This window comes from Poecile atricapillus, chromosome W (genome assembly GCF_030490865.1).
Source record: "Poecile atricapillus isolate bPoeAtr1 chromosome W, bPoeAtr1.hap1, whole genome shotgun sequence".
Classification (NCBI taxonomy): domain Eukaryota; kingdom Metazoa; phylum Chordata; class Aves; order Passeriformes; family Paridae; genus Poecile; species Poecile atricapillus.
In genome coordinates, this window is record NC_081288.1 from 72373727 (window position 1) to 72445233 (window position 71507).

Consider the following 71507-nt stretch of genomic DNA (forward strand, 5'->3'; position numbering starts at 1 on the left):
ACATGTAACTCGCACACACTGAACTGCATCCACCTCCCTGGAGATATAAAATGTGTATATCACTTTCCTCAAACTCTATGTATTACCTTGCACTCTAGCAGATCCCAAACCGCTTCAAAACGTCCAGCAGCTACTCAAAAAGAAAAAGTCCAACAAAAAGCTAGTGCTTGCCTTTAGAGTGCCCTTGCAGTCCGTAAAATAGGCGAAATGCACTAGGGCTTTGAATGCTTCTTCCCAACTATATAAATTCTCTCCAAGTGGCAAAGTCCATCATTACAGCAAAATTTTTCAGCTGGAGTCCTGACTGAGAGATGTGCCAGGACAGAAGGCATTTGCTGACCTACCTTTTTTCCCTGTGTAACTTGGTATTTGCAGTACAATTATTTTCAGTGTCGCTGTGTCCAAGCAGCTAGAGATTACACAGATAGAAGTGTCAAGAGAGATGTTGCTAAAGTACGCCCTTCTTATAGCAGCATTTAAATGGCACACGACGCCTTGCTGCTTTTTCTTTCCCAGAGACACCTGCCCTCAATTTTTTCACTCTGGCTTCTTGATCAAAAATGTCCACCTGAAATGTCTTACAGAAATAGGCTCCAGGTGTAAAAACCAGTACGGGGCTACATTTTCTGCGTGCTCCACATAAGTCACATCAAACTCACTCATCAAACTTCACTCTCTCCTTCCATTCTCCACCACTGCCTCTACCATTGTGTTCTCTGGATCTCAGAGTCTAAAGGCAGGCGCAATAGTTTCCACTGAGGGGTTGGAAGAGGTGTACAAGCAGCACAAATAGCTTCTGCGCTGCGCAGGCCATTTCTCTGCATTTTAGAGTCTAAGGGAAAGCGCTAGTGTTCCTGCGGAGAGCTGCAACAGCTGCAGAATATGTGTTGTCTTGGCACATGTTTGCAATCCACCATGATGGATCCTTAGTGAAACCAAACTGTGGTTCTGCTTCAAACATCTCACCCTGCTTGGCCACAAAGCTTTCGCTGACATGTCCCATTGCCTTTTTATTGCTGCGTTTCATTTTCAGAGTTTGTACGGAATCATTGCACTTTGCTTCTAAGCTGAACGTCGATACTGCTGGAGTCTCATATGTCCATTTTCTTCTCACACAAAAAAACTGCTTCCTTTAAAACATGCTGATGCGACCTGCTTTCTTGCTCAGCTGTAATTTTAGGGGTGTTCTCTGTCCCGCTTACAGTCTGAATCTAAACTAAGAAGTTTATGGGACACAGATGTGCCAAGACAAATAGTTTGCTTGGACCTTGCCACGTGTATTCAAAAGCATCCTTTCACTCCACCATCAAGTCACTGCTTTCTTCTGCTTTACATCCTGCAAACTTCACACACACATACATACATACATACTGGAATGAGGCACTTTCTTTCTTTCTTTCTCAGCTACACTCACCTATCCCCCACGCTAACTTCTTTACCGCTTTTCTCTTGGCCTTGCTATGCATACTTTTCCTCTTAAGACACCCATTGTCTGGCCTACCCCTTCCCTACATTGCCTTGCCTTTCCTTTCCTATCCAACCTTGCATTTCTTTGTCATTCCTGGCCATTGTTTTCCTCTTCCTTCCTGACCCATCCATGTCTTTCCCTTGCCCTTCCTACCAGTCCAGTGCCTTGCACCACCCATCCCCCTTGCCACTTTGTCCAGTTTCCCTTCCCCTTTGTCCAGCTCCAATCTTTCATTTCCTTCTCCTTCTAGGACTCTCATTGCCTTGCTTGCCTCTCCTTTGTCTTGCCTGGCAAAGGCACCACTTTTCTTGGCGTTACCTTTGAACCTCTCCTCTCCCTTGCCTTGCATTCCCTTGCTCACTCGTCCCCCACCTGGAATTCAATACCCCTCTTTTTGCGGCATTTCTTCATCTTGCCTTGCCCTGCCTGCTTCTCCTAGGACTCTCAAGGCTTTCACGTACCTCCAGCGTTTCAGGAGCATGTGAGAGGAAGCCCAAAAGAGGTCACGTGCAAGCACACCCATCTGTCCTGGCAGCTTGCTTCTGGCACCTATCCTTACACGTCTTGAATTTTGGACATAAAATTCACATTTCACCTTTGCGCTTCAGGACCAGAATGACAGTTCTTTTGTATACCAAGGAAAGCAGGTAATCCAAGTGTTTTAGGTGCAGATTAGAGATGGCCCATGTGAGATCAAGGCCAGCCAGAGAAGTCTGTCCTAGCCCCTTTTGTGTACCAGCAGTCTTTGAATGTACCTCTCATTTGTGTTGCCTTGGTGACCCAAAAGTTTCCTTGCCTTGCCCTGCCTTGCCTCCCTAGCCTTGCACTCCCTCCAGTGCCTATGCCCACACTTGACCTGCCTACTGCTTTCCTCCAGGGAAACCTAGCCTTGCCTAGCCCTTCCTGTTTCTGCCTGGCCTTCCTATGCCCATCCTTGCCTAGAAGTTCTGGGCCTTCTCTCACCTACCACTCCATTTGCTTGCCCCTCATGGCTCCAGCCTTGTCAGCTTCTCCCTTGACTTGCCTACAATTTCGCCTACACTTGGTTTGCATTGCAAAGAGCGGTAGGCAAGGCAAAGCAAAGCAAGGAAGGTCTTTCTAGGTCTTGCCAGGCAAGGCACACATAAGCAAGCAAGCAAAACAAGAGTAGACTAGCCACAGCATCAAAGGCAAGGCAAGGCCAAGTGACTCTGAGTGCCTTTCCTTGGCAAGAAAAAGATATAGTGACAATGTAATAGGGCAGGCGTTAAAGGTACCATGAGGAGGTATAGTCCAGCAAGATATTTATGTCGTAGACCCTTCTGTGCAGGAGCCATTGTTGGATATAGTACAGGACATGGCATACAGCTTGGCTTGGTAAGTTCCTGAAGGAGAATGGCAATGCTTTCTCATGGGAAGGAAAGCACGTAGCCCCAGAGTTGGAGGTGCAGATAAGAAGCTGTGTCGCGCAGCTCAAGGACGACAGCAGCTTCTTGTGCCGGCATATTTGGAAGCACTCCCTCAATTTGTACAGTCATTGAGTCAGTATCCATCTTTGGAAGGCTGTCTGCCTCTAGTAAGAGTGTTCTGACACCATTGTATGGGATCAGTCACTGGATGTTTTGGATTTTGGAGGAGGGGATGCCATTTCTCTTGAAATGAGCTTCTTGTTCTTCTCTTTGGCAAAGAAATTAAGTTTGGATGGGCACTTTGGGTGGTCTCAGTGAATTTAAAGTTTTTTTCCAAGAGGTTTCCCTGTGGGTTAGAGATGTTGAACTGACAGTGGGAATCTAGACAGCAAGTTGTTGAGCTTTTTGTCCTTGTAGCTTTAGTGTGTGAGTAGTCCCTGTTGCCATGCTGCTTGGATCTTGACTCTGAGACTGAGAGCTTAGGAGCGTAGAGCTGAAAAGAAAAGTGCCAATAGCAGGGTGTGTGTTCATTGTTTGATGGGTGAAGTTGAAATTGTAGGCAGCAAAGAACTTTCTCTCTCAGCTGGCACATTTGGTGAGCGGATGTCTTTGAGTTTGTTACTGGACACTGCGAGAGTGAAAATGTTTGTTAGGGCAGAGGATTTCGTGTTGCCCTTTGAGTGTGGTGCAAAAGTGTTTGCACACTTGGAGGGGGAAGATCAGCAAAGTCTTTTTTTCCTGGCACAGTTAATTTGAGAGCAGGGACGTTTCCAACTCGGCTCTGTCCTTTGGAGCTGGCCTCGGTGCGTTTCCTTCTTTTGTTAGTCGACAGCGCCATCGTGTGGTTATTTTGATGAGCGCTGGCAGACGGTGCCAGGGAAAAAGCCAAGCTGTTTGCGGCTCCGGCCTCATTGGTGTAGGAGCAGCGCAGGGAAGAGCTCCGCTGGGGGTCCTGGCTCTTAGAGACTGAGAGAATGTGATCCTGTATGTAGCACAGAAGGAAGTGGAATTGTTTCATTGTGGGCTGTGCAGTTTATAAGCTGCAAATGAAAAGGCAATTGCAGCGCAGCCTCTTCTTTTCTGTGTGATCAGCTGCTCAACATGTAACTCGCACACACTGAACTGCATCCACCTCCCTGGAGATATAAAATGTGTATATCACTTTCCTCAAACTCTATGTATTACCTTGCACTCTAGCAGATCCCAAACTGCTTCAAAACGTCCAGCAGCTACTCAAAAAGAAAAAGTCCAACAAAAAGCTAGTGCTTGCCTTTAGAGTGCCCTTGCAGTCCGTAAAATAGACGAAATGCACTAGGGCTTTGAATGCTTCTTCCCAACTATATAAATTCTCTCCAAGTGGCAAAGTCCATCATTACAGCAAAATTTTTCAGCTGGAGTCCTGACTGAGAGATGTGCCAGGACAGAAGGCATTTGCTGACCTACCTTTTTTCCCTGTGTAACTTGGTATTTGCAGTACAATTATTTTCAGTGTCGCTGTGTCCAAGCAGCTAGAGATTACACAGATAGAAGTGTCAAGAGAGATGTTGCTAAAGTACGCCCTTCTTATAGCAGCATTTAAATGGCACACGACGCCTTGCTGCTTTTTCTTTCCCAGAGACACCTGCTGTCAATTTTTTCACTCTGGCTTCTTGATCAAAAATGTCCACCTGAAATGTCTTACAGAAATAGGCTCCAGGTGTAAAAACCAGTACAGGGCTACATTTTCTGCGTGCTCCACATAAGTCACATCAAACTCACTCATCAAACTTCACTCTCTCCTTCCATTCTCCACCACTGCCTCTACCATTGTGTTCTCTGGATCTCAGAGTCTAAAGGCAGGCGCAATAGTTTCCACTGAGGGGTTGGAAGAGGTGTACAAGCAGCACAAATAGCTTCTGCGCTGCGCAGGCCATTTCTCTGCATTTTAGAGCCTAAGGGAAAGCGCTAGTGTTCCTGCGGAGAGCTGCAACAGCTGCAGAATATGTGTTGTCTTGGCACATGTTTGCAATCCACCATGATGGATCCTTAGTGAAACCAAACTGTGGTTCTGCTTCAAACATCTCACCCTGCTTGGCCACAAAGCTTTCGCTGACATGTCCCATTGCCTTTTTATTGCTGCGTTTCATTTTCAGAGTTTGTACGGAATCATTGCACTTTGCTTCTAAGCTGAACGTCGATACTGCTGGAGTCTCATATGTCCATTTTCTTCTCACACAAAAAAACTGCTTCCTTTAAAACATGCTGATGCGACCTGCTTTCTTGCTCAGCTGTAATTTTAGGGGTGTTCTCTGTCCCGCTTACAGTCTGAATCTAAACTAAGAAGTTTATGGGACACAGATGTGCCAAGACAAATAGTTTGCTTGGACCTTGCCACGTGTATTCAAAAGCATCCTTTCACTCCACCATCAAGTCTCTGCTTTATATCCTGCAAACTTCACACACACATACATACATACATACTGGAATGAGGCACTTTCTTTCTTTCTCAGCTACACTCACCTATCCCCCACGCTAACTTCTTTACCGCTTTTCTCTTGGCCTTGCTATGCATACTTTTCCTCTTAAGACACCCATTGTCTGGCCTACCCCTTCCCTACATTGCCTTGCCTTTCCTTTCCTATCCAACCTTGCATTTCTTTGTCATTCCTGGCCATTGTTTTCCTCTTCCTTCCTGACCCATCCATGTCTTTCCCTTGCCCTTCCTACCAGTCCAGTGCCTTGCACCACCCATCCCCCTTGCCACTTTGTCCAGGTTCCCTTCTCCTTTGTCCAGCTCCAATCTTTCATTTCCTTCTCCTTCTAGGACTCTCATTGCCTTGCTTGCCTCTCCTTTGTCTTGCCTGGCAAAGCCACCACTTTTCTTGGCGTTACCTTTGAACCTCTCCTCTCCCTTGCCTTGCATTCCCTTGCTCACTCGTCCCCCACCTGGAATTCAATACCCCTCTTTTTGCGGAATTTCTTCATCTTGCCTTGCCCTGCCTGCTTCTCCTAGGACTCTCAAGGCTTTCACGTACCTCCAGCGTTTCAGGAGCATGTGAGAGGAAGCCCAAAAGAGGTCACGTGCAAGCACACCCATCTGTCCTGGCAGCTTGCTTCTGGCACCTATCCTTACACGTCTTGAATTTTGGACATAAAATTCACATTTCACCTTTGCGCTTCAGGACCAGAATGACAGTTCTTTTGTATACCAAGGAAAGCAGGTAATCCAAGTGTTTTAGGTGCAGATTAGAGATGGCCCATGTGAGATCAAGGCCAGCCAGAGAAGTCTGTCCTAGCCCCTTTTGTGTACCAGCAGTCTTTGAATGTACCTCTCATTTGTCTTGCCTTGGTGACCCAAAAGTTTCCTTGCCTTGCCCTGCCTTGCCTCCCTAGCCTTGCACTCCCTCCAGTGCCTACACCCACACTTGTCCTGCCTACTGCTTTCCTCCAGGGAAACCTAGCCTTGCCTAGGCCTTCCTGTTTCTGCCTGGCCTTCCTGTGCCCATCCTTGCCTAGAAGTTCTGGGCCTTCTCTCACCCACCACTCCATTTGCTTGCCCCTCATGGCTCCAGCCTTGTCAGCTTCTCCCTTGTCTTGCCTACAATTGCACCTACACTTGGTTTGCATTGCAAAGAGCGGTAGGCAAGGCAAAGCAAAGCAAGGAAGGTCTTTCTAGGTCTTGCCAGGCAAGGCACACATAAGCAAGCAAGCAAAACAAGAGTAGACTAGCCACAGCATCAAAGGCAAGGCAAGGCCAAGCGACTCTGAGTGCCTTTCCTTGGCAAGTAAAAGATATAGTGACAATGTAATAGGGCAGGCGTTAAAGGTACCATGAAGAGGTATAGTCTAGCAAGATATTTATGTCGTAGACCCTTCTGTGCAGGAGCCATTGTTGGACATAGTACAGGACATGGCATACAGCTTGGATTGGTAAGTTTTTGAAGGAGAATGGCAATGCTTTCTCATGGGAAGGAAAGCACGTAGCCCCAGAGTTGGAGGTGCAGATAAGAAGCTGTGTCGCGCAGCTCAAGGACGACAGCAGCTTCTTGTGCCGGCATATTTGGAAGCACTCCCTCAATTTGTACAGTCATTGAGTCAGTATCCATCTTTGGAAGGCTGTCTGCCTCTAGTAAGAGTGTTCTGACACCATTGTATGGGATCAGTCACTGGATGTTTTGGATTTTGGAGGAGGGGATGCCCTTTCTCTTGAAATGAGCTTCTTGTTCTTCTTTTTGGCAAAGAAATTAAGTTTGGATGGGCACTTTGGGTGGTCTCAGTGAATTTAAAGTTTTTTCCCAAGAGGTTTCCCTGTGGGTTAGAGCTGTTGAACTGACAGTGGGAATCTAGACAGCAAGTTGTTGAGCTTTTTGTCCTTGTAGCTTTAGTGTGTGAGTAGTCCCTGTTGCCATGCTGCTTGGATCTTGACTCTGAGACTGAAAGCTTAGGAGCGTAGAGCTGAAAAGAAAAGTGCCAATAGCAGGGTGTGTGTTCATTGTTTGATGGGTGAAGTTGAAATTGTAGGCAGCAAAGAACTTTCTCTCTCCGCTGGCACATTTGTTGAGCGGATGTCTTTGAGTTTGTTACCAGACTCTGCGAGAGTGAAAATGTTTGTTAGGGCAGAGGATTTCGTGTTGCCCTTTGAGTGTGGTGCAAAAGTGTTTGCACACTTGGAGGGGGAAGATCAGCAAAGTCTTTTTTTCCTGGCACAGTTAATTTGAGAGCAGGGACGTTTCCAACTCGGCTCTGTCCTTTGGAGCTGGCCTCGGTGCGTTTCCTTCTTTTGTTAGTCGACAGCGCCATCGTGTGGTTATTTTGATGAGCGCTGGCAGCCGGTGCCAGGGAAAAAGCCAAGCTGTTTGCGGCTCCGGCCTCATTGGTGTAGGAGCAGCGCAGGGAAGAGCTCCGCTGGGGGTCCTGGCTCTTAGAGACTGAGAGAATGTGATCCTGTATGTAGCACAGAAGGAAGTGGAATTGTTTCATTGTGGGCTGTGCAGTTTATAAGCTGCAAATGAAAAGGCAATTGCAGCGCAGCCTCTTCTTTTCTGTGTGATCAGCTGCTCAACATGTAACTCGCACACACTGAACTGCATCCACCTCCCTGGAGATATAAAATGTGTATATCACTTTCCTCAAACTCTATGTATTACCTTGCACTCTAGCAGATCCCAAACCGCTTCAAAACGTCCAGCAGCTACTCAAAAAGAAAAAGTCCAACAAAAAGCTAGTGCTGGCCTTTATAGTGCCTTTGCAGTCCGTAAAATAGACGAAATGCACTAGGGCTTTGAATGCTTCTTCCCAACTATATAAATTCTCTCCAAGTGGCAAAGTCCATCATTACAGCAAAATTTTTCAGCTGGAGTTCTGACTGAGAGATGTGCCAGGACAGAAGGCGTTTGCTGACCTACCCTTTTTCCCTGTGTAACTTGGTATTTGCAGTACAATTATTTTCAGTGTCGCTGTGTCCAAGCAGCTAGTGATTACACAGATAGACGTGTCAAGAGAGATGCTGCTAAAGTACGCCCTTCTTATAGCAGCATTTAAATGGCACACGACGCCTTGCTGCTTTTTCTTTCCCAGAGAGACCTGCTGTCAATTTTTTCACTCTGGCTTCTTGATCAAAAATGTCCACCTGAAGTGTCTTACAGAAATAGGCTCCAGGTGTAAAAACCAGTACAGGGCTACATTTTCTGCGTGCTCCACATAAGTCACATCAAACTCACTCATCAAACTTCACTCTCTCCTTCCATTCTCCACTGCCTCTACCATTGTGTTCTCTGGATCTCAGAGTCTAAAGGCAGGCGCAATAGTTTCCACTGAGGGGTTGGAAGAGGTGTACAAGCAGCACAAATAGCTTCTGCGCTGCGCAGGCCATTTCTCTGCATTTTAGAGTCTAAGGGAAAGCGCTAGTGTTCCTGCGGAGAGCTGCAACAGCTGCAGAATATGTGTTGTCTTGGCACATGTTTGCAATCCACCATGATGGATCCTTAGTGAAACCAAACTGTGGTTCTGCTTCAAACATCTCACCCTGCTTGGCCACAAAGCTTTCGCTGACATGTCCCATTGCCTTTTTATTGCTGCGTTTCATTTTCAGAGTTTGTACGGAATCATTGCACTTTGCTTCTAAGCTGAACGTCGATACTGCTGGAGTCTCATATGTCCATTTTCTTCTCACACAAAAAAACTGCTTCCTTTAAAACATGCTGATGCGACCTGCTTTCTTGCTCAGCTGTAATTTTAGGGGTGTTCTCTGTCCCGCTTACAGTCTGAATCTAAACTAAGAAGTTTATGGGACACAGATGTGCCAAGACAAATAGTTTGCTTGGACCTTGCCACGTGTATTCAAAAGCATCCTTTCACTCCACCATCAAGTCTCTGCTTTACATCCTGCAAACTTCACACACACATACATACATGCATACTGGAATGAGGCACTTTCTTTCTTTCTTTCTCAGCTACACTCACCTATCCCCCACGCTAACTTCTTTACCGCTTTTCTCTTGGCCTTGCTATGCATACTTTTCCTCTTAAGACACCCATTGTCTGGCTTACCCCTTCCCTACATTGCCTTGCCTTTCCTTTCCTATCCAACCTTGCATTTCTTTGTCATTCCTGGCCATTGTTTTCCTCTTCCTTCCTGACCCATCCATGTCTTTCCCTTGCCCTTCCTACCAGTCCAGTGCCTTGCACCACCCATCCCCCTTGCCACTTTGTCCAGTTTCCCTTCCCCTTTGTCCAGCTCCAATCTTTCATTTCCTTCTCCTTCTAGGACTCTCATTGCCTTGCTTGCCTCTCCTTTGTCTTGCCTGGCAAAGCCACCACTTTTCTTGGCGTTCCCTTTGAACCTCTCCTCTCCCTTGCCTTGCATTCCCTTGCTCACTCGTCCCCCACCTGGAATTCAATACCCCTCTTTTTGCGGCATTTCTTCATCTTGCCTTGCCCTGCCTGCTTCTCCTAGGACTCTCAAGGCTTTCACGTACCTCCAGCGTTTCAGGAGCATGTGAGAGGAAGCCCAAAAGAGGTCACGTGCAAGCACACCCATCTGTCCTGGCAGCTTGCTTCTGGCACCTATCCTTACATGTCTTGAATTTTGGACATAAAATTCACATTTCACCTTTGCGCTTCAGGACCAGAATGACAGTTCTTTTGTATACCAAGGAAAGCAGGTAATCCAAGTGTTTTAGGTGCAGATTAGAGATGGCCCATGTGAGATCAAGGCCAGCCAGAGAAGTCTGTCCTAGCCCCTTTTGTGTACCAGCAGTCTTTGAATGTACCTCTCATTTGTGTTGCCTTGGTGACCCAAAAGTTTCCTTGCCTTGCCCTGCCTTGCCTCCCTAGCCTTGCACTCCCTCCAGTGCCTACGCCCACACTTGACCTGCCTACTGCTTTCCTCCGGGGAAACCTAGCCTTGCCTAGGCCTTCCTGTTTCTGCCTGGCCTTCCTATTCCCATCCTTGCCGAGAAGTTCTGGGCCTTCTCTCACCTACCACTCCATTTGCTTGCCCCTCATGGCTCCAGCCTTGTCAGCTTCTCCCTTGACTTGCCTACAATTGCGCCTACACTTGGTTTGCATTGCAAAGAGCGGTAGGCAAGGCAAAGCAAAGCAAGGAAGGTCTTTCTAGGTCTTGCCAGGCAAGGCACACATAAGCAAGCAAGCAAAACAAGAGTAGACTAGCCACAGCATCAAAGGCAAGGCAAGGCCAAGTGACTCTGAGTGCCTTTCCTTGGCAAGTAAAAGATATAGTGACAATGTAATAGGGCAGGCGTTAAAGGTACCATGAGGAGGTATAGTCCAGAGAGATATTTATGTCGTAGACCCTTCTGTGCAGGAGCCATTGTTGGACATAGTACAGGACATGGCATACAGCTTGGCTTGGTAAGTTCCTGAAGGAGAATGGCAATGCTTTCTCATGGGAAGGAAAGCACGTAGCCCCAGAGTTGGAGGTGCAGATAAGAAGCTGTGTCGCGCAGCTCAAGGACGACAGCAGCTTCTTGTGCCGGCATATTTGGAAGCACTCCCTCAATTTGTACAGTCATTGAGTCAGTATCCATCTTTGGAAGGCTGTCTGCCTCTAGTAAGAGTGTTCTGACACCATTGTATGGGATCAGTCACTGGATGTTTTGGATTTTGGAGGAGGGGATGCCCTTTCTCTTGAAATGAGCTTCTTGTTCTTCTCTTTGGCAAAGAAATTAAGTTTGGATGGGCACTTTGGGTGGTCTCAGTGAATTTAAAGGTTTTTCCCAAGAGGTTTCCCTGTGGGTTAGAGCTGTTGAACTGACAGTGGGAATCTAGACAGCAAGTTGTTGAGCTTTTTGTCTTTGTAGCTTTAGTGTGTGAGTAGTCCCTGTTGCCATGCTGCTTGGATCTTGACTCTGAGACTGAAAGCTTAGGAGCGTAGAGCTGAAAAGAAAAGTGCCAATAGCAGGGTGTGTGTTCATTGTTTGATGGGTGAAGCTGAAATTGTAGGCAGCAAAGAACTTTCTCTCTCCGCTGGCACATTTGGTGAGCGGATGTCTTTGAGTTTGTTACCGGACTCTGCGAGAGTGAAAATGTTTGTTAGGGCAGAGGATTTTGTGTTGCCCTTTGAGTGTGGTGCAAAAGTGTTTGCACACTTGGAGGGGGAAGATCAGCAAAGTCTTTTTTTCCTGGCACAGTTAATTTGAGGGCAGGGACGTTTCCAACTCGGCTCTGTCCTTTGGAGCTGGCCTCGGTGCGTTTCCTTCTTTTGTTAGTCGACAGCGCCATCGTGTGGTTATTTTGATGAGCGCTGGCAGACGGTGCCAGGGAAAAAGCCAAGCTCTTTGCGGCTCCGGCCTCATTGGTGTAGGAGCAGCGCAGGGAAGAGCTCCGCTGGGGGTCCTGGCTCTTAGAGACTGAGAGAATGTGATCCTGTATGTAGCACAGAAGGAAGTGGAATTGTTTCATTGTGGGCTGTGCAGTTTATAAGCTGCAAATGAAAAGGCAATTGCAGCGCAGGCTCTTCTTTTCTGTGTGATCAGCTGCTCAACATGTAACTCGCACACACTGAACTGCATCCACCTCCCTGGAGATATAAAATGTGTATATCACTTTCCTCAAACTCTATGTATTACCTTGCACTCTAGCAGATCCCAAACCGCTTCAAAACGTCCAGCAGCTACTCAAAAAGAAAAAGTCCAACAAAAAGCTAGTGCTGGCCTTTATAGCGCCCTTGCAGTCCGTAAAATAGACGAAATGCACTAGGGCTTTGAATGCTTCTTCCCAACTATATAAATTCTCTCCAAGTGGCAAAGTCCATCATTACGGCAAAATTTTTCAGCTGCAGTTCTGACTGAGAGATGTGCCAGGACAGAAGGCATTTGCTGACCTACCCTTTTTCTCTGTGTAACTTGGTATTTGCAGTACAATTATTTTCAGTGTCGCTGTGTCCAAGCAGCTAGAGATTACACAGATAGAAGTGTCAAGAGAGATGCTGCTAAAGTACGCCCTTCTTATAGCAGCATTTAAATGGCACACGACGCCTTGCTGCTTTTTCTTTCCCAGAGAGACCTGCTGTCAATTTTTTCACTCTGGCTTCTTGATCAAAAATGTCCACCTGAAGTGTCTTACAGAAATAGGCTCCAGGTGTAAAAACCAGTACGGGGCTACATTTTCTGCGTGCTCCACATAAGTCACATCAAACTCACTCATCAAACTTCACTCTCTCCTTCCATTCTCCACTGCCTCTACCATTGTGTTCTCTGGATCTCAGAGTCTAAAGGCAGGCGCAATAGTTTCCACTGAGGGGTTGGAAGAGGTGTACAAGCAGCACAAATAGCTTCTGCGCTGCGCAGGCCATTTCTCTGCATTTTAGAGTCTAAGGGAAAGCGCTAGTGTTCCTGCGGAGAGCTGCAACAGCTGCAGAATATGTGTTGTCTTGGCACATGTTTGCAATCCACCATGATGGATCCTTAGTGAAACCAAACTGTGGTTCTGCTTCAAACATCTCACCCTGCTTGGCCACAAAGCTTTCGCTGACATGTCCCATTGCCTTTTTATTGCTGCGTTTCATTTTCAGAGTTTGTACGGAATCATTGCACTTTGCTTCTAAGCTGAACGTCGATACTGCTGGAGTCTCATATGTCCATTTTCTTCTCACAGAAAAAACTGCTTCCTTTAAAACATGCTGATGCGACCTGCTTTCTTGCTCAGCTGTAATTTTAGAGGTGTTCTCTGTCCCGCTTACAGTCTGAATCTAAACTAAGAAGTTTATGGGACACAGATGTGCCAAGACAAATAGTTTGCTTGGACCTTGCCACGTGTATTCAAAAGCATCCTTTCACTCCACCATCAAGTCTCTGCTTTATATCCTGCAAACTTCACACACACATACATACATACATACTGGAATGAGGCACTTTCTTTCTTTCTTTCTCAGCTACACTCACCTATCCCCCACGCTAACTTCTTTACCGCTTTTCTCTTGGCCTTGCTATGCATACTTTTCCTCTTAAGACACCCATTGTCTGGCCTACCCCTTCCCTACATTGCCTTGCCTTTCCTTTCCTATCCAACCTTGCATTTCTTTGTCATTCCTGGCCATTGTTTTCCTCTTCCTTCCTGACCCATCCATGTCTTTCCCTTGCCCTTCCTACCAGTCCAGTGCCTTGCACCACCCATCCCCCTTGCCACTTTGTCCAGTTTCCCTTCCCCTTTGTCCAGCTCCAATCTTTCATTTCCTTCTCCTTCTAGGACTCTCATTGCCTTGCTTGCCTCTCCTTTGTCTTGCCTGGCAAAGCCACCACTTTTCTTGGCGTTACCTTTGAACCTCTCCTCTCCCTTGCCTTGCATTCCCTTGCTCACTCGTCCCCCACCTGGAATTCAATACCCCTCTTTTTGCGGCATTTCTTCATCTTGCCTTGCCCTGCCTGCTTCTCCTAGGACTCTCAAGGCTTTCACGTACCTCCAGCGTTTCAGGAGCATGTGAGAGGAAGCCCAAAAGAGGTCACGTGCAAGCACACCCATCTGTCCTGGCAGCTTGCTTCTGGCACCTATCCTTACATGTCTTGAATTTTGGACATAAAATTCACATTTCACCTTTGCGCTTCAGGACCAGAATGACAGTTCTTTTGTATACCAAGGAAAGCAGGTAATCCAAGTGTTTTAGGTGCAGATTAGAGATGGCCCATGTGAGATCAAGGCCAGACAGAGAAGTCTGTCTTAGCCCCTTTTGTGTACCAGCAGTCTTTGAATGTACCTCTCATTTGTCTTGCCTTGGTGACCCAAAAGTTTCCTTGCCTTGCCCTGCCTTGCCTCCCTAGCCTTGCACTCCCTCCAGTGCCTACGCCCACACTTGACCTGCCTACTGCTTTCCTCCGGGGAAACCTAGCCTTGCCTAGGCCTTCCTGTTTCTGCCTGGCCTTCCTATTCCCATCCTTGCCGAGAAGTTCTGGGCCTTCTCTCACCTACCACTCCATTTGCTTGCCCCTCATGGCTCCAGCCTTGTCAGCTTCTCCCTTGACTTGCCTACAATTGCGCCTACACTTGGTTTGCATTGCAAAGAGCGGTAGGCAAGGCAAAGCAAAGCAAGGAAGGTCTTTCTAGGTCTTGCCAGGCAAGGCACACATAAGCAAGCAAGCAAAACAAGAGTAGACTAGCCACAGCATCAAAGGCAAGGCAAGGCCAAGTGACTCTGAGTGCCTTTCCTTGGCAAGTAAAAGATATAGTGACAATGTAATAGGGCAGGCGTTAAAGGTACCATGAGGAGGTATAGTCCAGAGAGATATTTATGTCGTAGACCCTTCTGTGCAGGAGCCATTGTTGGACATAGTACAGGACATGGCATACAGCTTGGCTTGGTAAGTTCCTGAAGGAGAATGGCAATGCTTTCTCATGGGAAGGAAAGCACGTAGCCCCAGAGTTGGAGGTGCAGATAAGAAGCTGTGTCGCGCAGCTCAAGGACGACAGCAGCTTCTTGTGCCGGCATATTTGGAAGCACTCCCTCAATTTGTACAGTCATTGAGTCAGTATCCATCTTTGGAAGGCTGTCTGCCTCTAGTAAGAGTGTTCTGACACCATTGTATGGGATCAGTCACTGGATGTTTTGGATTTTGGAGGAGGGGATGCCCTTTCTCTTGAAATGAGCTTCTTGTTCTTCTCTTTGGCAAAGAAATTAAGTTTGGATGGGCACTTTGGGTGGTCTCAGTGAATTTAAAGGTTTTTCCCAAGAGGTTTCCCTGTGGGTTAGAGCTGTTGAACTGACAGTGGGAACCTAGACAGCAAGTTGTTGAGCTTTTTGTCCTTGTAGCTTTAGTGTGTGAGTAGTCCCTGTTGCCGTGCTGCTTGGATCTTGACTCTGAGACTGAAAGCTTAGGAGCGCAGAGCTGAAAAGAAAAGTGCCAATAGCAGGGTGTGTGTTCATTGTTTGATGGGTGAAGCTGAAATTGTAGGCAGCAAAGAACTTTCTCTCTCAGCTGGCACATTTGTTGAGCGGATGTCTTTAAGTTTGTTACCGGACTCTGCGAGAGTGAAAATGTTTGTTAGGGCAGAGGATTTTGTGTTGCCCTTTGAGTGTGGTGCAAAAGTGTTTGCACACTTGGAGGGGGAAGATCAGCAAAGTCTTTTTTTCCTGGCACAGTTAATTTGAGAGCAGGGACGTTTCCAACTCGGCTCTGTCCTTTGGAGCTGGCCTCGGTGCCTTTCCTTCTTTTGTTAGTCGACATCGCCATCGTGTGGTTATTTTGATGAGCGCTGGCAGACGGTGCCAGGGAAAAAGCCAAGCTGTTTGCGGCTCCGGCCTCATTGGTGTAGGAGCAGCGCAGGGAAGAGCTCCGCTGGGGGTCCTGGCTCTTAGAGACTGAGAGAATGTGATCCTGTATGTAGCACAGAAGGAAGTGGAATTGTTTCATTGTGGGCTGTGCAGTTTATAAGCTGCAAATGAAAAGGCAATTGCAGCGCAGCCTCTTCTTTTCTGTGTGATCAGCTGCTCAACATGTAACTCGCACACACTGAACTGCATCCACCTCCTTGGAGATATAAAATTTGTATATCACTTTCCTCAAACTCTATGTATTACCTTGCACTCTAGCAGATCCCAAACCGCTTCAAAACGTCCAGCAGCTACTCAAAAAGAAAAAGTCCAACAAAAAGCTAGTGCTGGGCTTTAGAGTGCCTTTGCAGTCCGTAAAATAGACGAAATGCACTAGGGCTTTGAATGCTTCTTCCCAACTATATAAATCCTCTCCAAGTGGCAAAGTCCATCATTACAGCAAAATTTTTCAGCTGGAATTCTGACTGAGAGATGTGCCAGGACAGAAGGCATTTGCTGACCTACCCTTTTTCCCTGTGTAACTTGGTATTTGCAGTACAATTATTTTCAGTGTCGCTGTGTCCAAGCAGCTAGAGATTACACAGATAGAAGTGTCAAGAGAGATGCTGCTAAAGTACGCCCTTCTTATAGCAGCATTTAAATGGCACACGACGCCTTGCTGCTTTTTCTTTCCCAGAGAGACCTGCTGTCAATTTTTTCACTCTGGCTTCTTGATCAAAAATGTCCACCTGAAGTGTCTTACAGAAATAGGCTCCAGGTGTAAAAACCAGTACGGGGCTACATTTTCTGCGTGCTCCACATAAGTCACATCAAACTCACTCATCAAACTTCACTCTCTCCTTCCATTCTCCACTGCCTCTACCATTGTGTTCTCTGGATCTCAGAGTCTAAAGGCAGGCGCAATAGTTTCCACTGAGGGGTTGGAAGAGGTGTACAAGCAGCACAAATAGCTTCTGCGCTGTGCAGGCCATTTCTCTGCATTTTAGAGTCTAAGAGAAAGCGCTAGTGTTCCTGCGGAGAGCTGCAACAGCTGCAGAATATGTGTTGTCTTGGCACATGTTTGCAATCCACCATGATGGATCCTTAGTGAAACCAAACTGTGGTTCTGCTTCAAACATCTCACCCTGTTTGGCCACAAAGCTTTCGCTGACATGTCCCATTGCCTTTTTATTGCTGCGTTTCATTTTCAGAGTTTGTACGGAATCATTGCACTTTGCTTCTAAGCTGAACGTCGATACTGCTGGAGTCTCATATGTCCATTTTCTTCTCACACAAATAAACTGCTTCCTTTAAAACATGCTGATGCGATCTGCTTTCTTGCTCAGCTGTAATTTTAGGGGTGTTCTCTGTCCCGCTTACAGTCTGAATCTAAACTAAGAAGTTTATGGGACACAGATGTGCCAAGACAAATAGTTTGCTTGGACCTTGCCACGTGTATTCAAAAGCATCCTTTCACTCCACCATCAAGTCTCTGCTTTACATCCTGCAAACTTCACACACACATACATACATACATACTGGAATGAGGCACTTTCTTTCTTTCTTTCTCAGCTACACTCACCTATCCCCCACGCTAACTTCTTTACCGCTTTTCTCTTGGCCTTGCTATGCATACTTTTCCTCTTAAGACACCCATTGTCTGGCCTACCCCTTCCCTACATTGCCTTGCCTTTCCTTTCCTATCCAACCTTGCATTTCTTTGTCATTCCTGGCCATTGTTTTCCTCTTCCTTCCTGACCCATCCATGTCTTTCCCTTGCCCTTCCTACCAGTCCAGTGCCTTGCACCACCCATCCCCCTTGCCACTTTGTCCAGTTTCCCTTCCCCTTTGTCCAGCTCCAATCTTTCATTTCCTTCTCCTTCTAGGACTCTCATTGCCTTGCTTGCCTCTCCTTTGTCTTGCCTGGCAAAGCCACCACTTTTCTTGGCGTTACCTTTGAACCTCTCCTCTCCCTTGCCTTGCATTCCCTTGCTCACTCGTCCCCCACCTGGAATTCAATACCCCTCTTTTTGCGGCATTTCTTCATCTTGCCTTGCCCTGCCTGCTTCTCCTAGGACTCTCAAGGCTTTCACGTACCTCCAGCGTTTCAGGAGCATGTGAGAGGAAGCCCAAAAGAGGTCACGTGCAAGCACACCCATCTGTCCTGGCAGCTTGCTTCTGGCACCTATCCTTACATGTCTTGAATTTTGGACATAAAATTCACATTTCACCTTTGCGCTTCAGGACCAGAATGACAGTTCTTTTGTATACCAAGGAAAGCAGGTAATCCAAGTGTTTTAGGTGCAGATTAGAGATGGCCCATGTGAGATCAAGGCCAGCCAGAGAAGTCTGTCCTAGCCCCTTTTGTGTACCAGCAGTCTTTGAATGTACCTCTCATTTGTCTTGCCTTGGTGACCCAAAAGTTTCCTTGCCTTGCCCTGCCTTGCCTCCCTAGCCTTGCACTCCCTCCAGTGCCTACGCCCACACTTGACCTGCCTACTGCTTTCCTCCGGGGAAACCTAGCCTTGCCTAGGCCTTCCTCTTTCTGTCTGGCCTTCCTGTGCCCATCCTTGCCTAGAAGTTCTGGGCCTTCTCTCACCTACCACTCCATTTGCTTGCCCCTCATGGCTCCAGCCTTGTCAGCTTCTCCCTTGACTTGCCTACAATTGCGCCTACACTTGGTTTGCATTGCAAAGAGCGGTAGGCAAGGCCTACTTTCTTTCTTTCTTTCTTTCTCAGCTACACTCACCTATCCCCCACGCTAACTTCTTTACCGCTTTTCTCTTGGCCTTGCTATGCATACTTTTCCTCTTAAGACACCCATTGTCTGGCCTACCCCTTCCCTACATTGCCTTGCCTTTCCTTTCCTATCCAACCTTGCATTTCTTTGTCATTCCTGGCCATTGTTTTCCTCTTCCTTCCTGACCCATCCATGTCTTTCCCTTGCCCTTCCTACCAGTCCAGTGCCTTGCACCACCCATCCCCCTTGCCACTTTGTCCGGTTTCCCTTCCCCTTTGTCCAGCTCCAATCTTTCATTTCCTTCTCTGTCGCTGCCTGCTCGGCCCCTTTTGCCTCGGCTAGCTGTGGCCGATGTCAGCGGCAGGAGTGGGGAACCAGGCAAGCACTGCGAGACTCAACCTGGAACCTCCAGAGCTCCTCTGCGCTCTGGCGTTGTGGCTCACAGGGCGACACGGGTTGTGGCGAAGGGAGAAAGAGTGCTCAGGCTCTCCCGATTTCCCAGGAACAAGTTTATTCCAACAGGTGCAGGGCTGGGATCACAGGGAAGAGGTCTGAGCCGAGAACCTGGGCACCCCCATGCGCCAGGTTTTAAGGACCGTGGGTGGCTCATATGGTGACCAATGGGACAACAGCAACGGAGGGGTTATGGGTGGGGATTACAGTATGCAGGACCAATGGTAAGGACCCGGGCGAGGGAAAGCAACTGTACAATCAATGGGGCGTCGAGGAAGGGATGATAGGCAAGGAAAGAACTGGAACAAAAGGTGGGGGTTCACATAGATTGATAGGGCTTAGGGGCAGGATTGGGGTGATGGATGGGGAACAATCTGGAAAAATGGGAAGGGTTTACAATGATGGGCAACTGGGGACAAACCATTCTTTATGACAGGGGAGCAACTGGGGTAAACCACCTCTGAACTTAATAAAACCAAGCAATATGGGCGGCAACATCTCCCCCTTTCTTTTTAAGAAACAGAGGAAGGCGTGGGGTCTAGGGGAGCAGAGGGTACAGCAAACTATTCGGGAGCGGGAGAGGGAAGAGGAGGAGGAGGGGAAAGAGGGTTTACATCAACATAGTTAACTTGCCGTGGGGGGGATAACAAAGAAAGGATGGATTGAATTAAACACTTCCGCAACACCGCAAACGCACCTAAAATAATAAAAAATTACAAAAACAATCCATAATATGGTCCTTATAACAGAAGAGAGCCATCCGGAGACACCCCATCCTGCAGGAGCACGGTGGCCAGTGCGACGTTCGGGGTGGTCATCCTTCTGATGGCTCTCTGAAAATAAAGGAAAACAAATACTTCAGTTAACATAAAGGGAGAGCAAAAAATCAATAGAGAAAAGGGGTTCGAGACATTCCTCCTCCTCGTCGCCCTCGGGGGTTACTGGGGCGGCCTGCACGGACGCAGCGACATCCTCTTGCTCATCTGGTGGCCTGGTAGGATGTTTTGGGACATAAGGTTTCACCCACTTTTGTGGGATCCACCTTAGTCCCTGGGGCGAGGAGACGCAAGCGTAACCTCGCCCCCAGGTCACCAGATCGAATGGACCCAGGATCTTTTGGGTTTCTGGGTCCCGGACCAGCACTGGAGGGCGATGTTGGAGCTCGTAGTTGCTGGTGGAGTTAAAGTGCAGTGCCACTGGAGGATTGGGATTAGTATCAGTACAGTTCAGAAAATTGATAGTAAACAGCACCTTTGATAGCCTATCCTGAGGGGCGCAACCTTTCATTGAATCCCATTGACGTTTTAGGACGCGTTTGAGCGACTGGTGGGCTCGCTCTACAATCGCTTGGCCGGTGGGGGAGTGTGGGATGCCTCTCTTATGTGTCACTCCCCAACTCTGCAGGAATTCTTCCAGTTTCCTGGAAGTGTATGCTGGGCCATTATCTGTCTTTAGCTCTTTGGGGACCCCCAGCACAGAGAAAGCCTGCATGAGGTGTTTGCAGACATGCTCGGCTTTCTCTCCTGCGTGGGCAGAAGCAAAGACTGCCCCTGAGAAAGTGTCTATGGATACATGTACGAACTTTAGCCCGCCAAATTCGGGAATGTGAGTTATATCCATCTGCCACACCTCACAGCTCCCCAGGCCTCGAGGGTTCACCCCCGCCCCTAGAGAGGGCATGACGGTGGTCTGGCAATGGGGGCATGTGGCCACAATGGCTCTGGCCTGATCCCGCCGCAGGTGGAATTGGCGGACCAGGCCAGGCACATTCTGATGGAACATTTGGTGGCTCAGCTTAGCTTGTTGGAACCGATCGGGGAGCTGAGCCATGGAAACCGGGGCAGCGAGGGAATCAGCCATCTGGTTTCCTTCGGCTACTGGGCCGGGGAGATCTGTGTGCGACCTCACATGCATCACGAAAAATGGTTGCTTCCTGTGGGAAACAGTATATATTAATTTAGAAAGCAACTCGAACAATTTTGGGTTAGAGACCTCCTTCAGGGCAGCGTGTTCTGCTCTGGCAACCACCCCTGCAACATAGGCCGAATCTGACTAAATTGAAAGGTTCAGAGAACCTCTCAAAGGCCCTGACGACTGCATCCAACTCAGCAACCTGTGGAGATCCCTCCACATATTGAACATCTGCTTCCCACTGCTGAGTCTCAGGATTTCTCCAAGTCACCACAGACTTGTGAGATGCCCCGGATGCGTCAGTGAACACAGTCAGGGCTTTGAGGGGCTTCCTGCTCCGTACTTCTTTTGGAATTGGTTCGAATTTGGAATTAAAAAATTTGTGGGCAGGGGCATGAACAGAAACTTGGCCCTCAAAACTATCTAAAGCAATCTTGAGTGTCTCATTTTCCCGAAGTAACTGATTAAACATCTCTTTTGTCAGCTTATCTGGGGACTCTTTGTCCCGAGACAAGCTGACTGGTACCCGAATGCATGCAAAGTCGCACCCAGCCATCTCCCGAAGCCTGGCCCGAGCTCTCCCGATGAGCTGAGCCATCAGCTCCTGTGGCCGGGTGACACTTTTGGACCTTTGATGGCTCAAGAAAACCCACTCTATGATTAAGAGGGGATCCTTTGAGCCCTGGTCCCACTGAAAAATCAGCCCACTGAGGTGTGGCATTCTCCCGAGCACAATAAACTCAAAAGGCAGGGTCGGTTCGTACCGATGCGCCTGTCTTTCGACAAGCGCCTCTTCTACTTTCTCCAGGGCTTTCCTCGCTTCTGGGGTCAGGGTCCTGGGAGAACTCAGCTCCTTCTCCCCCTTCAAAAGTGTGAAGAGGGGGGCTAGGTCTTCAGTGGAAAGGCCCAGCCAAGGCCTGACCCAGTTTAAGGTCCCACACAGCGAGTGAAGGTCTGACAAGGTTTTCGGATTGCTGTTTATTGCCAATTTTTGAGGCACAACAGTCCTCTCAGCAATCCGCAGACCCAGATATTTCCAGGGTGGCATCCGTTGAACTTTATCCTCCTGGAGTTGAAAGCCTGCAGCTGTTAAAACTTTAACTACTCGGTCAAGTGATCGGGTGAGTAGATCGTCATGGGGGGCGCACACTAGGACATCATCCATATAGTGATGGATGATGACCTCCCCCATCTCTTTGCGCACGGGAGACAGCAATGAGGAGACATACCACTGGCAGATGGTGGGTGAATTCTTCATGCCTTGTGGCAACACCCGCCAGTGGAATCTCCTCATTGGGGCTTCTCGGTTGAGGGTGGGCACCGAGAAGGCAAACCGTGGGGCGTCATCAGGGTGCAAGGGAATTTGAAAGAAGCAGTCTTTTATATCAATTACGGCCAGATCCCAATTTCGGGGGAGCATAGTTGGAGTAGGCATCCCTGGTTGGAGGGGCCCCATGTCAACAATGATCTTATTGATGGCACGAAGGTCGTGAAGGAGCCGCCACTTGTCTTTCCCCGGCTTCCGGATAACAAATACCGGGGAGTTCCAAGGGCTGGTAGTCTCTACAATATTACCTTTTAATAATTGCTCCTCCACGAGCTCGTTGAGCGCTCTTAATTTGTCTTTTCGAAGCGGCCACTGATCAATCCAGATTGCTTCATCAGTGGCCCAATCAAGTTTCTGGAAGGGGCGCTCCACAGTGGCCGCTATTAAAAATCCCGAGGGGTTTTCAGGATTTCGATCTTTACCCCCCATTGTGACATAAGGTCTCTCCCCCACAAGGGAACCTGAAAATCCGCAACAAATGGGCGCAGGTTTGCCAATTGCCCATCCGGCCCCACAATTTGCACTACGCTCCTTGATACCTGCGCCAATTGAGTACCCCCTATACCCTGAATTTTCCCTGCCACAGGTTGCAGCTCCCAATGTGACGGCCATCTCCTCTGGGGGATGATCGTCACATCTGCCCCCATATCAAGCAGACCCTTCAGATGGACAGATTCCGCACCCTGCTTGATGCTGCAATCGACGATGGGTTTGTCTTCACCCACTACTTTTGCCCAGTAGACGCCTGGTGCGTGGTCGTCCACTGGGACTCCCTCCGGGACAGGAATGTATTGGGCTACGATTTGCCCCTTCGGGAGAAAATATGGTGGGTGAATGCAGTGCGCTAAGAGGATGAGATCTTCCGGACCCTCTGGGAAGGTGATCGGGGAGATCTCAATCTCTGGGGGTGTGTGTTTAGTGTCCCCGATGGCGATGTACTTACAGTCACATCCAGTATTTTTCTTGCCTCCCTCCAGTGGATCCACAGCAACTACTGTCCAGTGCTGGGTTTGAAAGAGGATGTCCTTGGTGGTGGTTAGATGTCGCGTCCGGTTGGGTGTCCAAGCCTGATGTAAAAAGCCCCCCTCCCCCGCGAGACCTGCCCCATTTATCGCTTCGCGCGGGGCAGGCTCGCGCCGCTCCCCTAGTTTTTTTTTATTATTGTATTGCTTGCCCTCGCCCCCGCACTGCTCCCTTGGCTAGGATGCCCTGCTGGGCAGTCCCTAGCTAGATGTCCAGGTTGCCTGCAGCGGAAACACAGTGGTTGACGCGCTGGTGATGGTGGAAACTGCGTCACTGCTGCAGTCGGCGCTCGTCTCAACTGTTGCGGTGGGATGGCTCTGGACATCCCCATCATCGGCACCTTCTTGGAGCAGGCTTCGATGAGGATGTCTAGTGTCGGGGTTGGGTAGAGAGGCAAACTGAAAATTATCTGTTTACAAATGTCATTGGCATTGGCTTTCGCCGCTTCTAATACAAACCGTTCTTGTAGATTTGCCTCTTCTACTTGCCTCTCTGCCTGGGCTTGCAATCTATTGATAAACTTATTAAAAGGTTCATTAGGGAGCTGGAAAATACTCATTAAATTTATCTGGGGTCCCTCCTCAGGTAATGTATTGAAAACCTTTTCTGCGGCCTCCATGACTTTAATCAGGACAGGCCGGGGTAATACCCTGGCCTGCTCCTCTGGCTTGTCCCAATTTCCCTCACCGCACAAGTGATCTAAAGTCAGAGGGACTCCATCTATACATCCATCAATACTGTGCAAGAGGCTTGGAAGGATGGTCTCCAATGATCTCTTCCACCCCTGTTTCCACAACCTGAAGTCAGCTGTGGAAAGGAGGCAGGAAAACAACTCCTTCAGATCACTGGGCACCATTTCGTTCGCAGAAAAGGTAGCTTTTAATAGACCTTTAAAATATTCGCTACCCCTCCCGAACTCCTTCTGTGCCTTGCACAGCTCCCTCTTAGTTTGGAAGGAGAGGGCTTCCCATTCCCGGGACCGCCCACCCCTTCCACGAAAAGTCACCGGTGCGGCAAGGGGGATTTCTACCTGTTCCGGGTTCTGGCTTCCAGGCTTACCACCTCCAGCTCCCAAAGCATGGGAACCGGATGTGGGACCGTGGGAACCGGAAGAAAGGGCGTGGGAACCAGGAGCCGGAAGGGGCGGGACTGGAGGACCGACTGAGGAGGAGGGCAAGGGGGAGGAGCGGCAATCAGAAAAGGCGGGGTTTAGGTGCATGACTTCAGAGGGGCCCGCCCCTGAGGAGGAGGAGGTTTTCGAGGGGAACTGGGTGGAGTTAGGGTAGGGAGAAAGGGTGGAGCTAGGGAGGAAAGGGTTGTTCATGGGGGTCTGAAAGGGATTATGGGGAGAAGGAGCACAAGGGAAGGTCCCAGCCATGTGGGGAGAAGAAGCACAAGGGAAGGTCCCAGCCATGTGGGGAGAAGAAGCACAAGGGAAGGTCCCAGCCATGTGGGGAGAAGAAGCACAAGGGAAGGTCCCAGCCATGTGGGGAGAAGAAGCACAAGGGAGGGTCCCAGCCATGTGGTCCCCGCCATCTTGTGCCCTCCGGGAGCCATTTTGAGGGTTAGGAGAGGGGTAGGGGAACACAGGGGAACATTGGAAACTGGAAGAAACTGAGGCACGGGGATCTGAGGGTGAAAACTGGGGACTTGCAACCTGGGAAACGTTTAGCTGAGGGTTTGCAACTGGGGAGACGGGGGAATGGGAAAGTGCTCTGGTAGCTTGGCCAGGGCTACCAGGGCAGGGGTTCTGGGAGAGACGTGGGGAGCCAGGGATCCTGTTACCCTTGGGGGAACCCTGAATAGGACAACTTGCCCTGCAGGACGCTCCGCAGGTCTCCCTCAACTCGGGATCAGGAGGAGGGGAACACGGGGATGGGAAAACTGGGGAAACTGGGGCAGTTTGTGGCGGTTGCTTTTGCATTTTTTCTTCTTTTATTACGGCAGACTGAATTAAGATAAACAATGTTACAAATTTGTCAGCCGATGTATCTCCTTCATTCACTAACTCTGTTAACTTTGTTCCGACTTCATTCCAAAACTCTACGGTGTTTGCTCTGTCTGGGGTGAAATTGGGGAAATGCAGGAACAGCCATCTCACAAACTGTTTCACCCTCCCACGAGAAAACCGTCTACTCCCTCCCTCAAGGGTACCCACAACTTGGTAGAAAACTCTTTTTTGCTGTGCTGACAGACGTGCGCCCATCTTTCTAACCCCAGCACAGCAGTTCCCACCACCCCCTGCAGCTAAAGGCAAACGTAACAAAGTAAAAGTAAGGGTCCGACCGGGCTACCCCACACTCCCTCCCCGAGGGATTCTCAACACACAGCAGGGGGAGCTGCACACCAACACACAGCAGGGAAAGCTGCACACACTTGCACACCCCCTCGTCCCCCACGTGGGGGCTACTCACCCGAGTCCGGACAGGTGCTGCAGGAGACGTCCACAACCCCGAGGCGATCGTCGGCACGTTGACGGTTGCCGCCTCGACCCCCGGGAGCGCTACTCGACAGAAATGAGTCTGCTCTACCGGGGTAGCTGCCGTTCACAGTCTTTTGTAAAATCCACAAAAGCGCGTAGATTCACCGACGTCTCCGGGGGTCTCCACGCCTCACGAGAGGCCCCGCATCTGGGCGCCAGCTGTCGCTGCCCGCTCGGCCCCTTTTGCCTCGGCTAGCTGTGGCCGATGTCAGCGGCAGGAGTGGGGAACCAGGCAAGCACTGCGAGGCTCAACCTGGAACCTCCAGAGCTCCTCTGCGCTCTGGCGTTGTGGCTCACAGGGCGACACGGGTTGTGGCGAAGGGAGAAAGAGTGCTCAGGCTCTCCCGATTTCCCAGAAACAAGTTTATTCCAACAGGTGCAGGGCTGGGATCACAGAGGAGAGGTCTGAGCCGAGAACCTGGGCACCCCCATGCGCCAGGTTTTAAGGACCGTGGGTGGCTCATATGGTGACCAATGGGACAACAGCAACGGAGGGGTTATGGGTGGGGATTACAATATGCAGGACCAATGGTAAGGACCCGGGGGAGGGAAAGCAACTGTACAATCAAAGGGGCGTCGAGGAAGGGATGATAGGCAAGGAAAGAACTGGAACAAAAGGTGGGGGTTCACATAGATTGATAGGGCTTAGGGGCAGGATTGGGGTGATGGATGGGGAACAATCTGGAAAAATGGGAAGGGTTTACAATGATGGGCAGCTAAGGACAAACCATTCTTTATGACAGGGGAGCAACTGGGGTAAACCACCTCTGAACTTAATAAAACCAAGTAAATGGGCGGCAACGCTTCTCCTTCTAGGACTCACATTGCCTTGCTTGCCTCTCCTTTGTCTTGCCTGGCAAAGCCACCACTTTTCTTGGCGTTACCTTTGAACCTCTCCTCTCCCTTGCCTTGCATTACCTTGCTCACTCGTCCCCCACCTGGAATTCAATACCCCTCTTTTTGCGGCATTTCTTCATCTTGCCTTGCCCTGCCTGCTTCTCCTAGGACTCTCAAAGCTTTCACGTACCTCCAGCGTTTCAGGAGCATGTGAGAGGAAGCCCAAAAGAGGTCACGTGCAAGCACACCCATCTGTCCTGGCAGCTTGCTTCTGGCACCTATCCTTACATGTCTTGAATTTTGGACATAAAATTCACATTTCACCTTTGCGCTTCAGGACCAGAATGACAGTTCTTTTGTATACCAAGGAAAGCAGGTAATCCAAGTGTTTTAGGTGCAGATTAGAGATGGCCCATGTGAGATCAAGGCCAGCCAGAGAAGTCTGTCCTAGCCCCTTTTGTGTACCAGCAGTCTTTGAATGTACCTCTCATTTGTGTTGCCTTGGTGACCCAAAAGTTTCCTTGCCTTGCCCTGCCTTGCCTCCCTAGCCTTGCACTCCCTCCAGTGCCTACGCCCACACTTGACCTGCCTACTGCTTTCCTCCAGGGAAACCTAGCCTTGCCTAGGCCCTCCTGTTTCTGCCTGGCCTTCCTATGCCCATCCTTGCCTAGAAGTTCTGGGCCTTCTCTCACCTACCACTCCATTTGCTTGCCCCTCATGGCTCCAGCCTTGTCAGCTTCTCCCTTGACTTGCCTACAATTGCGCCTACACTTGGTTTGCATTGCAAAGAGCGGTAGGCAAGGCAAAGCAAAGCAAGGAAGGTCTTTCTAGGTCTTGCCAGGCAAGGCACACATAAGCAAGCAAGCAAAACAAGAGTAGACTAGCCACAGCATCAAAGGCAAGGCAAGGCCAAGTGACTCTGAGTGCCTTTCCTTGGCAAGTAAAAGATATAGTGACAATGTAATAGGGCAGGCGTTAAAGGTACCATGAGGAGGTATAGTCCAGCAAGATATTTATGTCGTAGACCCTTCTGTGCAGGAGCCATTGTTGGACATAGTACAGGACATGGCATACAGCTTGGCTTGGTAAGTTCCTGAAGGAGAATGGCAATGCTTTCTCATGGGAAGGAAAGCACGTAGCCCCAGAGTTGGAGGTGCAGATAAGAAGCTGTGTCGCGCAGCTCAAGGACGACAGCAGCTTCTTATGCCAGCATATTTGGAAGCACTCCCTCAATTTGTAGAGTCATTGAGTCAGTATCCATCTTTGGAAGGCTGTCTGCCTCTAGTAAGAGTGTTCTGACACCATTGTATGGGATCAGTCACTGGATGTTTTGGATTTTGGAGGAGGGGATGCCATTTCTCTTGAAATGAGCTTCTTGTTCTTCTCTTTGGCAAAGAAATTAAGTTTGGATGGGCACTTTGGGTGGTCTCAGTGAATTTAAAGGTTTTTCCCAAGAGGTTTCCCTGTGGGTTAGAGCTGTTGAACTGACAGTGGGAATCTAGACACCAAGTTGTTGAGCTTTTTGTCCTTGTAGCTTTAGTGTGTGAGTAGTCCCTGTTGCCATGCTGCTTGGATCTTGACTCTGAGACTGAAAGCTTAGGAGCGTAGAGCTGAAAAGAAAAGTGCCAATAGCAGGGTGTGTGTTCATTGTTTGATGGGTGAAGCTGAAATTGTAGGCAGCAAAGAACTTTCTCTCTCCGCTGGCACATTTGTTGAGCGGATGTCTTTGAGTTTGTTACCGGACTCTGCGAGAGTGAAAATGTTTGTCAGGGCAGAGGATTTCGTGTTGCCCTTTGAGTGTGGTGCAAAAGTGTTTGCACAGTTGGAGGGGGAAGATCAGCAAAGTCTTTTTTTCCTGGCACAGTTAATTTGAGAGCAGGGACGTTTCCAACTCGGCTCTGTCCTTTGGAGCTGGCCTCGGTGCGTTTCCTTCTTTTGTTAGTCGACAGCGCCATCGTGTGGTTATTTTGATGAGCGCTGGCAGACGGTGCCAGGGAAAAAGCCAAGCTGTTTGCGGCTCCGGCCTCATTGGTGTAGGAACAGCGCAGGGAAGAGCTCCGCTGGGGGTCCAGGCTCTTAGAGACGGAGAGAATGTGATCCTGTATGTAGCACAGAAGGAAGTGGAATTGTTTCATTGTGGGCTGTGCAGTTTATAAGCTGCAAATGAAAAGGCAATTGCAGCGCAGGCTCTTCTTTTCTGTGTGATCAGCTGCTCAACATGTAACTCGCACACACTGAACTGCATCCACCTCCCTGGAGATATAAAATGTGTATATCACTTTCCTCAAACTCTATGTATTACCTTGCACTCTAGCAGATCCCAAACCGCTTCAAAACGTCCAGCAGCTACTCAAAAAGAAAAAGTCCAACAAAATGCTAGTGCTGGACTTTATAGTGCCCTTGCAGTCCGTAAAATAGACGAAATGCACTAGGGCTTTGAATGCTTCTTCCCAACTATATAAATTCGCTCCAAGTGGCAAAGTCCATCATTACAGCAAAATTTTTCAGCTGGAGTTCTGACTGAGAGATGTGCCAGGACAGAAGGCATTTGCTGACCTACCCTTTTTCCCTGTGTAACTTGGTATTTGCAGTACAATTATTTTCAGTGTCGCTGTGTCCAAGCAGCTAGAGATTACACAGATAGAAGTGTCAAGAGAGATGCTGCTAAAGTACGCCCTTCTTATAGCAGCATTTAAATGGCACACGACGCCTTGCTGCTTTTTCTTTCCTAGAGAGACCCGCAGTCAATTTTTTCACTCTGGTTTCTTGATCAAAAATGTCCACCTGAAATGTCTTACAGAAATAGGCTCCAGGTGTAAAAACCAGTACGGGGCTACATTTTCTGCGTGCTCCACATAAGTCACATCAAACTCACTCATCAAACTTCACTCTCTCCTTCCATTCTCCACTGCCTCTACCATTGTGTTCTCTCGATCTCAGAGTCTAAAGGCAGGCGCAATAGTTTCCACTGAGGGGTTGGAAGAGGTGTACAAGCAGCACAAATAGCTTCTGCGCTGCGCAGGCCATTTCTCTGCATTTTAGAGTCTAAGGGAAAGCGCTAGTGTTCCTGCGGAGAGCTGCAACAGCTGCAGAATATGTGTTGTCTTGGCACATGTTTGCAATCCACCATGATGGATCCTTAGTGAAACCAAACTGTGGTTCTGCTTCAAACATCTCACCCTGCTTGGCCACAAAGCTTTCGCTGACATGTCCCATTGCCTTTTTATTGCTGCGTTTCATTTTCAGAGTTTGTACGGAATCATTGCACTTTGCTTCTAAGCTGAACGTCGATACTGCTGGAGTCTCATATGTCCATTTTCTTCTCACACAAAAAAACTGCTTCCTTTAAAACATGCTGATGCGACCTGCTTTCTTGCTCAGCTGTGATTTTAGGGGTGTTCTCTGTCCCGCTTACAGTCTGAATCTAAACTAAGAAGTTTATGGGACACAGATGTGCCAAGACAAATAGTTTGCTTGGACCTTGCCACGTGTATTCAAAAGCATCCTTTCACTCCACCATCAAGTCTCTGCTTTACATCCTGCAAACTTCACACACACATACATACATACATACTGGAATGAGGCACTTTCTTTCTTTCTTTCTTTCTTTCTCAGCTACACTCACCTATCCCCCACGCTAACTTCTTTACCGCTTTTCTCTTGGCCTTGCTATGCATACTTTTCCTCTTAAGACACCCATTGTCTGGCCTACCCCTTCCCTACATTGCCTTGCCTTTCCTTTCCTATCCAACCTTGCATTTCTTTGTCATTCCTGGCCATTGCTTTCCTCTTCCTTCCTGACCCATCCATGTCTTTCCCTTGCCCTTCCTACCAGTCCAGTGCCTTGCACCACCCATCCCCCTTGCCACTTTGTCCAGTTTCCCTTCCCCTTTGTCCAGCTCCAATCTTTCATTTCCTTCTCCTTCTAGGACTCTCATTGCCTTGCTTGCCTCTCCTTTGTCTTGCCTGGCAAAGCCACCACTTTTCTTGGCGTTACCTTTGAACCTCTCCTCTCCCTTGCCTTGCATTCCCTTGCTCACTCGTCCCCCACCTGGAATTCAATACCCCTCTTTTTGCGGAATTTCTTCATCTTGCCTTGCCCTGCCTGCTTCTCCTAGGACTCTCAAGGCTTTCACGTACCTCCAGCGTTTCAGGAGCATGTGAGAGGAAGCCCAAAAAAGGTCACGTGCAAGCACACCCATCTGTCCTGGCAGCTTGCTTCTGGCACCTATCCTTACATGTCTTGAATTTTGGACATAAAATTCACATTTCACCTTTGCGCTTCAGGACCAGAATGACAGTTCTTTTGTATACCAAGGAAAGCAGGTAATCCAAGTGTTTTAGGTGCAGATTAGAGATGGCCCATGTGAGATCAAGGCCAGCCAGAGAAGTCTGTCCTAGCCCCTTTTGTGTACCAGCAGTCTTTGAATGTACCTCTCATTTGTGTTGCCTTGGTGACCCAAAAGTTTCCTTGCCTTGCCCTGCCTTGCCTCCCTAGCCTTGCACTCCCTCCAGTGCCTACGCCCACACTTGACCTGCCTACTGCTTTCTTCCAGGCAAACCTAGCCTTGCCTAGCCCCTCCTGTTTCTGCCTGGCCTTCCTATGCCCATCCTTGCCTAGAAGTTCTGGGCCTTCTCTCACCTACCACTCCATTTGCTTGCCCCTCATGGCTCCAGCCTTGTCAGCTTCTCCCTTGACTTGCCTACAATTGCGCCTACACTTGGTTTGCATTGCAAAGAGCGGTAGGCAAGGCAAAGCAAAGCAAGGAAGGTCTTTCTAGGTCTTGCCAGGCAAGGCACACATAAGCAAGCAAGCAAAACAAGAGTAGACTAGCCACAGCATCAAAGGCAAGGCAAGGCCAAGTGACTCTGAGTGCCTTTCCTTGGCAAGTAAAAGATATAGTGACAATGTAATAGGGCAGGCGTTAAAGGTACCATGAGGAGGTATAGTCCAGCAAGATATTTATGTTGTAGACCCTTCTGTGCAGGAGCCATTGTTGGACATAGTACAGGACATGGCATACAGTTTGGCTTGGTAAGTTCCTGAAGGAGAATGGCAATGCTTTCTCATGGGAAGGAAAGCACGTAGCCCCAGAGTTGGAGGTGCAGATAAGAAGCTGTGTCGCGCAGCTCAAGGACGACAGCAGCTTCTTGTGCCAGCATATTTGGAAGCACTCCCTCAATTTGTACAGTCATTGAGTCAGTATCCATCTTTGGAAGGCTGTCTGCCTCTAGTAAGAGTGTTCTGACACCATTGTATGGGATCAGTCACTGGATGTTTTGGATTTTGGAGGAGGGGATGCCATTTCTCTTGAAATGAGCTTCTTGTTCTTCTCTTTGGCAAAGAAATTAAGTTTGGATGGGCACTTTGGGTGGTCTCAGTGAATTTAAAGGTTTTTCCCAAGAGGTTTCCCTGTGGGTTAGAGCTGTTGAACTGACAGTGGGAATCTAGACACCAAGTGGTTGAACTTTTTGTCCTTGTAGCTTTAGTGTGTGAGTAGTCCCTGTTGCCGTGCTGCTTGGATCTTGACTCTGAGACTGAAAGCTTAAGAGCGCAGAGCTGAAAAGAAAAGTGCCAATAGCAGGGTGTGTGTTCATTGTTTGATGGGTGAAGCTGAAATTGTAGGCAGCAAAGAACTTTCTCTCTCTGCTGGCACATTTGTTGAGTGGATGTCTTTGAGTTTGTTACCGGACTCTGCGAGAGTGAAAATGTTTGTTAGGGCAGAGGATTTCGTGTTGCCCTTTGAGTGTGGTGCAAAAGTGTTTGCACAGTTGGAGGGGGAAGATCAGCAAAGTCTTTTTTTCCTGGCACAGTTAATTTGAGAGCAGGGACGTTTCCAACTCGGCTCTGTCCTTTGGAGCTGGCCTCGGTGCGTTTCCTTCTTTTGTTAGTCGACAGCGCCATCGTGTGGTTTTTTTGATGAGCGCTGGCAGACGGTGCCAGGGAAAAAGCCAAGCTGTTTGCGGCTCCGGCCTCATTGGTGTAGGAACAGCGCAGGGAAGAGCTCCGCTGGGGGTCCAGGCTCTTAGAGACGGAGAGAATGTGATCCTGTATGTAGCACAGAAGGAAGTGGAATTGTTTCATTGTGGGCTGTGCAGTTTATAAGCTGCAAATGAAAAGGCAATTGCAGCGCAGGCTCTTCTTTTCTGTGTGATCAGCTGCTCAACATGTAACTCGCACACACTGAACTGCATCCACCTCCCTGGAGATATAAAATGTGTATATCACTTTCCTCAAACTCTATGTATTACCTTGCACTCTAGCAGATCCCAAACCACTTCAAAACTTCCAGCAGCTACTCAAAAAGAAAAAGTCCAACAAAAAGCTAGTGCTGGCCTTTAGTGTGCCTTTGCAGTCCGTAAAATAGACAAAATGCACTAGGGCTTTGAATGCTTCTTCCCAACTATATAAATTCTCTCCAAGTGGCAAAGTCCATCATTACAGCAAAATTTTTCAGCTGGAGTTCTGACTGAGAGATGTGCCAGGACAGAAGGCATTTGCTGACCTAGCCTTTTTCCCTGTGTAACTTGGTATTTGCAGTACAATTATTTTCAGTGTCGCTGTGTCCAAGCAGCTAGAGATTACACAGATAGAAGTGTCAAGAGAGATGCTGCTAAAGTACGCCCTTCTTATAGCAGCATTTAAATGGCACACGACGCCTTGCTGCTTTTTCTTTCCCAGAGAGACCTGCTGTCAATTTTTTCACTCTGGCTTCTTGATCAAAAATGTCCACCTGAAATGTCTTACAGAAATAGGCTCCAGGTGTAAAAACCAGTACGGGGCTACATTTTCTGCGTGCTCCACATAAGTCACATCAAACTCACTCATCAAACTTCACTCTCTCCTTCCATTCTCCACTGCCTCTACCATTGTGTTCTCTGGATCTCAGAGTCTAAAGGCAGGCGCAATAGTTTCCACTGAGGGGTTGGAAGAGGTGTACAAGCAGCACAAATAGCTTCTGCGCTGCGCAGGCCATTTCTCTGCATTTTAGAGTCTAAGGGAAAGCGCTAGTGTTCCTGCGGAGAGCTGCAACAGCTGCAGAATATGTGTTGTCTTGGCACATGTTTGCAATCCACCATGATGGATCCTTAGTGAAACCAAACTGTGGTTCTGCTTCAAACATCTCACCCTGCTTGGCCACAAAGCTTTCGCTGACATGTCCCATTGCCTTTTTATTGCTGCGTTTCATTTTCAGAGTTTGTACGGAATCATTGCACTTTGCTTCTAAGCTGAACGTCGATACTGCTGGAGTCTCATATGTCCATTTTCTTCTCACACAAAAAAACTGCTTCCTTTAAAACATGCTGATGCGACCTGCTTTCTTGCTCAGCTGTGATTTTAGGGGTGTTCTCTGTCCCGCTTACAGTCTGAATCTAAACTAAGAAGTTTATGGGACACAGATGTGCCAAGACAAATAGTTTGCTTGAACCTTGCCACGTGTATTCAAAAGCATCCTTTCACTCCACCATCAAGTCTCTGCTTTCTTCTGCTTTACATCCTGCAAACTTCACACACACATACATACATACATACTGGAATGAGGCACTTTCTTTCTTTCTTTCTTTCTCAGCTACACTCACCTATCCCCCACGCTAACTTCTTTACCGCTTTTCTCTTGGCCTTGCTATGCATACTTTTCCTCTTAAGACACCCATTGTCTGGCCTACCCCTTCCCTACATTGCCTTGCCTTTCCTTTCCTATCCAACCTTGCATTTCTTTGTCATTCCTGGCCATTGTTTTCCTCTTCCTTCCTGACCCATCCATGTCTTTCCCTTGCCCTTCCTACCAGTCCAGTGCCTTGCACCACCCATCCCCCTTGCCACTTTGTCCGGTTTCCCTTCACCTTTGTCCAGCTCCAATCTTTCATTTCCTTCTCCTTCTAGGACTCTCATTGCCTTGCTTGCCTCTCCTTTGTCTTGCCTGGCAAAGCCACCACTTTTCTTGGTGTTACCTTTGAACCTCTCCTCTCCCTTGCCTTGCATTCCCTTGCTCACTCGTCCCCCACCTGGAATTCAATACCCCTCTTTTTGCGGCATTTCTTCATCTTGCCTTGCCCTGCCTGCTTCTCCTAGGACTCTCAAGGCTTTCACGTACCTCCAGCGTTTCAGGAGCATGTGAGAGGAAGCCCAAAAGAGGTCACGTGCAAGCACACCCATCTGTCCTGGCAGCTTGCTTCTGGCACCTATCCTTACATGTCTTGAATTTTGGACATAAAATTCACATTTCACCTTTGCGCTTCAGGACCAGAATGACAGTTCTTTTGTATACCAAGGAAAGCAGGTAATCCAAGTGTTTTAGGTGCAGATTAGAGATGGCCCATGTGAGATCAAGGCCAGCCAGAGAAGTCTGTCCTAGCCCCTTTTGTGTACCAGCAGTCTTTGAATGTACCTCTCATTTGTGTTGCCTTGGTGACCCAAAAGTTTCCTTGCCTTGCCCTGCCTTGCCTCCCTAGCCTTGCACTCCCTCCAGTGCCTACGCCCACACTTGACCTGCCTACTGCTTTCTTCCAGGCAAACCTAGCCTTGCCTAGCCCCTCCTGTTTCTGCCTGGCCTTCCTATGCCCATCCTTGCCTAGAAGTTCTGGGCCTTCTCTCACCTACCACTCCATTTGCTTGCCCCTCATGGCTCCAGCCTTGTCAGCTTCTCCCTTGACTTGCCTACAATTGCGCCTACACTTGGTTTGCATTGCAAAGAGCGGTAGGCAAGGCAAAGCAAAGCAAGGAAGGTCTTTCTAGGTCTTGCCAGGCAAGGCACACATAAGCAAGCAAGCAAAACAAGAGTAGACTAGCCACAGCATCAAAGGCAAGGCAAGGCCAAGTGACTCTGAGTGCCTTTCCTTGGCAAGTAAAAGATATAGTGACAATGTAATAGGGCAGGCGTTAAAGGTACCATGAGGAGGTATAGTCCAGCAAGATATTTATGTTGTAGACCCTTCTGTGCAGGAGCCATTGTTGGACATAGTACAGGACATGGCATACAGTTTGGCTTGGTAAGTTCCTGAAGGAGAATGGCAATGCTTTCTCATGGGAAGGAAAGCACGTAGCCCCAGAGTTGGAGGTGCAGATAAGAAGCTGTGTCGCGCAGCTCAAGGACGACAGCAGCTTCTTGTGCCAGCATATTTGGAAGCACTCCCTCAATTTGTACAGTCATTGAGTCAGTATCCATCTTTGGAAGGCTGTCTGCCTCTAGTAAGAGTGTTCTGACACCATTGTATGGGATCAGTCACTGGATGTTTTGGATTTTGGAGGAGGGGATGCCATTTCTCTTGAAATGAGCTTCTTGTTCTTCTCTTTGGCAAAGAAATTAAGTTTGGATGGGCACTTTGGGTGGTCTCAGTGAATTTAAAGGTTTTTCCCAAGAGGTTTCCCTGTGGGTTAGAGCTGTTGAACTGACAGTGGGAATCTAGACACCAAGTGGTTGAACTTTTTGTCCTTGTAGCTTTAGTGTGTGAGTAGTCCCTGTTGCCGTGCTGCTTGGATCTTGACTCTGAGACTGAAAGCTTAAGAGCGCAGAGCTGAAAAGAAAAGTGCCAATAGCAGGGTGTGTGTTCATTGTTTGATGGGTGAAGCTGAAATTGTAGGCAGCAAAGAACTTTCTCTCTCTGCTGGCACATTTGTTGAGTGGATGTCTTTGAGTTTGTTACCGGACTCTGCGAGAGTGAAAATGTTTGTTAGGGCAGAGGATTTCGTGTTGCCCTTTGAGTGTGGTGCAAAAGTGTTTGCACAGTTGGAGGGGGAAGATCAGCAAAGTCTTTTTTTCCTGGCACAGTTAATTTGAGAGCAGGGACGTTTCCAACTCGGCTCTGTCCTTTGGAGCTGGCCTCGGTGCGTTTCCTTCTTTTGTTAGTCGACAGCGCCATCGTGTGGTTTTTTTGATGAGCGCTGGCAGACGGTGCCAGGGAAAAAGCCAAGCTGTTTGCGGCTCCGGCCTCATTGGTGTAGGAACAGCGCAGGGAAGAGCTCCGCTGGGGGTCCAGGCTCTTAGAGACGGAGAGAATGTGATCCTGTATGTAGCACAGAAGGAAGTGGAATTGTTTCATTGTGGGCTGTGCAGTTTATAAGCTGCAAATGAAAAGGCAATTGCAGCGCAGGCTCTTCTTTTCTGTGTGATCAGCTGCTCAACATGTAACTCGCACACACTGAACTGCATCCACCTCCCTGGAGATATAAAATGTGTATATCACTTTCCTCAAACTCTATGTATTACCTTGCACTCTAGCAGATCCCAAACCACTTCAAAACTTCCAGCAGCTACTCAAAAAGAAAAAGTCCAACAAAAAGCTAGTGCTGGCCTTTAGTGTGCCTTTGCAGTCCGTAAAATAGACAAAATGCACTAGGGCTTTGAATGCTTCTTCCCAACTATATAAATTCTCTCCAAGTGGCAAAGTCCATCATTACAGCAAAATTTTTCAGCTGGAGTTCTGACTGAGAGATGTGCCAGGACAGAAGGCATTTGCTGACCTAGCCTTTTTCCCTGTGTAACTTGGTATTTGCAGTACAATTATTTTCAGTGTCGCTGTGTCCAAGCAGCTAGAGATTACACAGATAGAAGTGTCAAGAGAGATGCTGCTAAAGTACGCCCTTCTTATAGCAGCATTTAAATGGCACACGACGCCTTGCTGCTTTTTCTTTCCCAGAGAGACCTGCTGTCAATTTTTTCACTCTGGCTTCTTGATCAAAAATGTCCACCTGAAATGTCTTACAGAAATAGGCTCCAGGTGTAAAAACCAGTACGGGGCTACATTTTCTGCGTGCTCCACATAAGTCACATCAAACTCACTCATCAAACTTCACTCTCTCCTTCCATTCTCCACTGCCTCTACCATTGTGTTCTCTGGATCTCAGAGTCTAAAGGCAGGCGCAATAGTTTCCACTGAGGGGTTGGAAGAGGTGTACAAGCAGCACAAATAGCTTCTGCGCTGCGCAGGCCATTTCTCTGCATTTTAGAGTCTAAGGGAAAGCGCTAGTGTTCCTGCGGAGAGCTGCAACAGCTGCAGAATATGTGTTGTCTTGGCACATGTTTGCAATCCACCATGATGGATCCTTAGTGAAACCAAACTGTGGTTCTGCTTCAAACATCTCACCCTGCTTGGCCACAAAGCTTTCGCTGACATGTCCCATTGCCTTTTTATTGCTGCGTTTCATTTTCAGAGTTTGTACGGAATCATTGCACTTTGCTTCTAAGCTGAACGTCGATACTGCTGGAGTCTCATATGTCCATTTTCTTCTCACACAAAAAAACTGCTTCCTTTAAAACATGCTGATGCGACCTGCTTTCTTGCTCAGCTGTGATTTTAGGGGTGTTCTCTGTCCCGCTTACAGTCTGAATCTAAACTAAGAAGTTTATGGGACACAGATGTGCCAAGACAAATAGTTTGCTTGAACCTTGCCACGTGTATTCAAAAGCATCCTTTCACTCCACCATCAAGTCTCTGCTTTCTTCTGCTTTACATCCTGCAAACTTCACACACACATACATACATACATACTGGAATGAGGCACTTTCTTTCTTTCTTTCTTTCTCAGCTACACTCACCTATCCCCCACGCTAACTTCTTTACCGCTTTTCTCTTGGCCTTGCTATGCATACTTTTCCTCTTAAGACACCCATTGTCTGGCCTACCCCTTCCCTACATTGCCTTGCCTTTCCTTTCCTATCCAACCTTGCATTTCTTTGTCATTCCTGGCCATTGTTTTCCTCTTCCTTCCTGACCCATCCATGTCTTTCCCTTGCCCTTCCTACCAGTCCAGTGCCTTGCACCACCCATCCCCCTTGCCACTTTGTCCGGTTTCCCTTCACCTTTGTCCAGCTCCAATCTTTCATTTCCTTCTCCTTCTAGGACTCTCATTGCCTTGCTTGCCTCTCCTTTGTCTTGCCTGGCAAAGCCACCACTTTTCTTGGTGTTACCTTTGAACCTCTCCTCTCCCTTGCCTTGCATTCCCTTGCTCACTCGTCCCCCACCTGGAATTCAATACCCCTCTTTTTGCGGCATTTCTTCATCTTGCCTTGCCCTGCCTGCTTCTCCTAGGACTCTCAAGGCTTTCACGTACCTCCAGCGTTTCAGGAGCATGTGAGAGGAAGCCCAAAAGAGGTCACGTGCAAGCACACCCATCTGTCCTGGCAGCTTGCTTCTGGCACCTATCCTTACATGTCTTGAATTTTGGACATAAAATTCACATTTCACCTTTGCGCTTCAGGACCAGAATGACAGTTCTTTTGTATACCAAGGAAAGCAGGTAATCCAAGTGTTTTAGGTGCAGATTAGAGATGGCCCATGTGAGATCAAGGCCAGCCAGAGAAGTCTGTCCTAGCCCCTTTTGTGTACCAGCAGTCTTTGAATGTACCTCTCATTTGTGTTGCCTTGGTGACCCAAAAGTTTCCTTGCCTTGCCCTGCCTTGCCTCCCTAGCCTTGCACTCCCTCCAGTGCCTACGCCCACACTTGACCTGCCTACTGCTTTCCTCCAGGGAAACCTAGCCTTGCCTAGGCCTTCCTCTTTCTGTCTGGCCTTCCTGTGCCCATCCTTGCCTAGAAGTTCTGGGCCTTCTCTCACCTACCACTCCATTTGCTTGCCCCTCATGGCTCCAGCCTTGTCAGCTTCTCCCTTGACTTGCCTACAATTGCGCCTACACTTGGTTTGCATTGCAAAGAGCGGTAGGCAAGGCAAAGCAAAGCAAGGAAGGTCTTTCTAGGTCTTGCCAGGCAAGGCACACATAAGCAAGCAAGCAAAACAAGAGTAGACTAGCCACAGCATCAAAGGCAAGGCAAGGCCAAGTGACTCTGAGTGCCTTTCCTTGGCAAGTAAAAGATATAGTGAAAATGTAATAGGGCAGGCGTTAAAGGTACTATGAGGAGGTATAGTCCAGCAAGATATTTATGTCGTAGACCCTTCTGTGCAGGAGCCATTGTTGGACATAGTACAGGACATGGCATACAGTTTGGCTTGGTAAGTTCCTGAAGGAGAATGGCAATGCTTTCTCATGGGAAGGAAAGCACGTAGCCCCAGAGTTGGAGGTGCAGATAAGAAGCTGTGTCGCGCAGCTCAAGGACGACAGCAGCTTCTTGTGCCGGCATATTTGGAAGCACTCCCTCAATTTGTACAGTCATTGAGTCAGTATCCATCTTTGGAAGGCTGTCTGCCTCTAGTAAGAGTGTTCTGACACCATTGTATGGGATCAGTCACTGGATGTTTTGGATTTTGGAGGAGGGGATGCCATTTCTCTTGAAATGAGCTTCTTGTTCTTCTCTTTGGCAAAGAAATTAAGTTTGGATGGGCACTTTGGGTGGTCTCAGTGAATTTAAAGGTTTTTCCAAAGAGGTTTCCCTGTGGGTTAGAGCTGTTGAACTGACAGTGGGAATCTAGACACCAAGTTGTTGAGCTTTTTGTCCTTGTAGCTTTAGTGTGTGAGTAGTCCCTGTTGCCATGCTGCTTGGATCTTGACTCTGAGACTGAAAGCTTAGGAGCGTAGTGCCGAAAAGAAAAGTGCCAATAGCAGGGTGTGTGTTCATTGTTTGATGGGTGAAGCTGAAATTGTAGGCAGCAAAGAACTTTCTCTCTCCGCTGGCACATTTGTTGAGCGGATGTCTTTGAGTTTGTTACCGGACTCTGCGAGAGTGAAAATGTTTGTCAGGGCAGAGGATTTCGTGTTGCCCTTTGAGTGTGGTGCAAAAGTGTTTGCACAGTTGGAGGGGGAAGATCAGCAAAGTCTTTTTTTCCTGGCACAGTTAATTTGAGAGCAGGGACGTTTCCAACTCGGCTCTGTCCTTTGGAGCTGGCCTCGGTGCGTTTCCTTCTTTTGTTAGTCGACATCGCCATCGTGTGGTTATTTTGATGAGCGCTGGCAGACGGTGCCAGGGAAAAAGCCAAGCTGTTTGCGGCTCCGGCCTCATTGGTGTAGGAGCAGCGCAGGGAAGAGCTCCGCTGGGGGTCCTGGCTCTTAGAGACTGAGAGAATGTGATCCTGTATGTAGCACAGAAGGAAGTGGAATTGTTTCATTGTGGGCTGTGCAGTTTATAAGCTGCAAATGAAAAGGCAATTGCAGCGCAGGCTCTTCTTTTCTGTGTGATCAGCTGCTCAACATGTAACTCGCACACACTGAACTGCATCCACCTCCCTGGAGATATAAAATGTGTATATCACTTTCCTCAAACTCTATGTATTACCTTGCACTCTAGCAGATCCCAAACCGCTTCAAAACGTCCAGCAGCTACTCAAAAAGAAAAAGTCCAACAAAATGCTAGTGCTGGACTTTATAGTGCCCTTGCAGTCTGTAAAATAGACGAAATGCACTAGGGCTTTGAATGCTTCTTCCCAACTATATAAATTCTCTCCAAGTGGCAAAGTCCATCATTACAGCAAAATTTTTCAGCTGGAGTTCTGACTGAGAGATGTGCCAGGACAGAAGGCATTTGCTGACCTACCCTTTTTCCCTGTGTAACTTGGTATTTGCAGTACAATTATTTTCAGTGTCGCTGTGTCCAAGCAGCTAGAGATTACACAGATAGAAGTGTCAAGAGAGATGCTGCTAAAGTACGCCCTTCTTATAGCAGCATTTAAATGGCACACGACGCCTTGCTGCTTTTTCTTTCCTAGAGAGACCTGCTGTCAATTTTTTCACTCTGGCTTCTTGATCAAAAATGTCCACCTGAAATGTCTTACAGAAATAGGCTCCAGGTGTAAAAACCAGTACGGGGCTACATTTTCTGCATGCTCCACATAAGTCACATCAAACTCACTCATCAAACTTCACTCTCTCCTTCCATTCTCCACTGCCTCTACCATTGTGTTCTCTGGATCTCAGAGTCTAAAGGCAGGCGCAATAGTTTCCACTGAGGGGTTGGAAGAGGTGTACAAGCAGCACAAATAGCTTCTGCGCTGCGCAGGCCATTTCTCTCCATTTTAGAGTCTAAGGGAAAGCGCTAGTGTTCCTGCGGAGAGCTGCAACAGCTGCAGAATATGTGTTGTCTTGGCACATGTTTGCAATCCACCATGATGGATCCTTAGTGAAACCAAACTGTGGTTCTGCTTCAAACATCTCACCCTGCTTGGCCACAAAGCTTTCGCTGACATGTCCCATTGCCTTTTTATTGCTGCGTTTCATTTTCAGAGTTTGTACGGAATCATTGCACTTTGCTTCTAAGCTGAACGTCGATACTGCTGGAGTCTCATATGTCCATTTTCTTCTCACACAAAAAAACTGCTTCCTTTAAAACATGCTGATGCGACCTGCTTTCTTGCTCAGCTGTAATTTTAGGGGTGTTCTCTGTCCCGCTTACAGTCTGAATCTAAACTAAGAAGTTTATGGGACACAGATGTGCCAAGACAAATAGTTTGCTTGGACCTTGCCACGTGTATTCAAAAGCATCCTTTCACTCCACCATCAAGTCTCTGCTTTACATCCTGCAAACTTCACACACACATACATACATACATACTGGAATGAGGCACTTTCTTTCTTTCTTTCTTTCTTTCTCAGCTACACTCACCTATCCCCCACGCTAACTTCTTTACCGCTTTTCTCTTGGCCTTGCTATGCATACTTTTCCTCTTAAGACACCCATTGTCTGGCCTACCCCTTCCCTACATTGCCTTGCCTTTCCTTTCCTATCCAACCTTGCATTTCTTTGTCATTCCTGGCCATTGTTTTCCTCTTCCTTCCTGACCCATCCATGTCTTTCCCTTGCCCTTCCTACCAGTCCAGTGCCTTGCACCACCCATCCCCCTTGCCACTTTGTCCAGTTTCCCTTCCCCTTTGTCCAGCTCCAATCTTTCATTTCCTTCTCCTTCTAGGACTCTCATTGCCTTGCTTGCCTCTCCTTTGTCTTGCCTGGCAAAGCCACCACTTTTCTTGGCGTTACCTTTGAACCTCTCCTCTCCCTTGCCTTGCATTCCCTTGCTCACTCGTCCCCCACCTGGAATTCAATACCCCTCTTTTTGCGGAATTTCTTCATCTTGCCTTGCCCTGCCTGCTTCTCCTAGGACTCTCAAGGCTTTCACGTACCTCCAGCGTTTCAGGAGCATGTGAGAGGAAGCCCAAAAGAGGTCACGTGCAAGCACACCCATCTGTCCTGGCAGCTTGCTTCTGGCACCTATCCTTACATGTCTTGAATTTTGGACATAAAATTCACATTTCACCTTTGCGCTTCAGGACCAGAATGACAGTTCTTTTGTATACCAAGGAAAGCAGGTAATCCAAGTGTTTTAGGTGCAGATTAGAGATGGCACATGTGAGATCAAGGCCAGCCAGAGAAGTCTGTCCTAGCCCCTTTTGTGTACCAGCAGTCTTTGAATGTACCTCTCATTTGTCTTGCCTTGGTGACCCAAAAGTTTCCTTGCCTTGCCCTGCCTTGCCTCCCTAGCCTTGCACTCCCTCCAGTGCCTACGCCCACACTTGACCTGCCTACTGCTTTCCTCCAGGGAAACCTAGCCTTGCCTAGCCCTTCCTGTTTCTGCCTGGCCTTCCTATGCCCATCCTTGCCTAGAAGTTCTGGGCCTTCTCTCACCTACCACTCCATTTGCTTGCCCCTCATGGCTCCAGCCTTGTCAGCTTCTCCCTTGACTTGCCTACAATTGCGCCTACACTTGGTTTGCATTGCAAAGAGCGGTAGGCAAGGCAAAGCAAAGCAAGGAAGGTCTTTCTAGGTCTTGCCAGGCAAGGCACACATAAGCAAGCAAGCAAAACAAGAGTAGACTAGCCACAGCATCAAAGGCAAGGCAAGGCCAAGTGACTCTGAGTGCCTTTCCTTGGCAAGTAAAAGATATAGTGACAATGTAATAGGGCAGGCGTTAAAGGTACCATGAGGAGGTATAGTCCAGCAAGATATTTATGTTGTAGACCCTTCTGTGCAGGAGCCATTGTTGGACATAGTACAGGACATGGCATACAGCTTGGCTTGGTAAGTTCCTGAAGGAGAATGGCAATGCTTTCTCATGGGAAGGAAAGCACGTAGCCCCAGAGTTGGAGGTGCAGATAAGAAGCTGTGTCGCGCAGCTCAAGGACGACAGCAGCTTCTTGTGCCGGCATATTTGGAAGCACTCCCTCAATTTGTACAGTCATTGAGTCAGTATCCATCTTTGGAAGGCTGTCTGCCTCTAGTAAGAGTGTTCTGACACCATTGTATGGGATCAGTCACTGGATGTTTTGGATTTTGGAGGAGGGGATGCCATTTCTCTTGAAATGAGCTTCTTGTTCTTCTCTTTGGCAAAGAAATTAAGTTTGGATGGGCACTTTGGGTGGTCTCAGTGAATTTAAAGGTTTTTCCCAAGAGGTTTCCCTGTGGGTTAGAGCTGTTGAACTGACAGTGGGAATCTAGACACCAAGTGGTTGAACTTTTTGTCCTTGTAGCTTTAGTGTGTGAGTAGTCCCTGTTGCCATGCTGCTTGGATCTTGACTCTGAGACTGAAAGCTTAAGAGCGCAGAGCTGAAAAGAAAAGTGCCAATAGCAGGGTGTGTGTTCATTGTTTGATGGGTGAAGCTGAAATTGTAGGCAGCAAAGAACTTTCTCTCTCTGCTGGCACATTTGTTGAGTGGATGTCTTTGAGTTTGTTACCGGACTCTGCGAGAGTGAAAATGTTTGTTAGGGCAGAGGATTTCGTGTTGCCCTTTGAGTGTGGTGCAAAAGTGTTTGCACAGTTGGAGGGGGAAGATCAGCAAAGTCTTTTTTTCCTGGCACAGTTAATTTGAGAGCAGGGACGTTTCCAACTCGGCTCTGTCCTTTGGAGCTGGCCTCGGTGCGTTTCCTTCTTTTGTTAGTCGACAGCGCCATCGTGTGGTTTTTTTGATGAGCGCTGGCAGACGGTGCCAGGGAAAAAGCCAAGCTGTTTGCGGCTCCGGCCTCATTGGTGTAGGAACAGCGCAGGGAAGAGCTCCGCTGGGGGTCCAGGCTCTTAGAGACGGAGAGAATGTGATCCTGTATGTAGCACAGAAGGAAGTGGAATTGTTTCATTGTGGGCTGTGCAGTTTATAAGCTGCAAATGAAAAGGCAATTGCAGCGCAGCCTCTTCTTTTCTGTGTGATCAGCTGCTCAACATGTAACTCGCACACACTGAACTGCATCCACCTCCCTGGAGATATAAAATGTGTATATCACTTTCCTCAAACTCTATGTATTACCTTGCACTCTAGCAGATCCCAAACCACTTCAAAACTTCCAGCAGCTACTCAAAAAGAAAAAGTCCACCAAAAAGCTAGTGCTGGACTTTATAGTGCCCTTGCAGTCCGTAAAATAGACAAAATGCACTAGGGCTTTGAATGCTTCTTCCCAACTATATAAATTCTCTCCAAGTGGCAAAGTCCATCATTACAGCAAAATTTTTCAGCTGGAGTTCTGACTGAGAGATGTGCCAGGACAGAAGGCATTTGCTGACCTACCCTTTTTCCCTGTGTAACTTGGTATTTGCAGTACAATTATTTTCAGTGTCGCTGTGTCCAAGCAGCTAGAGATTACACAGATAGAAGTGTCAAGAGAGATGCTGCTAAAGTACGCCCTTCTTATAGCAGCATTTAAATGGCACACGACGCCTTGCTGCTTTTTCTTTCCCAGAGAGACCTGCTGTCAATTTTTTCACTCTGGCTTCTTGATCAAAAATGTCCACCTGAAATGTCTTACAGAAATAGGCTCCAGGTGTAAAAACCAGTACGGGGCTACATTTTCTGCGTGCTCCACATAAGTCACATCAAACTCACTCATCAAACTTCACTCTCTCCTTCCATTCTCCACCACTGCCTCTACCATTGTGTTCTCTGGATCTCAGAGTCTAAAGGCAGGCGCAATAGTTTCCACTGAGGGGTTGGAAGAGGTGTACAAGCAGCACAAATAGCTTCTGCGCTGCGCAGGCCATTTCTCTGTATTTTAGAGTCTAAGGGAAAGCGCTAGTGTTCCTGCGGAGAGCTGCAACAGCTGCAGAATATGTGTTGTCTTGGCACATGTTTGCAATCCACCATGATGGATCCTTAGTGAAACCAAACTGTGGTTCTGCTTCAAACATCTCACCCTGCTTGGCCACAAAGCTTTCGCTGACATGTCCCATTGCCTTTTTATTGCTGCGTTTCATTTTCAGAGTTTGTACGGAATCATTGCACTTTGCTTCTAAGCTGAACGTCGATACTGCTGGAGTCTCATATGTCCATTTTCTTCTCACACAAAAAAACTGCTTCCTTTAAAACATGCTGATGCGACCTGCTTTCTTGCTCAGCTGTGATTTTAGGGGTGTTCTCTGTCCCGCTTACAGTCTGAATCTAAACTAAGAAGTTTATGGGACACAGATGTGCCAAGACAAATAGTTTGCTTGAACCTTGCCACGTGTATTCAAAAGCATCCTTTCACTCCACCATCAAGTCTCTGCTTTCTTCTGCTTTACATCCTGCAAACTTCACACACACATACATACATACAAACTGGAATGAGGCACTTTCTTTCTTTCTTTCTTTCTCAGCTACACTCACCTATCCCCCACGCTAACTTCTTTACCGCTTTTCTCTTGGCCTTGCTATGCATACTTTTCCTCTTAAGACACCCATTGTCTGGCCTACCCCTTCCCTACATTGCCTTGCCTTTCCTTTCCTATCCAACCTTGCATTTCTTTGTCATTCCTGGCCATTGTTTTCCTCTTCCTTCCTGACCCATCCATGTCTTTCCCTTGCCCTTCCTACCAGTCCAGTGCCTTGCACCACCCATCCCCCTTGCCACTTTGTCCAGTTTCCCTTCACCTTTGTCCAGCTCCAATCTTTCATTTCCTTCTCCTTCTAGGACTCTCATTGCCTTGCTTGCCTCTCCTTTGTCTTGCCTGGCAAAGCCACCACTTTTCTTGGTGTTACCTTTGAACCTCTCCTCTCCCTTGCCTTGCATTCCCTTGCTCACTCGTCCCCCACCTGGAATTCAATACCCCTCTTTTTGCGGCATTTCTTCATCTTGCCTTGCCCTGCCTGCTTCTCCTAGGACTCTCAAGGCTTTCACGTACCTCCAGCGTTTCAGGAGCATGTGAGAGGAAGCCCAAAAGAGGTCACGTGCAAGCACACCCATCTGTCCTGGCAGCTTGCTTCTGGCACCTATCCTTACATGTCTTGAATTTTGGACATAAAATTCACATTTCACCTTTGCGCTTCAGGACCAGAATGACAGTTCTTTTGTATACCAAGGAAAGCAGGTAATCCAAGTGTTTTAGGTGCAGATTAGAGATGGCCCATGTGAGATCAAGGCCAGCCAGAGAAGTCTGTCCTAGCCCCTTTTGTGTACCAGCAGTCTTTGAATGTACCTCTCATTTGTCTTGCCTTGGTGACCCAAAAGTTTCCTTGCCTTGCCCTGCCTTGCCTCCCTAGCCTTGCACTCCCTCCAGTGCCTACGCCCACACTTGACCTGCCTACTGCTTTCCTCCAGGGAAACCTAGCCTTGCCTAGGCCTTCCTGTTTCTGCCTGGCCTTCCTGTGCCCATCCTTGCCTAGAAGTTCTGGGCCTTCTCTCACCTACCACTCCATTTGCTTGCCCCTCATGGCTCCAGCCTTGTCAGCTTCTCCCTTGACTTGCCTACAATTGCGCCTACACTTGGTTTGCATTGCAAAGAGCGGTAGGCAAGGCAAAGCAAAGCAAGGAAGGTCTTTCTAGGTCTTGCCAGGCAAGGCACACATAAGCAAGCAAGCAAAACAAGAGTAGACTAGCCACAGCATCAAAGGCAAGGCAAGGCCAAGTGACTCTGAGTGCCTTTCCTTGGCAAGTAAAAGATATAGTGACAATGTAATAGGGCAGGCGTTAAAGGTACCATGAGGAGGTATAGTCCAGCAAGATATTTATGTCGTAGACCCTTCTGTGCAGGAGCCATTGTTGGACATAGTACAGGACATGGCATACAGCTTGGCTTGGTAAGTTCCTGAAGGAGAATGGCAATGCTTTCTCATGGGAAGGAAAGCACGTAGCCCCAGAGTTGGAGGTGCAGATAAGAAGCTGTGTCGCGCAGCTCAAGGACGACAGCAGCTTCTTGTGCCGGCATATTTGGAAGCACTCCCTCAATTTGTACAGTCATTGAGTCAGTATCCATCTTTGGAAGGCTGTCTGCCTCTAGTAAGAGTGTTCTGACACCATTGTATGGGATCAGTCACTGGATGTTTTGGATTTTGGAGGAGGGGATGCCATTTCTCTTGAAATGAGCTTCTTGTTCTTCTCTTTGGCAAAGAAATTAAGTTTGGATGGGCACTTTGGGTGGTCTCAGTGAATTTAAAGGTTTTTCCCAAGAGGTTTCCCTGTGGGTTAGAGCTGTTGAACTGACAGTGGGAATCTAGACACCAAGTGGTTGAACTTTTTGTCCTTGTAGCTTTAGTGTGTGAGTAGTCCCTGTTGCCACGCTGCTTGGATCTTGACTCTGAGACTGAAAGCTTAAGAGCGCAGAGCTGAAAAGAAAAGTGCCAATAGCAGGGTGTGTGTTCATTGTTTGATGGGTGAAGCTGAAATTGTAGGCAGCAAAGAACTTTCTCTCTCTGCTGGCACATTTGTTGAGTGGATGTCTTTGAGTTTGTTACCGGACTCTGCGAGAGTGAAAATGTTTGTTAGGGCAGAGGATTTCGTGTTGCCCTTTGAGTGTGGTGCAAAAGTGTTTGCACAGTTGGAGGGGGAAGATCAGCAAAGTCTTTTTTTCCTGGCACAGTTAATTTGAGAGCAGGGACGTTTCCAACTCGGCTCTGTCCTTTGGAGCTGGCCTCGGTGCGTTTCCTTCTTTTGTTAGTCGACAGCGCCATCGTGTGGTTATTTTGATGAGCGCTGGCAGACGGTGCCAGGGAAAAAGCCAAGCTCTTTGCGGCTCCGGCCTCATTGGTGTAGGAGCAGCGCAGGGAAGAGCTCCGCTGGGGGTCCTGGCTCTTAGAGACTGAGAGAATGTGATCCTGTATGTAGCACAGAAGGAAGTGGAATTGTTTCATTGTGGGCTGTGCAGTTTATAAGCTGCAAATGAAAAGGCAATTGCAGCGCAGCCTCTTCTTTTCTGTGTGATCAGCTGCTCAACATGTAACTCGCACACACTGAACTGCATCCACCTCCCTGGAGATATAAAATGTGTATATCACTTTCCTCAAACTCTATGTATTACCTTGCACTCTAGCAGATCCCAAACCGCTTCAAAACGTCCAGCAGCTACTCAAAAAGAAAAAGTCCAACAAAAAGCTAGTGCTGGCCTTTATAGTGCCCTTGCAGTCCGTAAAATAGACGAAATGCACTAGGGCTTTGAATGCTTCTTCCCAACTATATAAATTCTCTCCAAGTGGCAAAGTCCATCATTACAGCAAAATTTTTCAGCTGGAGTTCTGACTGAGAGATGTGCCAGGACAGAAGGCATTTGCTGACCTACCCTTTTTCCCTGTGTAACTTGGTATTTGCAGTACAATTATTTTCAGTGTCGCTGTGTCCAAGCAGCTAGAGATTACACAGATAGAAGTGTCAAGAGAGATGCTGCTAAAGTACGCCCTTCTTATAGCAGCATTTAAATGGCACACGACGCCTTGCTGCTTTTTCTTTCCTAGAGAGACCCGCAGTCAATTTTTTCACTCTGGTTTCTTGATCAAAAATGTCCACCTGAAATGTCTTACAGAAATAGGCTCCAGGTGTAAAAACCAGTACGGGGCTACATTTTCTGCGTGCTCCACATAAGTCACATCAAACTCACTCATCAAACTTCACTCTCTCCTTCCATTCTCCACTGCCTCTACCATTGTGTTCTCTGGATCTCAGAGTCTAAAGGCAGGCGCAATAGTTTCCACTGAGGGGTTGGAAGAGGTGTACAAGCAGCACAAATAGCTTCTGCGCTGCGCAGGCCATTTCTCTGCATTATAGAGTCTAAGGGAAAGTGTGATAAACAGAGACCCTTTTGTTCGACTAAACATGCATATAGGATATCCTGTAATGTTATGTTCTGTAAAATCAAGATTTTTATTTACCCCTTACTTATTTACGATAGTTACTTACGTATGCATAGTAACTGATGCTTGTATAGCTACTGACGTTTATCATGTCCTTGCTAAGATTCCGTGCATTCCAAAAAATTACTGAGCTAAGCCTTTACAGAGAACAGTGAAGAAAGGTTAAAAGAAGATTAGGTAAAGACCGCACGATCGCACCCCTAGACCGATGAAGGCGCATGCGTAGAAAGACCCGAGGAAGGACACCTCACAGGAGAGCCCGGAGAGCTGGACTGATTAAAAGGAGACACACGAAAAATGAAAGCACGGCCGCGGAAAAGCGGGATCGCTTCCCGGCTGTCCAGCGCTGTCTTTTGCTTATTGCTTGCTTGCTATAATTAATAAAACTTCCCTTTATTAAACTTTAACACTCTCTCGAGTGAATTTATAACAATTTGGTGCCGTGACTTGGATGCAATCTGTAGGACGGATCGGCACTTCTGGGGGGCGCCCCGCTCTAAGGTTTAGCGGCCCTGGGGGGCCGGTTCCTGCCTCAATTGCACCGACAAACCTAAAATTAAAGCAATAAGCATAAGGGAGACCGGTCGACCCCTTAAATTCTGTGCACAGAGTCCGGACGAAGACACGGGACGTGGGACGCGTGAGTATAACGGGGATCCGTCTGGGCGGGGTCGGGATCCCGGAGTGTGGTGAGTGTGTGTCTGAGAAGGGAACCGGCAGCTGGATTCCCCGAGCAAGAGCGGTACGAACGAGGGGAAGCGAAAGGAATTGTGTGATTGAAGGCACTCTGGAAGAATGGGACAGGGGAAGAGCAAGCCTCCTGTACCTGTTAAACTCCCACCGATACCTAAAGATAGTCCGTTGAGTTTTATACTAGATAATTGGAAACATTTCCCGGGGACAGAAAATAAAGATAGGGCAAAAATGATTTTGTGTAGTAATTATTGTGTAGTAATATAGAGAGGAAAAGAAATTTCAAAGAATGTATTTTGGCCTATATTTGGATCAACCGAAGAGTGGGTTAAACAAAAATTAAATTCCTGGGAACAAAGGATCCCCTTTAACCCAGAGGAAAGTGCTTATGCAAAGACCTGAGTAGAAAATCCACTAGGATTTTGATCTACTAAGATCCACTAGGACCAAGAAGTATTTAAATCTTCCTACCTTTGGTAGTTCTGTGAAGTCAATTTGAATATTTGCAAAGGGTCTTTTGCTAAGGGTCTCCCTCCATAAGGTAATTTTCAGAGATTTTTCCTATTTGTTTTTAAACATAGGAGGCAGCTTCTAGTAATTTGCTTAGCTAAGTTTCGAATACCTGTGCTCATATACTTTGCTGCAAAATAATCTATTAACCCTTGTGCTCCCCAATGTGTTCTTTGATGTATTTTTCTAATATTCTTTGAGCTATGGCTTTTGGTAGTACTTCCCGGCCATCTGAGAGAGGCTATCTCCCCTCTGAGTTTTCTATTGCTCCTGTCTCTGAGAGTTTTGGCTTTTCTTCCTCAGTAAGTCTACTTCTTAAGTCACTATTCTTATGTTCTAAAGTTTCTTCCTGTCCCTCCCTTTTTTTTTCTTTTAAGACCATTGTTTGTAATGCCGCCTGTTTTGCCTCCTAATCAGCAGCATTATTTCCTCTACTCCTCAAGTCTATTCCCTTCTGGTGTCCTTTCAAATAAAACACTGCTAACCTCTTGGGCCTTCTCAGGGCCTTTAATACTGCAATTATAAGTTTTTGATGAACCAAATCTTTCCCTTGAGAGTTTATTAAACCTCTTTCTTCCCACAGTTTACCAAACATATGCACCACCCCATAACTATATCTGGAATCTGTATATATTGTCCCCTCCTTTCCTTCTAGTGATTTCAATGCCCTTAATGCTGCATACAATTCACAGGCTTGGGCTGACCAAGATTTGTCTAATGGACCTGATTCTAAAACTTGAATATCAGGTCCTCTTATTATAGCATAGCCTGTTTTCCTCTTTCCTTCTATCACTCTGGAGGACCCATCCACAAACAGCTTTTCTCCGCTTTCTAATACCTCTTCTTCCAGATCAGGTCTAATTTTGGTTTGTTCCTCAATTGTAGTTATACAGTCATGTGTCAAAGATTTACTTTCAGGTTCTCCATACAAAAGGCAGCCGGGTTTTGTACAGTTGTGGTTTTTAATATTAAGTTTAGGGCTTCAGTTGGAATTCCTTCATGTTTTAAAAGTCTAGCATCTGAAATCCATTTTTCCGCTTTTTGTTGTAGCACACCCCGAATGTTATGAGGGGACATTATCTTCAAATTGCTATTAAAGGTGATTTTGCTAGCTTCTTCTACCAGTAAGGTACATCCTGCTACTACTTGTAAACAGGCTAGCCAGCTTTTACTCACAAGGTCTAAGATCTTTGATAAATACCCTATTAGCTTCTTCCTCCCTGCCCACTCCTGAGTTAGGACTCCAGAGGCGACCCTATTTTCTACATTTACAAACAAGTAAAAGGGTCTCTTTAAATCTGAGAGACTCAAGACAGGAGCATGAATTAAACTTTCTTGTAGTTCCCGGAATTTTTCTGTATCTTCTAAACTCCATTTTATTACTCCCTCCTGTGTCAATTTTTGATATAAAAATTATACTTTACTACTATAGTTTTCAATCCACTGTCTACGATACCCTGTTAATCCCAAGATTTGACGTATCTGTCTTTTATTTTTAGGAATTAGTAGTGACAAAATTCCTTGTATTTTTTTCAGAGTCTATTTTTTCTCCCCTTTTCTAAAGTAATGGCCTAAATATTTTACTTCTTTTCCACAAATTGGAGCTTTGCCTTAGATACTTGCAATCCTTTTAAACCCAGGAAATTTAACGATTTAATACTCTCTCTCCTTACATCTTCCTCCTCTTTCCAGCTAAAAGCAAACCATCCACGTATTGTATCAGAGTCACTCCTGGGTCTGTCTGATAATCCTGTAGAATCTGTTCTAGTGCTTGTCCAGGCAAGTTGAGAGGTTTTGTAAATCCCTGGGGCAATAGTGTCCATCTCAATTGTTGTCTCCTCTCTGTGTCTGGATCTTCCCATTCAAATGTAAAATAATTTCGACTAGTCTCATCAAGAGATGAGACCAAGGCCCAAAATGTATCCTTTAAATCTATAACACTGTACTATAGACTGTCAGGTCCCAATTTGCTTAATGATGTATACGAATTTGCTATTACAGGGAACCGTGCCACTGTACGTTTATTAAATTCTTATTAATTTCTCTTAAATCTTGTACCAAACGATAAGTCCCATCTGGCTTCTTTACTAGCAGTATGAGTGTGTTAAAAAGTGACATACATGGTTCTAATAGTCCCTTATTTAACAATCTATCTATTTCTGGTTTCAACCCTCTTCGTCCCTCAAGTGACAAGAAATACTGTTTTATTCTAACTGAGATTTCTGAGTTTTTAATAGTGACCGAGAATGGAGTTATCTTCAACTGCCCTACACTCTCAAGTACAACCTGGAGAGTAAGCGCTGATAAGAAACTAGAAAGAAAATCCCTAACACCGAAGTGAAAAAAGCCGTACCAAGTGTTATTAACAACTGACTCTGTAGTTCGAACAGCTGAAAAGGAGTGGACACATGCCAGTCATATAAAGAGACCTGTGAACCCACAAAAGACTAATAACTGAGAAGTGGTTAGCCCGGCTGGGAACCTGAGACTTAAGGTATCCCGAACAAAGTAACATCCAAGGACTATTAACCGGCTTAAAAACTTATAAATAGTAAATTTCATAAAGATTTTTATATAGAATATAAAATACCCCCATCTAGTAGTAAAGAAATATATAATAGAAGTGTTAAAATAAGCTGTACTTTATGTCAGAATTGTTATCTTTTTGTTTGTTTTAAATGTATAATATGTAAAGAACATTAGTAGACCCACTGTCATAGAGGCTACCCACTAAGAAAGGTGTGTAGATCCTGCTACACTGCCCAGAGAAAACTCACGGATTCGCCCTTAATAACTAAAATAAGAGCAAAAAAAAAAAAATTTTTGAGACAAAATCAGAGGAGTGGTGGACTATTTATGCCAGAGGAGTTAACCCCTTGTATTATTACCATCCAAACGAACCTGCACCTTTTATAGTAAATATAGTAGCTGGGTTGTGCAGACAGTGTCTCCAGGAATTGAGGTGTAATACCCCTTTAGTAAAGCATAAAAGTTGAGAAAAATACATAAAAATAATTAATAAGAGAAGGAGTAATTTCCCTCCCGAAGAATACTCTTGCTGCCGAGAAGATGGTACACCCCGTGTCCCGTAGCAACCGGGTCGACGATGGGAGAGGCAGAGGAGTAATAAACTGTGGAAGGAAACACTCCAATATATATGGGACCAAAAGGTCATAGACCTGGAAATGCCACAAGAATGGAAATGATACAACCCAGCGAAATAATTTTTGGAAAATCAAAACTAACACTATACAAAAGAAAAGCCTCTATTATAGCAGGGGAAGCTAATGCTCATTAAAGAAGTTAATAACATTTACAATCTTAATTAGCACATTTGACATTTGTATAGGTAAGACTCACGAACCCTTTAATTGGTCTATAATTCGATGGGAAGACCAAGCTATTATCCAATCACAGATCACTTCTGGAGACCCTAGCTTTCAAGTTACACTAGATTCTCTTATTAAATGGAAGAGTACTAGCAATATCCCGCTCGGGCGAGTACTATATATGTACCCAGCTTCTAATCCAAGCAGAGGATATTGTAATTATCCTGGGGAATTTTACTGTAGATATTAGAACTGTGAAACAATTTCCATGGGGTGGAAAGTACAAAACCCAGATAAGTATCTAAAGGTTGAACAAGGTCCACATAGATGTATAAAGCCCTGGATAGGCCCCTCAGGGGAAGTAACATATACTGGGACTTGTAAATTTCATTACATCAATATTACACAGTCCCAAATCCCTGGGTGGTTACTGAGACGAACCTGGAGTCTCAGAGTATGGAAACCCGGAAAAGATCGGGGAGTGCACATTCTTATAAAGAAAGAAATGGTTCCACATGATTCGGGATCTGTTGGACCAAATCCAGTGGTGTGGGGAGTAATAGATCCCAAAGTAAGAGATCAGAGTAACTATTCAGAAAAATTAGAAAATAGCACACAAGTAACAACTACAGTAGAAACACCCCAAGAATATGGAAATGAAGTTCTTTGGAAAATATTGCAAGCTACCTTTAAAGTATTAAATGATACACACCCAAATTTAACTAGAGAATGTTGGTTATGCTATAACATTAACCCACCCTTTTATGAGGCCATAGGCTCCATAGCAGAACCAAAAAGAGTAAATGGCACTAATCCTGCTGCCTGTTTATGGAAATTGGGAAGGAAAAACACTCCAGGAATAACATTATCTAGAGTCACTGGAAAAGGGAAATGTGTGGGAAATGTGCCCCCAGATAAGAAACACTTATGTCAGACAAAAATACAGATTAATGACCCTTGCAAGCCAGCTCAGTAGCTGATTCCAGCACCTAATACTAAATGGGTTTGTAACACTTTAGGAGTAACCCCATGTGTCTCTGTAGCAGCCTTTAATGAAACCTATGAATTTTATATACAAGTTATAATAGTTCCCCGAATTATTTATCATTCTGAAGAATATATGTATACACAATACCAAAACTCAGAACACCATTTGGTGAAACGAGAACCCCTCACAGTATTAACAATATCCGTATTACTAAGCATAAGAGGAGCTGGATTAGGAACAGGTGTAGCATCCTTAGTTAATCAACACCAGGGGCTTAAAGAGCTTAAAATTTCAGTAGATGAAAATTTAAGAAGAATTGATAAATCCATAAAAGACCTCACAGACTCCCTAGACTCACTAGTTGAAGTAGTCTTGCAAAATAGAAGAGGATTAAACTTATTATTTTTACAACAAGGGGGCCTGTGTACTACACTTAAAGAAGAGTGTTGTGTATATGTAAATAAAAGCGAGATAGTAAGAGAAACCATGGCCAAATCACAAAAAGAACTGAAAAAGAGAAAGAAAGAACAAATGCAACAGAGTTGGTACGAATCCGAGTTTAATTATTCTCCCTAGCAAACAACTTTACTATCTACTACAGCAGGACCACTAATTTTACTAATTTTAAGTCTTACTTTTAGCCCTTGCACTCTTAATAAAGTTATTAACATTGTAAAAAGCAAGTTAGAAGTAGCTCACCTTATGAAACCTTAAATGAGGCAAAAACCAAAGATTATTGAGAACTAAGTAAAAAAAGAATTGCAAAGATTTAGCGAAAAAAAGTAGGGAATAGAAAAAGGGGGGATTGTGATAAACAGAGACCCTTTTGTCCGACTAAACATGCAGATAGGATATCCTGTAATGTTATGTTCTGTAAAATCAAGATTTTTATTTACCCCTTACTTACTTACGATAGTTACTTACGTATGCATAGTAACTGATGCTTGTTTAGCTACTGACGTTTATCATGTCCTTGCTAAGATTCCTTACATTCCAAAAAATTACTGAGCTAAGCCTTTACAGAGAACAGTGAAGAAAGGTTAAAAGAAGATAAGGTAAAGACCGAACAATCGGACCCCTAGACCGATGAAGGCGCATGCGTAGAAAGACCCGAGGAAGGACACCTCACAGGAGAGCCCGGAGAGCTGGACTGATTAAAAGGAGACACACGAAAAACGAAAGCACGGCCGCGGAAAAGCAGGATCGCTTCCCGGCTGTCCAGTGCTGTCTTTTGCTTATTGCTTGCTTGCTATAATTAATAAAACTTCCCTTTATTAAACTTTAACACTCTCTCGAGTGAATTTATAACAGAAAGCGCTAGTGTTCCTGCGGAGAGCTGCAACAGCTGCAGAATATGTGTTGTCTTGGCACATGTTTGCAATCCACCATGATGGATCCTTAGTGAAACCAAACTGTGGTTCTGCTTCAAACATCTCACCCTGCTTGGCCACAAAGCTTTCGCTGACATGTCCCATTGCCTTTTTATTGCTGCGTTTCATTTTCAGAGTTTGTACGGAATCATTGCACTTTGCTTCTAAGCTGAACGTCGATACTGCTGGAGTCTCATATGTCCATTTTCTTCTCACACAAAAAAACTGCTTCCTTTAAAACATGCTGATGCGACCTGCTTTCTTGCTCAGCTGTAATTTTAGGGGTGTTCTCTGTCCCGCTTACAGTCTGAATCTAAACTAAGAAGTTTATGGGACACAGATGTGCCAAGACAAATAGTTTGCTTGGACCTTGCCACGTGTATTCAAAAGCATCCTTTCACTCCACCATCAAGTCTCTGCTTTACATCCTGCAAACTTCACACACACATACATACATACATACTGGAATGAGGCACTTTCTTTCTTTCTTTCATTCTTTCTCAGCTACACTCACCTATCCCCCACGCTAACTTCTTTACCGCTTTTCTCTTGGCCTTGCTATGCATACTTTTCCTCTTAAGACACCCATTGTCTGGCCTACCCCTTCCCTACATTGCCTTGCCTTTCCTTTCCTATCCAACCTTGCATTTCTTTGTCATTCCTGGCCATTGTTTTCCTCTTCCTTCCTGACCTATCCATGTCTTTCCTTTGCCCTTCCTACCAGTCCAGTGCCTTGCACCACCCATCCCCCTTGCCACTTTGTCCAGTTTCCCTTCCCCTTTGTCCAGCTCCAATCTTTCATTTCCTTCTCCTTCTAGGACTCTCATTGCCTTGCTTGCCTCTTCTTTGTCTTGCCTGGCAAAGCCACCACTTTTCTTGGCGTTACCTTTGAACCTCTCCTCTCCCTTGCCTTGCATTCCCTTGCTCACTCGTCCCCCACCTGGAATTCAATACCCCTCTTTTTGCGGAATTTCTTCATCTTGCCTTGCCCTGCCTGCTTCTCCTAGGACTCTCAAGGCTTTCACGTACCTCCAGCGTTTCAGGAGCATGTGAGAGGAAGCCCAAAAAAGGTCACGTGCAAGCACACCCATCTGTCCTGGCAGCTTGCTTCTGGCACCTATCCTTACATGTCTTGAATTTTGGACATAAAATTCACATTTCACCTTTGCGCTTCAGGACCAGAATGACAGTTCTTTTGTATACCAAGGAAAGCAGGTAATCCAAGTGTTTTAGGTGCAGATTAGAGATGGCCCATGTGAGATCAAGGCCAGCCAGAGAAGTCTGTCCTAGCCCCTTTTGTGTACCAGCAGTCTTTGAATGTACCTCTCATTTGTCTTGCCTTGGTGACCCAAAAGTTTCCTTGCCTTGCCCTGCCTTGCCTCCCTAGCCTTGCACTCCCTCCAGTGCCTACGCCCACACTTGACCTGCCTACTGCTTTCCTCCAGGGAAACCTAGCCTTGCCTAGGCCTTCCTGTTTCTGCCTGGCCTACCTGTGCCCATCCTTGCCTAGAAGTTCTGGGCCTTCTCTCACCCACCACTCCATTTGCTTGCCCCTCATGTCTCCTGCCTTGTCAGCTTCTCCCTTGACTTGCCTACAATTGCGCCTACACTTGGTTTGCATTGCAAAGAGCGGTAGGCAAGGCAAAGCAAAGCAAGGAAGGTTTTTCTAGGTCTTGCCAGGCAAGGCACACATAAGCAAGCAAGCAAAACAAGAGTAGACTAGCCACAGCATCAAAGGCAAGGCAAGGCCAAGTGACTCTGAGTGCCTTTCCTTGGCAAGTAAAAGATATAGTGACAATGTAATAGGGCAGGCGTTAAAGGTACCATGAGGAGGTATAGTCCAGCAAGATATTTATGTTGTAGACCCTTCTGTGCAGGAGCCATTGTTGGACATAGTACAGGACATGGCATACAGCTTGGCTTGGTAAGTTCCTGAAGGAGAATGGCAATGCTTTCTCATGGGAAGGAAAGCACGCAGCCCCAGAGTTGGAGGTGCAGATAAGAAGCTGTGTCGCGCAGCTCAAGGACGACAGCAGCTTCTTGTGCCGGCATATTTGGAAGCACTCCCTCAATTTGTACAGTCATTGAGTCAGTATCCATCTTTGGAAGGCTGTCTGCCTCTAGTAAGAGTGTTCTGACACCATTGTATGGGATCAGTCACTGGATGTTTTGGATTTTGGAGGAGGGGATGCCATTTCTCTTGAAATGAGCTTCTTGTTCTTCTCTTTGGCAAAGAAATTAAGTTTGGATGGGCACTTTGGGTGGTCTCAGTGAATTTAAAGGTTTTTCCCAAGAGGTTTCCCTGTGGGTTAGAGCTGTTGAACTGACAGTGGGAATCTAGACAGCAAGTTGTTGAGCTTTCTGTCCTTGTAGCTTTAGTGTGTGAGTAGTCCCTGTTGCCATGCTGCTTGGATCTTGATTCTGAGACTGAAAGCTTAGGAGCGTAGAGCAGAAAAGAAAAGTGCCAATAGCAGGGTGTGTGTTCATTGTTTGATGGGTGAAGCTGAAATTGTAGGCAGCAAAGAACTTTCTCTCTCCGCTGGCACATTTGTTGAGCGGATGTCTTTGAGTTTGTTACCGGACTCTGCGAGAGTGAAAATGTTTGTTAGGGCAGAGGATTTCGTGTTGCCCTTTGAGTGTGGTGCAAAAGTGTTTGCACACTTGGAGGGGGAAGATCAGCAAAGTCCTTTTTTTCCTGGCACAGTTAATTTGAGAGCAGGGACGTTTCCAACTCGGCTCTGTCCTTTGGAGCTGGCCTCGGTGCGTTTCCTTCTTTTGTTAGTCGACAGCGCCATCGTGTGGTTATTTTGATGAGCGCTGGCAGACGGTGCCAGGGAAAAAGCCAAGCTGTTTGCGGCTCCGGCCTCATTGGTGTAGGAGCAGCGCAGGGAAGAGCTCCGCTGGGGGTCCTGGCTCTTAGAGACTGAGAGAATGTGATCCTGTATGTAGCACAGAAGGAAGTGGAATTGTTTCATTGTGGGCTGTGCAGTTTATAAGCTGCAAATGAAAAGGCAATTGCAGCGCAGCCTCTTCTTTTCTGTGTGATCAGCTGCTCAACATGTAACTCGCACACACTGAACTGCATCCACCTCCCTGGAGATATAAAATGTGTATATCACTTTCCTCAAACTCTATGTATTACCTTGCACTCTAGCAGATCCCAAACCGCTTCAAAACGTCCAGCAGCTACTCAAAAAGAAAAAGTCCAACAAAAAGCTAGTGCTGGCCTTTAGAGTGCCCTTGCAGTCCGTAAAATAGACGAAATGCACTAGGGCTTTGAATGCTTCTTCCCAACTATATAAATTCTCTCCAAGTGGCAAAGTCCATCATTACAGCAAAATTTTTCAGCTGGAGTTCTGACTGAGAGATGTGCCAGGACAGAAGGCATTTGCTGACCTACCCTTTTTCCCTGTGTAACTTGGTATTTGCAGTACAATTATTTTCAGTGTCGCTGTGTCCAAGCAGCTAGAGATTACACAGATAGAAGTGTCAAGAGAGATGCTGCTAAAGTACGCCCTTCTTATAGCAGCATTTAAATGGCACACGACGCCTTGCTGCTTTTTCTTTCCCAGAGAGACCTGCTGTCAATTTTTTCACTCTGGCTTCTTGATCAAAAATGTCCACCTGAAATGTCTTACAGAAATAGGCTCCAGGTGTAAAAACCAGTACGGGGCTACATTTTCTGCGTGCTCCACATAAGTCACATCAAACTCACTCATCAAACTTCACTCTCTCCTTCCATTCTCCACCACTGCCTCTACCATTGTGTTCTCTGGATCTCAGAGTCTAAAGGCAGGCGCAATAGTTTCCACTGAGGGGTTGGAAGAGGTGTACAAGCAGCACAAATAGCTTCTGCGCTGCGCAGGCCATTTCTCTGCATTTTAGAGTCTAAGGGAAAGCGCTAGTGTTCCTGCGGAGAGCTGCAACAGCTGCAGAATATGTGTTGTCTTGGCACATGTTTGCAATCCACCATGATGGATCCTTAGTGAAACCAAACTGTGGTTCTGCTTCAAACATCTCACCCTGCTTGGCCACAAAGCTTTCGCTGACATGTCCCATTGCCTTTTTATTGCTGCGTTTCATTTTCAGAGTTTGTACTGAATCATTGCACTTTGCTTCTAAGCTGAACGTTGATACTGCTGGAGTCTCATATGTCCATTTTCTTCTCACACAAAAAAACTGCTTCCTTTAAAACATGCTGATGCGACCTGCTTTCTTGCTCAGCTGTAATTTTAGGGGTGTTCTCTGTCCCGCTTACAGTCTGAATCTAAACTAAGAAGTTTATGGGACACAGATGTGCCAAGACAAATAGTTTGCTTGGACCTTGCCACGTGTATTTAAAAGCATCCTTTCACTCCACCATCAAGTCTCTGCTTTACATCCTGCAAACTTCACACACACATACATACATACATACTGGAATGAGGCACTTTCTTTCTTTCTTTGTTTCTTTCTTTCTCAGCTACACTCACCTATCCCCCACGCTAACTTCTTTACCGCTTTTCTCTTGGCCTTGCTATGCATACTTTTCCTCTTAAGACACCCATTGTCTGGCCTACCCCTTCCCTACATTGCCTTGCCTTTCCTTTCCTATCCAACCTTGCATTACTTTGTCATTCCTGGCCATTGTTTTCCTCTTCCTTCCTGACCCATCCATGTCTTTCCCTTGCCCTTCCTACCAGTCCAGTGCCTTGCACCACCCATCCCCCTTGCCACTTTGTCCGGTTTCCCTTCACCTTTGTCCAGCTCCAATCTTTCATTTCCTTCTCCTTCTAGGACTCTCATTGCCTTGCTTGCCTCTCCTTTGTCTTGCCTGGCAAAGCCACCACTTTTCTTGGCGTTACCTTTGAACCTCTCCTCTCCCTTGCCTTGCATTACCTTGCTCACTCGTCCCCCACCTGGAATTCAATACCCCTCTTTTTGCGGAATTTCTTCATCTTGCCTTGCCCTGCCTGCTTCTCCTAGGACTCTCAAGGCTTTCACGTACCTCCAGCGTTTCAGGAGCATGTGAGAGGAAGCCCAAAAGAGGTCACGTGCAAGCACACCCATCTGTCCTGGCAGCTTGCTTCTGGCACCTATCCTTACATGTCTTGAATTTTGGACATAAAATTCACATTTCACCTTTGCGCTTCAGGACCAGAATGACAGTTCTTTTGTATACCAAGGAAAGCAGGTAATCCAAGTGTATTAGGTGCAGATTAGAGATGGCCCATGTGAGATCAAGGCCAGACAGAGAAGTCTGTCCTAGCCCCTTTTGTGTACCAGCAGTCTTTGAATGTACCTCTCATTTGTCTTGCCTTGGTGACCCCAAAGTTTCCTTGCCTTGCCCTGCCTTGCCTCCCTAGCCTTGCACTCCCTCCAGTGCCTACGCCCACACTTGACCTGCCTACTGCTTTCCTCCAGGGAAACCTAGCCTTGCCTAGCCCCTGCTGTTTCTGCCTGGCCTTCCTATGCCCATCCTTGCCTAGAAGTTCTGGGCCTTCTCTCACCTACCACTCCATTTGCTTGCCCCTCATGGCTCCAGCCTTGTCAGCTTCTCCCTTGACTTGCCTACAATTGCGCCTACACTTGGTTTGCATTGCAAAGAGCGGTAGGCAAGGCAAAGCAAAGCAAGGAAGGTCTTTCAAGGTCTTGCCAGGCAAGGCACACATAAGCAAGCAAGCAAAACAAGAGTAGACTAGCCACAGCATCAAAGGCAAGGCAAGGCCAAGTGACTCTGAGTGCCTTTCCTTGGCAAGTAAAAGATATAGTGACAATGTAATAGGGCGGGCGTTAAAGGTACCATGAGGAGGTAGAGTCCAGAGAGATATTTATGTTGTAGACCCTTCTGTGCAGGAGCCATTGTTGGACATAGTACAGGACATGGCATACAGCTTGGCTTGGTAAGTTCCTGAAGGAGAATGGCAATGCTTTCTCATGGGAAGGAAAGCACGTAGCCCCAGAGTTGGAGGTGCAGATAAGAAGCTGTGTCGCGCAGCTCAAGGACGACAGCAGCTTCTTGTGCCAGCATATTTGGAAGCACTCCTTCAATTTGTACAGTCATTGAGTCAGTATCCATCTTTGGAAGGCTGTCTGCATCTAGTAAGAGTGTTCTGACACCATTGTATGGGATCAGTCACTGGATGTTTTGGATTTTGGAGGAGGGGATGCCATTTCTCTTGAAATGAGCTTCTTGTTCTTCTCTTTGGCAAAGAAATTAAGTTTGGATGGGCACTTTGGGTGGTCTCAGTGAATTTAAAGGTTTTTCCCAAGAGGTTTCCCTGTGGGTTAGAGCTGTTGAAATGACAGTGGGAATCTAGACAGCAAGTTGTTGAGCTTTCTGTCCTTGTAGCTTTAGTGTGTGAGTAGTCCCTGTTGCCATGCTGCTTGGATCTTGACTCTGAGACTGAAAGCTTAGGAGCGTAGAGCAGAAAAGAAAAGTGCCAATAGCAGGGTGTGTGTTCATTGTTTGATGGGTGAAGCTGAAATTGTAGGCAGCAAAGAACTTTCTCTCTCCGCTGGCACATTTGTTGAGCGGATGTCTTTGAGTTTGTTACCGGACTCTGCGAGAGTGAAAATGTTTGTTAGGGCAGAGGATTTCGTGTTGCCCTTTGAGTGTGGTGCAAAAGTGTTTGCACACTTGGAAGGGGAAGATCAGCAGTCTTTTTTTCCTGGCACAGTTAATTTGAGAGCAGGGACGTTTCCAACTCGGCTCTGTCCTTTGGAGCTGGCCTCGGTGCGTTTCCTTCTTTTGTTAGTTGACAGCGCCATCGTGTGGTTATTTTGATGAGCGCTGGCAGACGGTGCCAGGGAAAAAGCCAAGCTGTTTGCGGCTCCGGCCTCATTGGTGTAGGAGCAGCGCAGGGAAGAGCTCCGCTGGGGGTCCTGGCTCTTAGAGACTGAGAGAATGTGATCCTGTATGTAGCACAGAAGGAAGTGGAATTGTTTCATTGTGGGCTGTGCAGTTTATAAGCTGCAAATGAAAAGGCAATTGCAGCGCAGCCTCTTCTTTTCTGTGTGATCAGCTGCTCAACATGTAACTCGCACACACTGAACTGCCTCCACCTCCCTGGAGATATAAAATGTGTATATCACTTTCCTCAAACTCTATGTATTACCTTGCACTCTAGCAGATCCCAAACCGCTTCAAAACGTCCAGCAGCTACTCAAAAAGAAAAAGTCCAACAAAAAGCTAGTGCTGGCCTTTAGAGTGCCCTTGCAGTCCGTAAAATAGACGAAATGCACTAGGGCTTTGAATGCTTCTTCCCAACTATATAAATTCTCTCCAAGTGGCAAAGTCCATCATTACAGCAAAATTTTTCAGCTGGAGTTCTGACTGAGAGATGTGCCAGGACAGAAGGCATTTGCTGACCTACCCTTTTTCCCTGTGTAACTTGGTATTTGCAGTACAATTATTTTCAGTGTCGCTGTGTCCAAGCAGCTAGAGATTACACAGATAGAAGTGTCAAGAGAGATGCTGCTAAAGTACGCCCTTCTTATAGCAGCATTTAAATGGCACACGACGCCTTGCTGCTTTTTCTTTCCCAGAGACACCTGCTGTCAATTTTTTCACTCTGGCTTCTTGATCAAAAATGTCCACCTGAAATGTCTTACAGAAATAGGCTCCAGGTGTAAAAACCAGTACGGGGCTACATTTTCTGCGTGCTCCACATAAGTCACATCAAACTCACTCATCAAACTTCACTCTTTCCTTCCATTCTCCACTGCCTCTACCATTGTGTTCTCTGGATCTCAGAGTCTAAAGGCAGGCGCAATAGTTTCCACTGAGGGGTTGGAAGAGGTGTACAAGCAGCACAAATAGCTTCTGCGCTGCGCAGGCCATTTCTCTGCATTTTAGAGTCTAAGGGAAAGCGCTAGTGTTCCTGCGGAGAGCTGCAACAGCTGCAGAATATGTGTTGTCTTGGCACATGTTTGCAATCCACCATGATGGATCCTTAGTGAAACCAAACTGTGGTTCTGCTTCAAACATCTCACCCTGCTTGGCCACAAAGCTTTCGCTGACATGTCCCATTGCCTTTTTATTGCTGCGTTTCATTTTCAGAGTTTGTACGGAATCATTGCACTTTGCTTCTAAGCTGAACGTTGATACTGCTGGAGTCTCATATGTCCATTTTCTTCTCACACAAAAAAACTGCTTCCTTTAAAACATGCTGATGCGACCTGCTTTCTTGCTCAGCTGTAATTTTAGGGGTGTTCTCTGTCCCGCTTACAGTCTGAATCTAAACTAAGAAGTTTATGGGACACAGATGTGCCAAGACAAATAGTTTGCTTGGACCTTGCCACGTGTATTCAAGAGCATCCTTTCACTCCACCATCAAGTCTCTGCTTTACATCCTGCAAACTTCACACACACATACATACATACATACTGGAATGAGGCACTTTCTTTCTTTCTTTCTCAGCTACACTCACCTATCCCCCACGCTAACTTCTTTACCGCTTTTCTCTTGGCCTTGCTATGCATACTTTTCCTCTTAAGACACCCATTGTCTGGCCTACCCCTTCCCTACATTGCCTTGCCTTTCCTTTCCTATCCAACCTTGCATTTCTTTGTCATTCCTGGCCATTGTTTTCCTCTTCCTTCCTGACCCATCCATGTCTTTCCCTTGCCCTTCCTACCAGTCCAGTGCCTTGCACCACCCATCCCCCTTGCCACTTTGTCCAGTTTCCCTTCCCCTTTGTCCAGCTCCAATCTTTCATTTCCTTCTCCTTCTAGGACTCTCATTGCCTTGCTTGCCTCTCCTTTGTCTTGCCTGGCAAAGCCACCACTTTTCTTGGCGTTACCTTTGAACCTCTCCTCTCCCTTGCCTTGCATTCCCTTGCTCACTCGTCCCCCACCTGGAATTCAATACCCCTCTTTTTGCGGAATTTCTTCATCTTGCCTTGCCCTGCCTGCTTCTCCTAGGACTCTCAAGGCTTTCACGTACCTCCAGCGTTTCAGGAGCATGTGAGAGGAAGCCCAAAAGAGGTCACGTGCAAGCACACCCATCTGTCCTGGCAGCTTGCTTCTGGCACCTATCCTTACATGTCTTGAATTTTGGACATAAAATTCACATTTCACCTTTGCGCTTCAGGACCAGAATGACAGTTCTTTTGTATACCAAGGAAAGCAGGTAATCCAAGTGTTTTAGGTGCAGATTAGAGATGGCCCATGTGAGATCAAGGCCAGCCAGAGAAGTCTGTCCTAGCCCCTTTTGTGTACCAGCAGTCTTTGAATGTACCTCTCATTTGTCTTGCCTTGGTGACCCCAAAGTTTCCTTGCCTTGCCCTGCCTTGCCTCCCTAGCCTTGCACTCCCTCCAGTGCCTACGCCCACACTTTACCTGCCTACTGCTTTCCTCCAGGGAAACCTAGCCTTGCCTAGGCCTTCCTCTTTCTGTCTGGCCTTCCTGTGCCCATCCTTGCCTAGAAGTTCTGGGCCTTCTCTCACCTACCACTCCATTTGCTTGCCCCTCATGGCTCCAGCCTTGTCAGCTTCTCCCTTGACTTGCCTACAATTGCGCCTACACTTGGTTTGCATTGCAAAGAGCGGTAGGCAAGGCAAAGCAAAGCAAGGAAGGTCTTTCTAGGTCTTGCCAGGCAAGGCACACATAAGCAAGCAAGCAAAACAAGAGTAGACTAGCCACAGCATCAAAGGCAAGGCAAGGCCAAGTGACTCTGAGTGCCTTTCCTTGGCAAGTAAAAGATATAGTGACAATGTAATAGGGCAGGCGTTAAAGGTACCATGAGGAGGTATAGTCCAGAGAGATATTTATGTCGTAGACCCTTCTGTGCAGGAGCCATTGTTGGACATAGTACAGGACATGGCATACAGTTTGGCTTGGTAAGTTCCTGAAGGAGAATGGCAATGCTTTCTCATGGGAAGGAAAGCACGTAGCCCCAGAGTTGGAGGTGCAGATAAGAAGCTGTGTCGCGCAGCTCAAGGACGACAGCAGCTTCTTGTGCCGGCATATTTGGAAGCACTCCCTCAATTTGTACAGTCATTGAGTCAGTATCCATCTTTGGAAGGCTGTCTGCCTCTAGTAAGAGTGTTCTGACACCATTGTATGGGATCAGTCACTGGATGTTTTGGATTTTGGAGGAGGGGATGCCATTTCTCTTGAAATGAGCTTCTTGTTCTTCTCTTTGGCAAAGAAATTAAGTTTGGATGGGCACTTTGGGTGGTCTCAGTGAATTTAAAGGTTTTTCCCAAGAGGTTTCCCTGTGGGTTAGAGCTGTTGAACTGACAGTGGGAATCTAGACACCAAGTGGTTGAACTTTTTGTCCTTGTAGCTTTAGTGTGTGAGTAGTCCCTGTTGCCATGCTGCTTGGATCTTGACTCTGAGACTGAAAGCTTAAGAGCGCAGAGCTGAAAAGAAAAGTGCCAATAGCAGGGTGTGTGTTCATTGTTTGATGGGTGAAGCTGAAATTGTAGGCAGCAAAGAACTTTCTCTCTCCGCTGGCACATTTGTTGAGCGGATGTCTTTGAGTTTGTTACCGGACTCTGCGAGAGTGAAAATGTTTGTTAGGGCAGAGGATTTCGTGTTGCCCTTTGAGTGTGGTGCAAAAGTGTTTGCACACTTGGAAGGGGAAGATCAGCAGTCTTTTTTTCCTGGCACAGTTAATTTGAGAGCAGGGACGTTTCCAACTCGGCTCTGTCCTTTGGAGCTGGCCTCGGTGCGTTTCCTTCTTTTGTTAGTCGACAGCGCCATCGTGTGGTTATTTTGATGAGCGCTGGCAGACGGTGCCAGGGAAAAAGCCAAGCTGTTTTTGGCTCCGGCCTCATTGGTGTAGGAACAGCGCAGGGAAGAGCTCCGCTGGGGGTCCTGGCTCTTAGAGACTGAGAGAATGTGATCCTGTATGTAGCACAGAAGGAAGTGGAATTGTTTCATTGTGGGCTGTGCAGTTTATAAGCTGCAAATGAAAAGGCAATTGCAGCGCAGCCTCTTCTTTTCTGTGTGATCAGCTGCTCAACATGTAACTCGCACACACTGAACTGCATCCACCTCCCTGGAGATATAAAATGTGTATATCACTTTCCTCAAACTCTATGTATTACCTTGCACTCTAGCAGATCCCAAACCGCTTCAAAACGTCCAGCAGCTACTCAAAAAGAAAAAGTCCAACAAAAAGCTAGTGCTGGCCTTTAGAGTGCCCTTGCAGTCCGTAAAATAGACGAAATGCACTAGGGCTTTGAATGCTTCTTCCCAACTATATAAATTCTCTCCAAGTGGCAAAGTCCATCATTACAGCAAAATTTTTCAGCTGGAGTTCTGACTGAGAGATGTGCCAGGACAGAAGGCATTTGCTGACCTACCCTTTTTCCCTGTGTAACTTGGTATTTGCAGTACAATTATTTTCAGTGTCGCTGTGTCCAAGCAGCTAGAGATTACACAGATAGAAGTGTCAAGAGAGATGCTGCTAAAGTACGCCCTTCTTATAGCAGCATTTAAATGGCACACGACGCCTTGCTGCTTTTTCTTTCCCAGAGAGACCTGCTGTCAATTTTTTCACTCTGGCTTCTTGATCAAAAATGTCCACCTGAAATGTCTTACAGAAATAGGCTCCAGGTGTAAAAACCAGTACGGGGCTACATTTTCTGCGTGCTCCACATAAGTCACATCAAACTCACTCATCAAACTTCACTCTCTCCTTCCATTCTCCACCACTGCCTCTACCATTGTGTTCTCTGGATCTCAGAGTCTAAAGGCAGGCGCAATAGTTTCCACTGAGGGGTTGGAAGAGGTGTACAAGCAGCACAAATAGCTTCTGCGCTGCGCAGGCCATTTCTCTGCATTTTAGAGTCTAAGGGAAAGCGCTAGTGTTCCTGCGGAGAGCTGCAACAGCTGCAGAATATGTGTTGTCTTGGCACATGTTTGCAATCCACCATGATGGATCCTTAGTGAAACCAAACTGTGGTTCTGCTTCAAACATCTCACCCTGCTTGGCCACAAAGCTTTCGCTGACATGTCCCATTGCCTTTTTATTGCTGCGTTTCATTTTCAGAGTTTGTACTGAATCATTGCACTTTGCTTCTAAGCTGAACGTTGATACTGCTGGAGTCTCATATGTCCATTTTCTTCTCACACAAAAAAACTGCTTCCTTTAAAACATGCTGATGCGACCTGCTTTCTTGCTCAGCTGTAATTTTAGGGGTGTTCTCTGTCCCGCTTACAGTCTGAATCTAAACTAAGAAGTTTATGGGACACAGATGTGCCAAGACAAATAGTTTGCTTGGACCTTGCCACGTGTATTTAAAAGCATCCTTTCACTCCACCATCAAGTCTCTGCTTTACATCCTGCAAACTTCACACACACATACATACATACATACTGGAATGAGGCACTTTCTTTCTTTCTTTGTTTCTTTCTTTCTCAGCTACACTCACCTATCCCCCACGCTAACTTCTTTACCGCTTTTCTCTTGGCCTTGCTATGCATACTTTTCCTCTTAAGACACCCATTGTCTGGCCTACCCCTTCCCTACATTGCCTTGCCTTTCCTTTCCTATCCAACCTTGCATTACTTTGTCATTCCTGGCCATTGTTTTCCTCTTCCTTCCTGACCCATCCATGTCTTTCCCTTGCCCTTCCTACCAGTCCAGTGCCTTGCACCACCCATCCCCCTTGCCACTTTGTCCGGTTTCCCTTCACCTTTGTCCAGCTCCAATCTTTCATTTCCTTCTCCTTCTAGGACTCTCATTGCCTTGCTTGCCTCTCCTTTGTCTTGCCTGGCAAAGCCACCACTTTTCTTGGCGTTACCTTTGAACCTCTCCTCTCCCTTGCCTTGCATTACCTTGCTCACTCGTCCCCCACCTGGAATTCAATACCCCTCTTTTTGCGGAATTTCTTCATCTTGCCTTGCCCTGCCTGCTTCTCCTAGGACTCTCAAGGCTTTCACGTACCTCCAGCGTTTCAGGAGCATGTGAGAGGAAGCCCAAAAGAGGTCACGTGCAAGCACACCCATCTGTCCTGGCAGCTTGCTTCTGGCACCTATCCTTACATGTCTTGAATTTTGGACATAAAATTCACATTTCACCTTTGCGCTTCAGGACCAGAATGACAGTTCTTTTGTATACCAAGGAAAGCAGGTAATCCAAGTGTATTAGGTGCAGATTAGAGATGGCCCATGTGAGATCAAGGCCAGACAGAGAAGTCTGTCCTAGCCCCTTTTGTGTACCAGCAGTCTTTGAATGTACCTCTCATTTGTCTTGCCTTGGTGACCCCAAAGTTTCCTTGCCTTGCCCTGCCTTGCCTCCCTAGCCTTGCACTCCCTCCAGTGCCTACGCCCACACTTGACCTGCCTACTGCTTTCCTCCAGGGAAACCTAGCCTTGCCTAGCCCCTGCTGTTTCTGCCTGGCCTTCCTATGCCCATCCTTGCCTAGAAGTTCTGGGCCTTCTCTCACCTACCACTCCATTTGCTTGCCCCTCATGGCTCCAGCCTTGTCAGCTTCTCCCTTGACTTGCCTACAATTGCGCCTACACTTGGTTTGCATTGCAAAGAGCGGTAGGCAAGGCAAAGCAAAGCAAGGAAGGTTTTTCTAGGTCTTGCCAGGCAAGGCACACATAAGCAAGCAAGCAAAACAAGAGTAGACTAGCCACAGCATCAAAGGCAAGGCAAGGCCAAGTGACTCTGAGTGCCTTTCCTTGGCAAGTAAAAGATATAGTGACAATGTAATAGGGCGGGCGTTAAAGGTACCATGAGGAGGTAGAGTCCAGAGAGATATTTATGTTGTAGACCCTTCTGTGCAGGAGCCATTGTTGGACATAGTACAGGACATGGCATACAGCTTGGCTTGGTAAGTTCCTGAAGGAGAATGGCAATGCTTTCTCATGGGAAGGAAAGCACGTAGCCCCAGAGTTGGAGGTGCAGATAAGAAGCTGTGTCGCGCAGCTCAAGGACGACAGCAGCTTCTTGTGCCAGCATATTTGGAAGCACTCCTTCAATTTGTACAGTCATTGAGTCAGTATCCATCTTTGGAAGGCTGTCTGCATCTAGTAAGAGTGTTCTGACACCATTGTATGGGATCAGTCACTGGATGTTTTGGATTTTGGAGGAGGGGATGCCATTTCTCTTGAAATGAGCTTCTTGTTCTTCTCTTTGGCAAAGAAATTAAGTTTGGATGGGCACTTTGGGTGGTCTCAGTGAATTTAAAGGTTTTTCCCAAGAGGTTTCCCTGTGGGTTAGAGCTGTTGAAATGACAGTGGGAATCTAGACAGCAAGTTGTTGAGCTTTCTGTCCTTGTAGCTTTAGTGTGTGAGTAGTCCCTGTTGCCATGCTGCTTGGATCTTGACTCTGAGACTGAAAGCTTAGGAGCGTAGAGCAGAAAAGAAAAGTGCCAATAGCAGGGTGTGTGTTCATTGTTTGATGGGTGAAGCTGAAATTGTAGGCAGCAAAGAACTTTCTCTCTCCGCTGGCACATTTGTTGAGCGGATGTCTTTGAGTTTGTTACCGGACTCTGCGAGAGTGAAAATGTTTGTTAGGGCAGAGGATTTCGTGTTGCCCTTTGAGTGTGGTGCAAAAGTGTTTGCACACTTGGAAGGGGAAGATCAGCAGTCTTTTTTTCCTGGCACAGTTAATTTGAGAGCAGGGACGTTTCCAACTCGGCTCTGTCCTTTGGAGCTGGCCTCGGTGCGTTTCCTTCTTTTGTTAGTCGACAGCGCCATCGTGTGGTTATTTTGATGAGCGCTGGCAGACGGTGCCAGGGAAAAAGCCAAGCTGTTTGCGGCTCCGGCCTCATTGGTGTAGGAGCAGCGCAGGGAAGAGCTCCGCTGGGGGTCCTGGCTCTTAGAGACTGAGAGAATGTGATCCTGTATGTAGCACAGAAGGAAGTGGAATTGTTTCATTGTGGGCTGTGCAGTTTATAAGCTGCAAATGAAAAGGCAATTGCAGCGCAGCCTCTTCTTTTCTGTGTGATCAGCTGCTCAACATGTAACTCGCACACACTGAACTGCCTCCACCTCCCTGGAGATATAAAATGTGTATATCACTTTCCTCAAACTCTATGTATTACCTTGCACTCTAGCAGATCCCAAACCGCTTCAAAACGTCCAGCAGCTACTCAAAAAGAAAAAGTCCAACAAAAAGCTAGTGCTGGCCTTTAGAGTGCCCTTGCAGTCCGTAAAATAGACGAAATGCACTAGGGCTTTGAATGCTTCTTCCCAACTATATAAATTCTCTCCAAGTGGCAAAGTCCATCATTACAGCAAAATTTTTCAGCTGGAGTTCTGACTGAGAGATGTGCCAGGACAGAAGGCATTTGCTGACCTACCCTTTTTCCCTGTGTAACTTGGTATTTGCAGTACAATTATTTTCAGTGTCGCTGTGTCCAAGCAGCTAGAGATTACACAGATAGAAGTGTCAAGAGA